This window comes from Callospermophilus lateralis, chromosome 6, assembly GCF_048772815.1.
Source record: "Callospermophilus lateralis isolate mCalLat2 chromosome 6, mCalLat2.hap1, whole genome shotgun sequence".
NCBI lineage: Eukaryota > Metazoa > Chordata > Mammalia > Rodentia > Sciuridae > Callospermophilus > Callospermophilus lateralis.
The window spans coordinates 105,333,390-105,405,478 of record NC_135310.1 but is presented as its reverse complement, the minus strand read 5'-3'; positions in this window follow the sequence as shown (position 1 = coordinate 105,405,478).

Below are 72,089 nucleotides of genomic sequence, written 5' to 3'. Positions count from 1 at the left end.
CTTTATTGTTTTAGTTTAATGTAACCATACTATACAAATACTTTAAAATCCTTTCTGGAAAAGATTGACTGAAGTTTTTGGGTAACAATTACTGACCAAGTCTCTTTTCCTTTTAAATGATAGAAGAAATAATTCCAGACAATATTAGTCTACAGTAAAAATAAAGGGAGAACATCTTTAAAAATCAGTTAATATGTTTGTATCTCTGTGTAAACAGGAAAATGGGGATACAGGAAAAAAAAGAAACATTTCTGTAAAGGGAAAAATGCTTAATTCTAAAAAGATATTTGAAAATGTCAGGTGAAGAGGTGAGGAAAAAAAATGGAGATAGGATGTGATTCTTTTTTTTTTTTTTTAATTAATTTTTATTGTAGGTTGTTCAAAACATTACATAGTTCTTGATATATCATATTTCACACTTTGATTCAAGTGGGATATGAGCTCCCATTTTTACCCCATATACAGATTGCAGAATCACTTCAGTTGCACAACCATTGATTTACATATTGCCATTCTGGAGTCTGTTGTATTCTGTGCCTTTCCTATCCTCTACTATCCCCACTCCCCCCTCCCCTCCCCTCTTCTCTCTCTACAGGTCACTGCAGCAGGTCTACCAAATATCAGATTGAAGATGAGCTTTGCCCTGCTTAATCTGAGCTTAAGTCAGATATATGTATGTAGAAATGAAAGGGAAAGTTTGCTGAACTCTGAAAAACTGGGAAGCTCATCTGCCGATAAGTGGTATTAGGTTTTAGCTTTGTGCCCAAAGCTGCAGGTTAGTCCAGTGGGTAAGAACACAGGTTCTAAGTTTGAGTGCCTATATTTGAAATCTGGCACACGAGGATATTAATTGAACTTCTAAATTTTGATTTTGTAATCTAAAAATTGGAGTAATTATATTACCTTGAATTGATTTGTGAATCAAGTTTAAAAATCTATGTAAGGCCTATGATGTTGGGCTTTAGTTGAAGGTATGGTGGAACAGATGCTTGTGGAAAATTGTTATTGCTGGCACCGTCCTGGAACTGCACAACTGGTGCCACATCCCTGTTGACATGTTGCTTGAAGCCATCAGCAATCTGATCCAAAAGGGGATAGGTGCATACTTTGGATCAGGATTGTACTCCAAAGCTTGGTCCTCAACATGGTGCTATTAGAAGGTTGTGGAAATTTAAGAGGTGGGGCCTAATGGGAGATTTTAGATTATTGGGTGTGTGTCCTCAATGAAGACTGCTGGAAGCCAGTCTTTCTCTCTTCTGTTTGCTTCCAAAGCTGCCATGAGGTGAGCAGCTGGCTTTGCCACATGTTGCCTCATCACAGGTCTAAAAGCAATGGGGTGACATGATCATGGACTGAAACCTCTCAAATTGTGAGCTAAAATACACATTTCCACTTTATAAGTTGATTATCTCAGGTATTTGTGAAAGTCGTAGAAAGCTGGCCAGCATACTGTGTTATTCCTGGAGTGGACCTGTGGTTCAGGGGCCTCAGGGAATTTGGTTCTCTCCAAATTTGGTTTGTACTATAGAGCATCCTCAAACCACTGCAGAGCCTTGGAAAATGTACATAAATTCTCTGAATCTCAGTTTTCTAGTGTACAAACTAGAAATAAAAAGAGTTAACCTCACCTTAAAGGAGGTAATGTGAGGACATCAATTTATTGCTACAATCAATGCAATAGGAAGACCTCAGTGTATATTAGGTGTAATGGTTTCAATATTTGATGTCCCCAAAAAGCTCATGGGTAAAACAATGCAGGAGAGTTTAGAGGTGAAAGGGTCAGGTTATGAAAGTTTTAACTTATTAGTCCCTAGTGGGGATTAAGTAAGTGGTAATAGGTAGGCATGTAGGGTATAGCTGGAATAGGTGGGTCATCAGAGTGTACCTTAGAGGTGTATATATTGTCCATGGTGAGGGAAGTCTCTCTCTGCTTCCTGGTGTCATGTCCCCAGCTGCTTTTCTATGCCTCATACTTCCACCATGATGTTCTTCCTCACCTAAGGCTCTAAGTAATGGAGTTGGCAATATATGGACTGAGACCTACGAAACTGTGAGCCTCCAAATAAACATTTCCTCCTTAAAATTGTTCTTGTCAGGTCTTTTGGTAGTAGAAAAAAAACTGACTAAAATATTAGATATTAGTACCACTACTTCTATTACTAACAGACGATATATCCTAAGTCCTGAGTGTGTGAAGGTTTATTCCCTTCAACTTATTAAATTACTTAATGACTTAAATAATATATTTCTATGCTGAACTCATCACTAACTCTAGAAGAAAATGATTTATTAATATCAAAGGAATTTAGAAAAATGGCAACATCCCTAGTCTACACCCAAAACACATGGATTTAATGTGTAGGAATAATGAGATATGGAAATCAAAATATACCACTGTAATTTGCCAACCCAATGATACAAACATCAAGTACTTTAATTTTACCAAATTAAAATTCTCATCTTGCTGGGGATGTGGCTCAAGCGGTAGCACACTCACCTGGCATGCGTGTGGCCTGGGTTCGATCCTCAGCACCACGTACAAACAAAGATGTTGTGTCCGTCGAAAACGAAAAAATAAATATTAAAAATTCTCTCTCTCTCTCTCTCTCTCTCTCTCTCTCTCTCTTTTAAAAAAAATTCTCATCTTCATAAAACATATATATATCTAATTGGAAGAGAATCTAAATTGTGATTTTAAAATGTATACAAGCATACTGTTTTATTAAACATGCCCAACTTTAAGTGATCGTAACTACAGTAAATGATGAAATACCTGGTCTAAATTGCACCAATGCTTCTCCTAATTCTTTTGGGAGAACTTGGTAACTTTTAGCAAATCCTGGAGTGTCAAAAGGATAAGAAGGTTCCCATTAGATTGTAAACTACATGATTATAAATACTGGTTTCATATTCCCAGCACTGATTTCAGTAATAGCATGTGGCAAATATTAAGTAATCTTTCTTAAGAAAGAACAAATGAATAAACAAAGTTCAAATATTCTGACAGTTGAATCATAATAAAAAGCTGCTTAAAGCTTCTTTCTGGCATTGGCAATCAAAATCACTTCTCATATCTTGGGTGGCAGCTCTGTAACCTGTGGGTCTTTGTTGACATTTGAATACTGAACAAATGGGCAAAGGATACTTCAGCCTGATTCATACCTGACTGTGCTGCTTTACCTTTCCCTGAAAGAGGCCAAGCTCCTTTTTTGACACTTTAGAATTTGCTAAAAATTACCAACTTGTCTCAAAAGAATTGGGAAAAGCATTAGAGTAGTTTATACCAAGTATTTCATTATTTACTACTAACTTCTACTGTTCTCATTAGTATATTCAAACTAATGCTTCATCCTGTTTTTTAGTCTAGCAGAAACTTGTTTTCATACAATACATTTTTAACTTAAATAAATAATAATTTTTATAAATCACTTACTCCTTGCCCTTAAGAAAGCAGGTCAAGATACTGTGCAACCATATAAAATTTAAGAACAATAATAGATAACTTTGAGTGAGATATCCTATACTGCAGGCACTATGCCGACCTCCTCATATTTATGCAATGTTTAAGATATCCTGAAAGCCAGACAGTTCTACAAATAACACTGAGTGTCACGGAGTAACTTCTTCATGATCGCACAGTTAATTAATCCAGGAGCTAGAATGTAAATCCAAATATTTCTGGCTTCATGTCTGTAGTTTCTAAACATTTCTACTGTCACTAAAAGAGTTTGCTGAAAGCCATGATTTCTCTATAAGAGAATAATTATTTAAGGTAACTAAGTTTATTTGTGTTATTTGCATGCCAGTTTTGGATGGCACAGCTAATTGACTAAACACAAAGCAATTTCTGGGAAAAAGTACTGTTCTGTGGGACAAGAAGTTAAGTTTACAAAAGGGTTATAAAGAAAGGTTCACACAAATAAGTGGCACCAATTTTTTTTTTTTACATAAATTCATTAGATATCTACTGTGTGCTGGATACCAAGAGATCTCCCCAGAAAATAAATAAGTAGATAGATAAACAAATAAATAAATAAGTGGTGAGGCAGATCTTACAGATGAATGAGAGGCCATGGTCCCATAAACTTAAGAAGAAGAGGCTTCACAGGTGCTCTGTCCACGTTAAGCATGAACATGTGGGTCTTGCTACTTCAAAGCAACAAGAATGGAAAATAACTAGGCCTAGTGAAATAAAGGATTGAACAATGAGATGAGAATAAAATAATGCCACCAGAGGAAAAAATTAATCAAAGTGAATGAGGTAGGTTATATTATTTTGACTCCAACTCCCACAGCATGTGTCTAAGCAGCCCGAATGCTTTCCCCTCATACATTCTCTGTTCTACTTGTCTTTTATCAGCTTCATCGGTCAGGAAAGTAAGTGGCTGTTGTATCAATATATTTCTTATATTAAGACCATCTGCCAGCTCAATTACTCCAGTACATTCTCACAGTATGAGATTTCTCAGAGGAGTAATTCTATTGTAACACTGCAGAAATTATATAAATGTCCTAGGAGACCAAGAGGAAAAAAATATTCAGAATGACAGTCGTTTATATTGTAAAGAGGTCTGAAATGTATTGTTGTATTGCTGTTGTTGTTTTTCTCCTAAACTTCAGAACCTTATTTTGATTTTGACATCTTAAAACTATATATTGTGCTTTGTTTATTTAATCTTCATGAGACAATAAGTTCACATGTTAAAATTGAAAAGTCACAACAATGTATGAAGCATTTAAAGGTAGTACTATTTAATGAAACATAGATAGAAACCAGCTTTCTGTCTCTTTTACCTTCATAGCATTTATTTCTATAAATGTAACTTTCCCCATCTCTAGAAGGACCAAATTAATAGCTAGACTTGAGGCTGGAGTACAAAGGCCAAGGGACACTTTATTCTGAGTTATGGACTTACTTCATACATTCCTCTCATATAAATTGTCAAAATTAAAAGTAGACTTATAGAATATAAATACATTTAGTGTTCATTTTGTGACTTGATACCCAGGACAATAACCTGTAAGAAAATATGGCTTTATGATATAAATGATATCTTAGTGAATATTCTCATTTACAAGAATGGATGATACTGAAAATTATCCTTCCTTATGAAGGATAAAAATGTGTTCAAGATGAAGTGGGGGCAGGTGTGTTAATTTTAGCTCAGAATTATTATTGTGTGCATGGAAGCCTAGTAAACACTACTGTTGGATGCTAGGGAACACTGTAATCTCTTAAATCTTAATAATTTGTTGATAGTCTTGAAACATTAACAACTGATCAGCTCAGGCTGGTTATTAAAGAAAGCATATTCCTATTTTGTTCTTTTTCAAGAAAATAAATTTTCCACATTTATATATATAGTCACAGAGGTCATTTTTTAAAACTTTTGGACATTAGCAAAAATTAATAAGTTTAATTAGAATCTGAGTTCAACTATTCAGATTTCGGCTCAGAATTCAGCTTATTCCCATTTTTTAGGAACAGGTTTCAGTGCATTCCTACAGAGAAGTGTGCATAAAAAGCAGGTGACCTTTGGTGCTCTCTCCCATAGCTGAGAGACTGTTGGTTTACATTCATTAAGCTGTTGATATGTTCAAAGAACTCCACCTGATTATTCCCTTTCTCTCATGGGATGATGTCCTCTCTGGGCAGAAGGAAAAAAAAAATCATCCAAATCGAGATTCTATTATTTTCCTCCTGAATTCTCTCCCTGCTCCAGTTTATATGAGGCAGCAAAGAACATCTTGCACAAAGTCCACTGAGCAGACTCTTTATTCCATGGAAAAGAAAGTTGCTGGGGAGAGAGGTCACAATTCTGCTTTTTTTTTTTTTCCTTTTTATTAAAGTGCCCAAAGTGAATTTATTTAGTTAATATTTATTTTGTGAGGGTCAACTCTGACTGCAAAGGTTGATAAGGGTCATGTTGCTCTGCTCTGGGCAAAGGTCCAAAGCCCTTGGCATAATCAGGCTCCACAGCTGGGGAAAGGAGCATGTTCTTTAGAGCCCCGAGAACTGCTTTCCTCATCTTTGCTGTACTTGCAGGTTTCTATTTTATTAAAGAATTGAGTACATGACAAATTTTCCAAGTGATATCAGAAAAACGCCTTTGAAAGTATGTAAATGAGCAAATGTACATGAAAATTTTTACAAACCATGATAAAATGTACAAACATAGGGATTGTTAATGTTTTATTGATAAGTAAGAATATGCAAATGAAAAAAAGTTTGCCACTTGTGAATATGGCTCTAAATGCAGGCATCCACTCCAGCCATGAGTAACTAGAAGTAGAAACAATATTCAGACATCTAGAGAAGACTGGTTCTGCACAAAGCCATATTTGAATAGGTTTAAGGTTCCAATAGCCCTGCATCTCTTCACCAAGGATCGTGGCTTTGGAACTATCATTATAAGGGTTTCTAATGGGTTACTAAGGAAAGTTTGCTATTTTTTTAAGTGATAGCACATGAAGAAAATATCATTCTTTATAAAGCAACCTATGCTTTCCAAATAAAATAGATAGGGGAGGAAATCCACTAGGGAACTCTGCTCAGTGCTGGTCTTGCTAAGTACCCAAAAGATAGAGGCTGGTCTTGCTAAGTAACCAAAAAGAAGATATTTGTATAACTTATAACCCACTACAACACAAGTGTTAGCCAAGAAAATAAATAGGTGGAAAATATAGAAATCTGATCATTCTTCCTTTTCCTCACCAGGAATGTAATGCCATCCTGAAATTAAAGAATAAATAGATAAGAAATGTTTGAGGATGGGCAAAAATCATTGTAGTTGACACTTGTAGGGGCAGCCGTCATGTTTAGTATATTTGGGTGTATTTATCTTTATAGAGTTAGGGCTGTGTGCATGTGTGTGTGTGTGTGTGTGTGTGTGTGTGTGTGTGTGTGTTTACGCACTTACATATGTGTATGCGGTTCATTGGAGCTTTAAAATGGGACAATAAAAGGGATGTGGGTTTAGCTAAGTGGTGTCACAGTTACCTACAATATATGGGTCCCTGGATTCAATCCTCAGCACTGCAAAAATAAGAAAGAAAATCAAGTGGATAAGGGGAGAATCCCACTAAATGAAACTTACTTTTCCTTTTAAATTGGACCAGCCTTGTTTCCTCTTCCCATCTCTGGTATGATTACTCTCCATCACCATGGATGGACATGGTAGTTATGCAGGAAGCTGAATAGGAGCAGAGTTTTAAGGCAGAGACTAAGCACACATCATTTTAAGAAAAAAAAAAAATGAAAGAAGAATTATGTAGCAGAAATAACCCAAGGTAGAACACTTACTTGTGAAGACAGGAACTGAGAAAGCAAGAACAGAGGCAGTAACTGAAAATAGGGTGCTTTTTCCTTGGCCCTCCTTACCTTAACCATAGTTCCATTTAAGTAAGAATGACACTTAGCAATGACAGAAACCAGTCGCCATATTCATTCAAAATGGCAGGAAGAGTTATTGAAGACACCTGTATAAACCCACATTATTCTCAGAGATCTCCTAAAAGAATAAATACTTATTTGAAAATGCTAAAGTAACAAAAGATAAATGCAGAATTCTAAAGAAAATATACAGCATCTTCACATTTCAAGAAGACTTTTACAACAGAAGTTTCCAAGATTTTGGTGGAAGACAGATTTTTTTTTCTCCCTTAGGCCGGCTGTGCTGCAAATTTTCTCAGTCTATTGGAATTTACTGCTCTTTTCACCCAAAATCACTGTAAATGTTGTGACATGTCTAAAAATGTGTCTGCTCTCCTCTGGTTCATGTAGCCTCAAACTATTTTTCTTTATAATTTGACCATGCACTTTCAAAGAGTGTGTTACTATCTTCCTTGTTAGGGGCTGTTTTTTATTCATCACATGGGAAGTCACTTTTCAGTTAGTTTGAATAAAATGCCATAGATGGAGATTTGCTGTCTTGTAAATCAAAAATCTTTTGTACATGTGCTGAGTATAGAAAAAATTAGCTAAATATGCTTGCTTTAATTAAACAAATTTAGGTTTACAAAAAGATGGGCAAAGTAGAATTTTAATTAAAATTTTAATGTTAAAGTGATCATATGACATTCTTGAAACTAGCTGAATTTTGAGAATAGAAAGGGATTGTTATCTATTACGCAGGTTTTGACCTGAAATGCCCAAGCCAAAGTGTGAGGTTTGGTTACCTTTGGTTACCTTGTCAATACTCCCCATCTTTCCCTGCACTTGGCTGTGTGACCCAGGTAAGTGACAATCCTTTTGGGAATGCACCAGTGTTGACAGTGTGAGTGAGCTTTGGTGCTGGACTTACTTTTACTTCAGGATAACTAGTACTACTAGTTAGAAAAAACTAGTTCTATGTGTTCCTCATCACCTTTCCACAATGAATAAAAAGCTGTGAAAAGATGTTTCTCCAGTTGTATTCCAGGACTCCTTTACTCTGCCATTTATTTATTTATTTAATTGTGTATGTATGTATATATGTATGTATGTATGTATGTATGTATGTATGTATTTTTCATTGATTTTTCCTTCTTGGGGGAGGGGGGGCTTCCTCAAACACAAAAATTAGAAAGGGCTAAAGATATATACTGATGAACTGGCAAAGTTCATATTATTCTCTCATACCATATGTCCTCTCCCACCCACATCACCTCTTATCCTGTCTTCAGTTTCCAGAAAAAGCTAACTATGGCAGTAAAAAATATGTCTATTTACATAATTCCCTTTTGATATTACAATAAGAATACAATGTTCATAAATTTTAAATAATTCATTATTATGTTAAAGTTAGGCAAAGTGTCCTTCCATCAGCCTATCCTAAGATAACTCTCACTTGTAAAAAGCAACAGTGATTTTTAACAAGTTTCTTATGGAAATACATAATCATTCTAAATTGTGCATTGGAAAAGAAGAAAATAAGTTTTAAAATTATTTTTAAAAACTAGAGTTATACAACATAGACATTAGGGGTAAAAAAGAAAACATAAATCAATTTTATTCTAGTTAGGCTCAAGTTTTATAGTAATATTTGCCATCTATCCCCTGAGTGGAGTGTTCTCCACTTACATTAATGCGTCTAGAAGCTTTAGCCTTATTTGAACATATTGGACAAATTAATTCTTCTTACATTATAAGATAATTCAATTTAAAATAAGCTTCAACCAAAACTAAATGTTGGCCTGAAGTTTTGTGTTTGTAATGTTCTATAAGAAGCCAGAATACATTTTAATAGGTGAAAAGGAAGCACTGGAGAAATTATATGTGTGAGTGTGTGTGTGTGTGTGCACATATGAGTGTATATATGTTGTGTTCCATAATCTTCTAGGTCATCAGCAGGGAACAAGGAGTTGATGCAAGCTACTTAACAAAACTTTTAGTGCATGAAAAAAATATTGAGATTAATGAAGCCAGTTTATATTTTACAGAAGGGATGCAATTTTTCCAACAGCTCATGTGAGGAAGTTGTTCAGTAAAAATACCAAAGGTGATTAGATAAGAAAAAAATAACTTGCAAAACTTCTTTTCTTTCCAAACATTCATTTGTGTGTCTAATTCAAAGCCTGATTACTTTCAGGTATTTGAAGTTCATAGTTCTGCTATTAAATTCAGTGACAAATGTATCATGCATTAAACTTTAGATGGAAAACCCAACTGAGATTTGCAGAAAGTTGCACAAATGAGTCATCCTCCAATATTAGTGTGTTCCTGCCTTAAAAATTTATCTCGAGAATTATTCAACAATCATCAAGGTCAAAAACAGCAACAGAAACAGAGAAATGCATATTTCATATATTTAATAATAAGACATTGAAGCAATAGCTTCTTGATTACATATACCCATAAAGAGCAATACAAAATATAAGAACCAATAACTCAAAATAGTTTCTATCAATTTGAAATACATCATACGTATTTGCTTAAATGTTCTGGGTATTCAGATATTAAAATAAATACACAGCGTGTGCAATTTTCTCAGCATCTTAAGTCAAGGTCCACCAAGTGTGGCTTTATTGTATAGGACATATTTTTGTAGAGTTGATAGTAATTTCATTCAAATATGAGAAGAAAAACATAAACCTAAGTCATAAATAAGTTAAATGGGCTGCTCATGGGGTCAAACACTTTTTGTTTTAATTTGTAGCCCATTTCTGATTTTTTTTTCCTGACTGTATAACCTTGGGGAAGTTGTTTAACTTCTAGGAGCCTTATCTTTCCACTGCATAAGTTGACAGCTTCTTCCAAAGATTAAATGGTAGTTATTAATAGAATTATTGGGGGGCTGGGGATGTGGCTCAAGCGGTAGCGCACTCGCCTGGCATGCGTGCAGCCCGGGTTTGATTCTCAGCACCACATACAAACAAAGATGTTGTGTCCGCCGAGAACTGAAAAATAAAAATATTAAAAAATTCTCTCTCTCTCTCTCTTAAAAAAAAAAAAAAGAATTATTGGCCTAGAAAATCATTTCAAGATTATTTAACCCAACTCTTCATTTTGTAAGGCTTAGACGTGGTCCACAGACTTGACTGAGTTCCCCAAGCTTACATGTGGAATTATCTCCAGCTCACCCATGCAGTTAGGAGCACAGCTACTAAACAGCCTGCTCCCACATGCTCTAGCATTCTGCCTGCAGATACTTCAACTACTAGAATTCTTGGCCAATATTGTTTATGTTAAACCTTATTAATACATGATTTTTCTGTTTTCCAGCATTTCATTTCCACAATTTGAGCTATTAGTCATACTAAATGAAGTCCTAGAATGTAAATAAAACAGTAGCTAAATTTAGCTGTGTTCATTAGATACTGCTAGCCAATAATATCTCACAGAAATAATATCAGTTTTTTTTTTTTTTTTTTACTAATCTTCACTAATTCTCTGGAGACTTTATTCAGTAAAATTACATAGTGCATTCACTATAGAAATAGAAATAAATTTAAATAAATTTAAATTTATTATAATATAATATTCCATGAGTTATGTTTCTATTTTTAAAAGATATTGGGCTTAAATCATCAATGATTTATAAGAGATTTCATTAAAATAAAAGATGCATGACTGTTTTGTATTATCCTTTCTTTCAAGTGATTTTTTTCAAATTATTTTCAAGGCTTTTATAATGAAAGATAAATAAAATTATACAAAACTCTAAATTACTGGTAATATTTTAATTTCTTAGCTACTTTTAGAAGGAGTACAAATCTAATAGAAAATAGAAGTGTTATGCCATCTTTACCTTTTTCTTTTTTTTTAAAGCATACAAAACTGAGCAAACAGAAATACCAATGGGACATGATGTTATGATTTAAACCTTTCCACTCACACTTGAATTTTATTAGGTAGAAGCAAACTTGTAGCCTAAGAAAGAAAACCATCAAGATGGAGTTCTAGGCCTCCTCAATCCAGGTCTAGACCAGTGGTTCTTCAACCTGAGCATGTGTCAGGATCACCTGTAGGGCTCTTTGCATCACAGAACTCTGGGTCCCAGGTGAGTTTCTTCTGATTCAAAATTCTCAGGTAATGATAATGATGCTGGTCAGTCCAGTGTTAAACTTTGAGAATCTTTGGCCTGGACTTGCCACTGAGTCAAATGATAATGTGGCTATTTAGATGATGTTAGCTTTACAAATACAATACATTAGCATAAGTTATCATTACAATTATAATGATATTCATATTACTCTTTTAGGCAGCTGTGGATCATTATACATTTTATATATGACTGGGTTGTTGCAGGATCAGATTTGTAACACTGTCATAGTAGGGATCTGGCTGCTGGTCACAATATCTACAAACTATTCCCAATCAAATCAAACATGGGAACCAAACATCAAGTACTAGAACAGCAAGAGAACATAATCAAAGATACATCAGAGTAGTGGGAAACAGAATAGTTGTACCAGCACTGGGTAGAACACAAAAACTGCATAAATAGAAATACTTGACTTGACTCTGTGACTTAAGTTATTAAAACAGGATGTAAGGAGGTAAAATGCCCACATGGTGGGAATATTCAAAACCACTGCAACATAATACACTTGCTCTAGAGCCCCATACCTTGAGTAGCTTTCTGGATCTGAGATTCCTCAGTCCATTGAGTTCTAGATTTTAGTGTCCAGCAGAGATAATTTACTCCATGAGAATCAACGAATGCATATTATGCCAGGAGTTGCACTGTAGTGAGAGTTTCTAAAGCATAATTTGAAACACAAACATTCTAAATGGTTCAGTGTCTTCTAACAAAGTATTGATATGAAGACCCTTTTCATCCACTATTATAAGGCTCATCATAATTTTTCACGTGCTTGCCAGTCTGTATCCTTTCTGAAGAAACCTGCCCACACACAGGCCCTACAGTTGCCTAACTGATTGGATGAGGGTTGTATATCTGACTCAAGGGCCTCAAATTCATGTTTGCAGTGCTAAATTAGATTCTGACCAGCTGGACCAATCATTCTTCTTTTTATTAAATTTGAACTGAGGAATTGAGTGAGAAAATTCAAAGTAGCAATGGATTCAGAGAAAGTATATTTTATGAAGTTCTAGCATGGTATGTAGCTAAGGTCAATGTCCAAGAGACTAACTAGGTTAAAACCATTACCAGGTAATTGCATGATTGAACATTGTATGAAATATTGCGCATTTTAAATATTTATTTCATGTTTATTAGAATGTGAGTGTCCAAGTTTGCATGGAAGCTTCTCACTATTGCTTTGCTAGGGTATGATTTATTTTATGTGGATTCAAAGTCAACATCCCTTACACCAATTTACTCCCCATATGGTACAGAAAAAAAAAAAAAACCTAGATCTCTGAAGTCTTTGCTAATTTCAAAAATGATGATGCTGATACTTACTAGGTATATAACTGCAGATGAGAACATATACTTTGGGCATATATTACCCCTATGTAAGTGACAAGCTATGCTAATATGTACTCAATCTCATTATCATTGTCAGAATTTAAAAAATTAACGTACCACAAAGCCCTCTGCAATGTCTGGCATGCCTAGTACTTTTAATGTCATTTTAGTAGCCTCATATTTTATCATATAAAATATTGTTTCAATATACATCACCTGGGGTTAAACATCATTATTATATAGGGATCTGGCTTTAACAGTTTATGAAAAAGCAGATTTTACTTATGCTTAACATGTCAACTGTCATACATCTTCTTGCCATAGTATATAATTTAAAATACAGTGTATTTGTAAATACTGTTTAATCAACTTAGTGTTTACCTAGAGTGACGTAGTAAGGGGTTTCAGAAATCAGTTTTTGAAATTTCACATACTTCCAGAAATCTCGTCAAAAGCTAAGAAGTTCAGATGTTCTATACTTAGTTCTCATGAAATCTATAGTTTACTTTTTTTCTTCCCTAAGACTGCTGATCTGACTTCTAGACCAATACACTCTCATAATGTTCTCATGAGCTCCTCACTCTTTGAAAAAGAATGGGAGGTAAATAATATTTACACTGCACTTGAAAACTTCAAGCACGTGAGTCCAGTTTCATCTTCCAGGGAAGCTATTTTCACAACAGCTAATGCTTCATTACCAAGCCAGATCTGGGTGACAGCAGCATTGTTGTTGACAGTTCAAATGGCATATTTTTGAAAGAGAGTTTAATTCAGAACTACAAGTGGACACAGCAATCCAGACCTCTTCAACACCCTTATTATGGGTTTCATATTTTTGCCGGTATTTTCTTCCTTTTTAATAGGTGAGGCAGCTGACAACTGAATTAGTACACTCTCTTTAGTATGCCAGTGGCTCATGACAATAGCCTAAGGGGAAAGATATAGATAACTGAGAAGTTTTCTCACTGTTGTGATATATTTTTTCATATGGTTAATAAGGCAATTGAAATGACATTCTGTCACAGTAGTGTAATGCAGTGAGCTTGTGATTTCCCTTGTGCTACCACTAGGAGGAGATGCATTTTGTTTAATACAAAAAAAAAAAAAAGAGAGAAAAAAGAAAAATAAAAAGGAGATGACGAAAAGTGTGGTTAAAGACATGACAGTCTGCAAACTTGAATGTTTTTTACTATTATTAGATATCAAGAAGCATCTAATGCTAATGAGAGAGCCACTCTGAGTCTGTTCTGGTGATGAAAAGGTTAAATAGAATTAATAAAGAAAACTTAGAAACTTTAAAAAAAATTTATGAAATGGAGTTGGAAGGAAAACAGATAAAAATATTTGACCTACCCTCCCTAAAGAATATTTTAAGAAATACACACACACACACACACACACACACACACAGAGAGAGAGAGAGAGAGAGAGAGAGAGAGAGAGAGAGATAGGTGCTTCCTTTGCTCTAAACTGTTACTTAGAGGCCTTTATCAGATATTAAAATGTACTCAAATTCCATGTTAAGTAATTATATGCACTTAATGTTATGAGTTCATGTGCAGTTGATTATCTTGCTTAAATCATCTTTTTAAAGAAACATAACTAAACTTAAATTGATTATAATTTTTCCCAATTTTGAAATATCCACTTCCATATCCTTTCTACTTTTATTTGCACCTGGAAAACTTGCATGTCCTTTATATATTCTAGATATAACAGTGTCTTCAAGAAGCACACTTTTCATTACAGTTCTTTTCAAATGCCAGAAGATGAGAATTCTCAACTTGATCACTGAAACACTACCACTTGGCCTCATGACAGAGTCACATGGTGTGTGTATTAAGAACATGAAGACTATATTATCAAACATTAGGTTCAGATGTTTATTTAGTAAAATATCACTATGGATTAATTTGATATATACAAATACATAAATATATCTTAATATTTTATTAAGTTTGCTACTTCAGTTAAGTCCTTTATTGAGAAAGGTTTTATAAGGATAAACTGTTCTTGGATAGGTTAGCAGCTACCTAAACAAAGAAGGGTTATGACGGGTTTATTATCCACATGTGTTTAACACAGGTTGCTTGGTCTATTCACCTCTCCCATGTATTTTGTCTGATGAGTCTCTTCTAGACCTACAAAAAAAAAAAAAAGAACTTCTTGTTTTAATCATTTTTGTCATTGCTGTGACCAAAAGACCTGAACAAGACAATGTAGAGGAGGAAATGCTTATTTGGTACTCAATTGTTTCAGAGGTCTCAGACTCTATTACTCTGGGCCCTCGATGAGGCAGAACATCATGCAAGAGTTTGTGGAGGAAGGAATCAGCTCAGGACATGAGAGTGGGGTAGCAGAGAGAGCTTTCCCATCACTTGGGACACAATATGTACCACAAAGATAGGCCCCCAGTGACCCACTTCCTCTAGCCATACCCCACCTGCTTATAGTTCTATTCAAGTGGATCAATGCACTGATTAGGTTACAACTCTTGTCTCATCTAATGATTTTACCTCTAAATCTTCTTTCATTTTCTTACACATGAGCTTTTGCAGGACACTCATATCCAAATCATGATACTTGTCATCTGTTGATAATATGTCACATGTATGTCACTTTTGAAATTTAATTTTCTATAAGACAGACATTATTCTTTTAGAAAAGGATGGTTGTAATCCCCCCCCCCCATTTTGGTGAAAATGTCAAAATTCAGGAAACAAAGATGTAGCTCAAACGTGTATGCAACTTTTAAAACAATTTCACCATTTTAGGTTGTCTCTAAAATGTAAAATTTATTATTCTTACTGCTAAAAATAAAACTGGATACCACAAAATAGCTTAGCTTAAGATAACAGAGCTAATGACAAAGTTACACCAAAATATATTGACATCCCAACTGTATTTCACTTTCCACTGCTTTACATTTTTTATATAAGTAGGTAGAGAAGAAAAGGATGCTCCCTATACCTAATAGATATGACTTCTTTCCCACTTCCTGTTTTTAACTTTACTTAATTTTCTCCAAGATATAATAGGAAATAAACTCCCTTGCTCATTAAGGTAAGCAAGTTAGATATCTTTTCTGATTTCTATGAGTTGTATAACAATGTGATCATGAGAAATCTGAGTCAGAGTCATATCATTAATAGACTATTGCATAGAAAGAGGCAAAACCATTCCCATTTAGATTTTTGGAACTTGTAAAGAATGATGAAATGCAAATAGTTCTTTAAAGGATATAAGCATTGTGAAGGGGCCTCAAGTGATTGCTATAGGTAATAGGTAAATGAATAATGAAAGTTTAATGTAGCAAGTAGTTCTCTGGCTCTATGAACTAAAATACATATCAACGTTAACAGAAAAAAAAAATTGGCATGTTCCCTGGTTCCATGGAAATCCTATGAGTAACATAAATATTTGTCAGAGTAAGAAGACTAGAACTCTTACTTGGATGAAATCTAAGGAGTGTCTAGGCAAGGCAGTAACACTTTATAAAAGTCATAGATGTCAAATTCAAGGAGCAGAGCAAGGGCAAGTGCTCTTGTGTAAGTGACACACAAGAAGGGTCACTCTTCTGCCTTAATCATCAGATTGGGAGAAGTGGCTTGGTTTGATGTCCCATGGTTTCCATTTATCTTTCTTTCCTATAGGTATAGTACTGAGCCATATCCATGGCTCTCTTTTAAAATTTATTTTGTTTTAATTTTTATTTTGAGACAGATTCCTCACTAAGTTTCTGAGGCTGGACAAGAACTTGCGAATCTCCTGCTTCAGCTTTCCAAGTAGCTGGAATTACAGACATGTGCCACTGCACCCAGTTTAAAGCCCCAAATTTGACCATTAAAGATATTTTTTTTTCTGTTAATTTACCCAAAAGGGAAATAGCTCCAAATGGCATTTAGGTGATACCAACTCAAGTATTCTCAGAACAATGAAGAGAAGAGGAGATGTGACAGGAGGCACAGGGTGAGTACTGAGTCTCTCTCATCCTTCTCTAGTGGCTTCCACTCCACTGGCTCAGAAGATTACTGGAAGAGAAGATTATACATACAGGAAATGCACCACTCCTTCATTTCTTGGGGGAACAGAAAGAATCTACATAAGTTTGGAACCATGTCCCTCAGGTGAGTCATGTAGAGAATGGTCCCTTTTAAAATGATACCTATCATCATCAAAGTAGGCTTGGAGAAATTATGCCAGAGTTGATAATTTTCAAACAGGGGAAAACAGAGCATGTTCTTCAAATCACACTGAACTTTACAGTCCAGGCATAAATTAATACTCACTCTGTCAAATTGTACTCACTTAGGGTTAACATAGGAGGAAACTGGCTACAATCTTCACCTCTGGTTAACTTAAAAATAATGAAGGTATTTACCATCTTGCCACCACTGTTAGGAGCAGATTCCTCTACCCACATTTCAGAAGAACTGAAATGTGAGTGGAAAAGAATAACCAATAGCTTTTCAAGGCACAGGGTTTATAACACTAGAGGTCAAACCAAGAACCAGAATTGTTTGCACATATTTGACGGTTTGGAGTTAAATGAAAGAAACAATTTGAGGTATCAGATTTGGGAATACAACCAGATAAAACTAGAATGTAGTATCTGAATTTTGAAAGAGAAAAGTGGGAATCAGGTGCTACTGCTTGTACAAAACAAAACAAAAAACAATTTGCATCAATTCCATGTTGAGTGATTGGGTAACATCAAAGTGACCCTTCCCTATGACCAGTCTGGGGGTATACTAACAGTAAATTATGAGTTGCTTAGTTAAGTTGAACATGAACAGACAGACAATTACCATTACACAAAATCCTTAAACATAGTTTTTCATACCTTTTCTCCCTCCCAGGATGGCAACAGACATTGACTAAAGAACAACATATAATATATCTTACTATACTCAAATGTATTTACTTGTAGATTCTTCTGCCTAAGCAAAGATTGAGGAGTTTCTTGATTACTTATCTTGAGTAATTTACTTTTTGTGATTGTAATGTGGATCTTGTACACATGCCTAGCGACGTGGCACGTGTCTGGAAAGCATGTGGTGGAGCTTGGGAGAGAAGGTAGAACTGGGTTTCCTAACATCTTTTATGCAAATGTGATGACCCCTTCAGGAGGTAGCAGACTAGATTCTATAAGTGTGGTCCAAGTATTTTGTGTAACTACTAAATAAGTTCAACACATTCTGAGGCAAAGCAGCACTAAGGAATAGTAGCTTCCCTGGCAGTTAATACAATGATCTCCAAATTATATAAAATGACTTAGAACTGCAGGATTTTAGTATCATTACATATTACACAATGATGAAATAAATATCATCTTAAATCTGTTCAAAAGACTATTGTGTTTCCATCCATCTTAAATAACATTAATGGATTGATTATATATATAATGAAATGTTTAATACATGTTTTATGGCATATTTTAAAATTAATACATATTTTTAAATTAATTATGTTTTAAATTATAATTTTTAAATTAAAATTTTAAATTTAATACATATATTGATTTAACTGCAAAATAGAATCTGAACAGCAGGATACCGAAGCAATTTCATAAAAGGAAGTTATAAAAATTAATGAAGTTTAAATACATGTTTAACTTTTACATAATAAATATTTCTAACTTATTTTTATGTTCTTAGAGCCTGAAAGAGTAAGTATCCCATTTAGTTCTTTCTCTCATCTTTTTATACATTTAATGGACATGAGTTAAGCCTTAGTGACTGCTTCTTTGATACACTGATAATGTTCATCTGTTCTCAAATTTTCCTAACTCACATGCACCTGCTCTATCATGTCCCTTTCCCACATAATGCCAATACCTATACATTAATAGAACAGCTATTATGACAGACTTGTTACGGCCACTGTCCTTATTCCAAATACTATACTAGTTATCTCTTTTTACCAGCCTGTGGAGTAATATGTAAGCATGGAACAAGCCTCACTGCCAAGATCCTGGCATCTAAACCTAAAGGAAGGTGATACAGAAGCTCTCAGGAGTTTAGGAGCTGAGAAACAAATTGCTCTGCACGAGGTTAATTAGCAAGAGCCTTACCTACCCTCCTTTCCAGAGTACATGTGCAAAGAAGTAGTCTTTGAGACTTGACAATTTTCTGTTTTCTTAGAAAACTCTGTACTGAATGTCACAGAAGTTTGTAATGGTCTTAAGATCCGGAGGACCTGATTTCTGGAAATTGCCAATCCATTTTCTCCTTCTGAGAAGGATGCCTCAGGAAGTTATTTTCACTCTTAAATTTTTCTTGAAACAAAGCAAATTAGCTTGCTGTTAAAAACAAAATCATTAAGTGCTCCACTTTCCTCTATGCAGTACATAACCTAAGGATAGAACAAATTCTTGCCCTCAAGGATCTTACAATCTTTCTCAAAACACTGGGTGTGCATTAGCATTTTAATAGTGCAATAATTCTGTGATGCCTTTAGAAATGCCTTATTTAATTGGGCACAACAGTCACATTTTATTCTAATGAAGACTCCTCCTTGGAAGTTTGGATTAGAATTTGCCAGTGGGAAACAGCTATTAACCTTGATATATGTGAATATACCCATGTAGAGTGGTCATGTCTTTGCATAGAACACATTTCTAAGGTACAAAGGGGGAGAAGGGTAGTGACTGAGGAAAAACCATATCCATGCTCTATTTACTGATACAGTTGAAAGTGAAGGAGAGTGGAGAGTTGGTTCCAGACCTCAAGCATGGGTAGAAGATCAAAGTTATCAGTAACAACTTATCAAAGTTCTGCTATAATATCAGAAAAAAACAAATGGCCTTGTTTAAATTTCAACTTTCCATAATTGAATACTAAGTAAGGAGATACTGAGTCAATATCTAGTAAACTTTTCTTGAAACATCCAAGCATATAGCATAAAAGCACTAACTCCATGCTGTTTTTTGATATTAGCACTACTAGGTAGAGTTGCAAAAACACACATGATATTTTCTATGGTAGATTTCACTTAATTCTTTCAACTCTAAGGTATTAATATTGTCTAAGATTTCACAACTTGTACCAAGGATCCAGGACTCTTTCTTAGCTTTGACAAATTTAGCATTTCTGCTCTTTTTATTTTACTCTAAAGTTAACAACAGTTGTAAGATCATTAGAATAGTCTACCTCTCATCAATATAACCATATATATGTGTATGTACATAAAACACAACAAACAAAAATCTAATAAATCATAAATGTGCACACTGCTACAACCTCCATACAAAACACTCTCTTTACAAATATTTGAAAATCAAGATTACCAATGCTGCACAGAGAAGTCAAGCCAGAAAGTAATAGAAAATTCTATTTTCAGAGATGCTGACTCTGATACTTCATACGTCTATAATTTATCCAAGATTTAGAAACAATGACAGCACTGGAACAAAGCTCATCCATTTTGGAATACTGTATCTCCAGCGGAACCTTCCAATCCCCTTGACACTACCTTCAGTTTCAGAGATGGACTTCTTTTTGTTTGTTGTTTCTCTGCTTGTCTTTCTTATTTCCACTTGCTTTGATGTCTCTAATCCTACTGATCCACGCAGGTGACCAAACTTTCATCCGTAATCTGTAGCATTCAAATTAAAGGAAGGATTTATAGATTCTAGGATTTTCCGAGCACCTCAAATAAATCCTTCCTAGGCCCCTTATGAATGGGATAAAACCATGAGCAGAGGATGAAGTTAAATTGATCCCAATCAATGTACCACAAAGCATCAAATTGCACTCACAACCACTCAACAAACAAATAAAGACTGTTCTCCCCATTTTTAAAATAAATCCTTTTTACTGTATTTTCTTTTTATCCTAGTGCTCCTTGGTCACAAGCTGTTTTTTTTTCCTAGAAAATATAAGATTCACAGGACTAATTTGTCCTTCATTAGGTGGAAAACAGTTTTCTGATTTTGACAGAATTCGGTTTCTTGTTTCCTTCAATTAAACACTTCTGAAATGCTATGTCTGGTCTGTGCTATGTTAAGAACAAATATCTCTTTTTTGTAGAAAAATTCTATACTTCTTTAAAGAAAACACATAGGATGGAAATAACTGCATTTCCCCCCATCACATTAAACAGAAAGGTTAAGCTCCTACTGACAGGAAAGATGTATTTGCAAGTGATTAGTTATATTTCTATCATAGTGCTTGCCTGTGTTCTTCCTTTGATGTTTAGACAAAGCTCTTGAGCACGCTGGGTTGTATGCTCTGATGTTGATTTATAGGTAGAACTGAATTCCAAACACTAAGCCAGTAGGTAGGCTTTAATAAAAGGCACAGACTTTCCCCCTGCTGGTTAGTGTGTGACTAAGCGATATTGTTCTAGGGCCTCAATCTGTCAAGACAGGTGTACAATGGGGGAGTCCTTCAGGCACAAAGAACCAAGCTATACACAGAGGGCCACATTCTGCCATACAGGATTGCTGGGTTTTAAACCCTTAGGAGAAAAATTAACTATGTTAAAACTAAAGCCAAACTGTTTTCTGTTTAACAATGATGTTGACACACCTTCACTTAGAAGTAAGATGTGGTACCTTGGCAGGGAGAAGTTAAAGGTATTCACACAGTCAGACAACAGGTGAGATTCAGGCCAACCAGTGCCAGTCCTAAAGCGAACACATCAGAAGGAATGGCAGAGCATCTTCCAAAGGCTTATCCAGGCCTTCCTGACTGACATTTCTCAGTGAGCTGGAGGGTAGGGATCCAGGCAGCATTGTGGGCAGCCCAATGAAGCCATCTTATTGGGCCTCAAAAGGAGGAACTATTAATATAATAGAGATATTGATTAAATTAAGAGAGGCATCCCCATCTGGACAAGCTCAGGGGGATGTGGATTACTATAGTCATAATACGAGGGTGTGTGTAACACCTCAGTCTGCTGACTTCATAATCTCAGCACATAGAAATGCACAGGAACATGCCATCACCTGAAGAGACAGAGAAGCTGCTCATAACTCATTATTGCCAGTATTGCATCATTATCAACTGTATATTTTACAATAAGTTTTCCAAATAATGGATTGAAATTTCTTTGTTACATCCAGTCTATTTGGGGATACTGCAAGCCTGGAAATGTACTAAATGTAAGATTTTGAAGTCAGAGAAGTGATAATTTATATCTTAAAAGCAGTCAGAAAATAGATCTTAAAAGCAAACAATCTAATATTACTAACATACTGCTTTTGTTAAAAATTTTGTGTAAAATATGGAAAAAAATAGAAAATCCACAAATGATACCACCAATCAAATTTAATCACTTTTGTAATCCTCTCTAAATCCTTTTCTAGTACGTGAACAGGAATATATTAATATATAGATAAATGTGTACATATTAATACACATGTGTACACATACTCATATGCATAAATATATATTCTGAAACCAGATATGAATATATATCTTATAGTCTTATTTTTTCATTTTTCTTTTTATTAGGAGTATATTTCATGAAAAACACTCATTTACAACTCAATTTTAGTGATGAAGGATTCGCAATAATGGAAAGTTTAGATTTTCTCTAGTTCTTTGCTATTTTTAAATATGTGATATATTGAATATAGTAGATTTAAATTCATATTTTCTTTCTGAATTAGTGATTTCATTATAATAAGCATTCTTAATACATTCTAATTTTTTTCACTGCTCAATTATTCCTTAAAATGTAATTTTTCTATTTTACTAGGTCTTGTTCACTTATTGTTAGAAATTAAGAATCTGATCTTAAAATTCAGATTTCTGCATGCATCTAGATTTCGCTAAGGAGTTTGAATCAAGTTGAGTACTAATATATATCTTTCTTATAGTTTAACCTTAAGAATAAGAAAAATGTGTATATACCCTTATCTTCACACAAAGGGGTCAGAAAATATCACAAACATCTTAGTATCATAAGACACCCTAATAAAACATTCCTAAAGCTGAAATACTGAGATATTGATACTGAAATATCTTTACTCAACACATCTTTTCATAATTCATTTATGTGCATACATAATTCTAATCCTAATTTCATAAATTAAATAGTTATTGTATATGAGTAATATTTTATGTGTTAATATTTATGATTATGTGGCCAAAATCCCATTTGTTCATTTACCACATGTATTTTGACTCTTTACTAATAATAACTTTATCTTCTTCTTTTTATGGCATGATAGTTATACACAATAGTGGGGTTTATTTTAATATACACATTCTTTTAAATCCACAGTACTATTCTCTTTCCTCCCCCCCCTTAATTCTCCTGATCCCCTTCTTCTATACTATTGGTCTTCCTTCCATTTATTTTTTAACTGATCTATTAGACTTATATATAAAATTGGAATGCATTACAGTATATTCATATATGCACCTAGTATAATTTGAGCAAATGATGTTGACACACCTTCACTTAGAAGTAAGATGTGGTACCTAGGAGGGAGAAGTTAAAGGTATTCACACAGTCAGACAACAGGTGAGATTCAGGCCAACCAGTTTTTCCCCTTTCCCTCCCCTGCTGCCTCCCCTTGGTCAATGGCTTCTTCTATCTTCACAAGATCCCATTTTTATTTCTTCTTTCTCTTGAGCTTTTAATTATGAGATGCATTGTTTGACCCTTGACTTTCTGAGCTTTGCTTATTTCACTTAGCATGTTGTACTTCAGTTCCATCCATTTACCAGCAAATCACATAATTTCATTTTTCTTTATGGCGGAGTAGAACTCCATTGGGATTATATACCACATTTTCTTAAATAATAACATTGTGTCTTGGGAGTTTCATAAGATACCTAGATAAGTGAACCATGGATCTGTGTTTTGTTTGTTTGTTTTGTTTTCGTTTTTAAAAGTATTCACTATCTAAAACTATCTAAAAGGCTAATAATATTTTGTATAATAATAATTTGAATTCTTAATCTCATTACCTAGGATGGCTCCAACTATAAGAGGCTATAATGATGTTCCCAGTGAAGAATTTCTTCCAGACTATGATCAACTCAGTCAGATTCAACATCCTTACTTCACTGCTTATCAACCGTGTGATCTCTCTAAAGTCCTTATCTCAAAAATCTCAGTTTTCACATCTGTAAAGTGTGGAAAACCACATTGCTTACCCCCTAGATTATTTATAAATGTTAATTGTGAAAGTCCATGTAAAGGATTTAAGATAGCTATGCCTGACATATCCTTTTCCATTCATTATATCTTTTTTTTTTTTTTTTTTTTCTGGTGTGGTTAACCAGTTTCCCCTAAAAACCTGCTCTTTCTCCTAGGGTCCCTATTCTGGTAAATACCAGCATAATGTAGTTCAATCACTCAAGGCAGAAACTTAGAATTGGATTTTGTTTCTCCTTCATCTTCAAAATTTAAGCTGTTAATTGTTTTCTTTGTTGTAAAGATTTCTTTTTAGTTTGATACTATCTCATTTATTGATTCATGCTAGTATTTTCTGAGCTATAGGAATCCTATTGAGGAAATCACTGCCTATGCTTATATGTTGGAGAGTTCCTTCTTTGTTCTTTCCTAGAAGATGGAAATTTACATTTTTTCCCTGGGTTTTTGATCCATGTTTAGTTGGCTTTTGTGCAGGGTGAGAAACAGAGATCTATTTTCCTTTTATTTTTTTAACATGTGGGGATCCAGTTTACTCAGTGCCATTTGTTAAAGAGGCTATCTTTTCTTCAACATATGTTCTGGTTAGCTTTGTCAAAAATCAGATGACTATGGTTTGTGGGTTTGTCTCTGTGTACTAGGAATGAAACTACCATTCCTGGATTCAGTTATACCAGTCAGTTATACCATGCCTTAGTATTTATCTGAAAGAATTAAAGTCAGCATACAATAAAGAGCCAAGAATACCCATATTTATAGTAGTGCAATCCATAACACTGAAATTATGGAACTACTCTGTGTTTCTGTCAACTTAAGAATCAATCAATAAAATGTGATATATATATATATATATCACATTTTATATATATATATATGTGTGTGTGTGTGTGTGTGTGTGTGTGTGTGTACATATATATATGTATACACACAATGGAATTTTATTCATGCATAAAGAACAAAATTATGTTATTTGCAGGAAAATAAATGGAACTTGAGAACATTATTCTATGTGAGATTAGCCAGACTCAGAAAGTCAAGGGTCATATATTTTCTCTCTTATGTGAAAGGTATAGAGAAGAAAAAAAGAAAGAAAGAAAGCCAGCAGAGAAGAGTAAGGGAGTCAGAAGGAGGGAGGGAGAGGAAGGGGAGGTACTGGCGATTGAATCAAATTATGTTATGTGCACGTACAAATATCACACAATGAAATCTACTATTCTGTGTGATAATTATGCACCAATAAAATATGTCTACTGGAGGAAAAACAGCTTCACAGATTTACAAAATTGGTATAATGTAAAGTCTCAAAATATTCATCACTATTTACTCTGAATATTATTTGAATTTTTCACATAGAGTTGAAAAAAAAATTCAACCTGTCATTCAAGCCTGGTTCATCCTACAACCTATATGCAAATAGATGACTTTCTCACCACTCCATTTCTTTCACTGCTGAAGACTCTGAGCATTTTCAGCCAGATTTTACAATGGTATCTGGATATAAATTCAAAATTCTGTCTCCGCTCCCTCCAGGACAACCTCCACTCTGTTATTTCAATGATCTGTCTAAAACTCTTAAATGACTGTCAGTTCCATAGTTTCACAACTCCTCATTGACAACAAAATAAAATAAAAACTTCAACCCACCAAACAAGGATTTTCATGATCTGACCATTGCCACAGTATTCTTTACCTCCATGATCTAGCCATGCCAATTCCTCATATTTTCTAAAGCATACTATAGTGCTTATTAATTAAGCCTTATGCTTATTTCTTCTTTTAAAAAGTACTATCTGCCTCCTGTGGGTATTGTTTACAGCTCATGCCTCAGCTTAATTTTCTCCCTCTTTATCAAGACATTGATAATACTCTCAATTTCGTCTTCCTCTAACCTAGAGAAAATGCATTAATCTCCCCTTTGTGGAAACACTAAAAACAAATTTATACACACACACACACACACACACAAAATATTGTAATCAAATAATTTTAAGGTAATATATTTTAGGTCTGTTTTTTCTTGATGACCTTGATTTTAAAAAAATGTTCAATACTTTAGTTCCATACCTGATACACAGAAGGGAAACGTTCCATGTAAACTGAATATGAAAAGAAAATGTGTTTGATTAAAAATGTTTTATCTTAATAGATCCATCTAGGTGATTTTATTTCCCTAATTTCTTACAATAAAAATCTATCCTAGAATTATTCCTTTAAAAGTCATTTTTGCATGTATTTATTTGTTATTTTACCAATTTTATTGAGATTTGGGGTAACACTACACCTACTATAACCCCAATAAGATTTATTTTTTCCTATGCTGTTTTATGAAATCAATCAAAATAAGAGAATAATTTGGAGTAGAGAAGACCTACTAGTCCAACAAAAATAGATAAACAGAGAAATGTGGTTGTGTGTGTATGTGTTTGTGTGCATTTTGGGAGGGCAGTGCAGATTGGCCTATATTCCTACATTGTCTTTGAAGGAACAAGGCAGGCAAGTCCAACATTCTTAGGCCAAGCCTTTAGGAAGAGGAACCTGGAAACTCAGGGACAAGCTATTTCTGCTGTCCACAGGCAAAATTCCTAAATACTTAGGGAATCTTCCCTTCTGTTCTAAGGGTTTTCAACTGATTGTATCAGGCCCATTTGGATTTTGAAGAAATTTTTTTTTTGATGTAAAGTTGACTGATTATACATGTTAATTACATCAACAGGCTGCTTTCAGTGTAAAACCTAGTATTTGATGAAGTAAATACTCTAGCCTACTACTAAAGTTCACACTTATAACTGACCTTCATAATAATATATTTTTTTCAGTATTACACAAATCAGAATTTCATTATAATATGTCTAAACAAAAATAAAATAATGTGAGCCTAATAACTCATTACACATTGATAGTATTTCTAATTTAAAGCCACATCTACACACATATATGTACATGTATACATAGTAACACAAGTAACACAAGTCGTATATGTGTACTTTTCTATTCCAAGTTGATAACTGAATTAGAATTTTCATTGCATCGTTTGTAAAAGTTAATGTATGAGTCTCTCCATTTTCTGGTCTGATATTGTGTGAGACAAACTTCTTTCTACATTAACAACATAAACGTAACATTGGTAGAAAGGAAGAAGGAGTACATACAGCAAATTTTGTGTTTTTTAATTAAAGACACTACCTAATCAAATGATAACTGCTCATATGTTCAAAGCAAATAGGGAGAAAATGAGAATAGACTTGACTACACAAAGTAATAAAATATTCTGTGGGACAAAGAAGAAGCCACTTTCTTCTCCCTTATTTTTATTTACTTATTTGTGCAAAATAATTTATTCTCTATTATTAACATATCAGACACATATTTTTTTAATATATATAGGAAATTTTTCCATAGACATCTAGAATGACGCAACTTATTTTTCTGATTTCTTAAATATAGCCAGGGAGATGCCTCTGCCCCAGGGAGTATTATTACCTAAAATTCTTTATCATTTTGAAATTACATTGACTTTTAAATTTTTATAAATTAAATGTGCTCTTTTCACATTGTTCACTTAAATTTATAATAAAGCAAACCCACCAGTATGTTATTGCATAAAAACTTCTCATTTATTCCTAAATCTAAAAATCAATCTTACTTCAAAGTTAATTTTAAAATTCCAAATTCTGAGCTATAATTTTCTCACTACACTCTGACATTACCCTGGCAGTGTTTTTCTCTGTCAATTCTGAAATATAAAATGAGAAATCTGCTTTTTATTAATCCAGTTAGAGGAATGAACTTCAGACTTCTAAAACGCAGTAAAGAAATTGAGTCAGGCAGGAAAAAAAATAATGAGAAAGTTAGGATGCCTTAGTGAGCAGGCAGAGTCATTTTATGTAGAGGTTTCCCTCAAGCAACTAAATCGAGCCCAAACAAGCCTATTTCTCTGAAACTTGCTTTACCCGCCATTCCGTCGCAAAATACATTGTAATAATATCATAAAACAGCTTGAGACGAAGAAGGATTCTGATTGACTGTTCAACATTCCAAAAGGGTAGATTAATATCTGTGAATCTCACAGCTGAAGCATTTTAATGCAAACTTGCAGTTTGTGGGAATTGAATCTGTCCGCCAAAATCATTTATTTATATATAGAAAATGGGGGGGAAATAGACATTTCATAATAGCAATGAGTCCAGGGGATGCTGTTATCATGAGCTAATCACATCCCATGGGCATGATAGCACTCAGCTGTGTCCCCTGTCTTGTATTGCTCCAGAGGAATGATTATCTCATGATAATAACCCTTATCGTGGCTTAGTGGGTAATAAAAAATATATACTTTCTTCCCAAGTTCTTGGGTATTTATTCATCAGCTAACTTTTTCTCTCTTGAGTTCTGGTCATATGTTACTTCCTGCTTAGAAAACAAAAAGAAATTTTGTGTTCTGATAACATTTTCTATTAGTAAAGTAAGAAGAAATATGTGTGACTGTATTGATCTGACTATGAAAGAGCAGCACTGCAGACAAGCCCTGATCTCCTGAGACCTGTGTATGGAAGATCCATACTTGCATTGACATGTGATAGGATGTCTAGACTGGCTAATCCACTTTGGAGAAACAAATGTAATTTGTTGCATAGAAACAAGAAAGAGAAATAGATGCTTATACAATACAGTACTTGGTTTTGTGCTAGAATATACAACTATTCAACATGTACATATAATTGGGGCTTGCACACCATGAAACTGAAAATGTGGTTGTCCTACTTAGACAAAACATTCTAGCAATGACCCTCACACTGCCAAACTTCCAGGTATGTCAGCAGAGATTCAAGGTAATGTCAGTCACAACAGCAGGAACTCCAATGCATTCTGTGAGTGTTTGCTACTTAGGATGCAAAGGCAACAGGAATTCTGAGGCAGAGTCATGGGGAAACAGAAAATCAAAAGGAATTGGAGCAAAAGACAATTGGGAAAAAGTGAAGTGGAACACATTTGTGAATTACAACACAGTTTTTTTGTTTTGTTTTGTTTTTTTACTGTTGTTCCCTATCTCGTAATGTCAAAATTCTCTAATCAGTTTTATTAGTTAATATTGAATTATCTACGCATTTTTAAATTAAAAAATGCAAACTTAACACAATGCTTTTTTAATAGAAATTGCACTCTATATAAGATGCATTTTTATACCCTAAAACCAATATATAATATTTAATATTTAAAAATTAAGGCTAGATCTAATGAAAAGAAAATGCCCTGTTAAAACCCATATATATATAACCCAAATGAGTCAATTGAAAAATGAATTATATGTACTTAGTAACATAAAATTAAATATGTGGGGAAATATTAATAAGTCTTGATGATGGAAGTTTCATTTTGCAAGAAGATATATATCTCTACAAGCCCAAAACACACATATATATAGGGACAAGATAGACAAGGACTGGAATGTAGCTCAATGGTAGAGCTCTTACCTAGGATGTGTTAAGTCCTGGTACAATCCCCAACACTAATAAAAACAAGAGTGAGAGAGATTATACTATATTACGGGTTAGAAGAAACAGCAAGAGTGATAACTAGGACTATCAGAAGGGCAAGTGAACTTGTGTATATCATATTCTCTCTCATTCATTTAGGTATATTTTTTTATATTAACAGTTTGAATTAGGTAAGTTCTTATATTCTACCTTTTGACTTTCTACCAAAACTATATAATTACATAATTACATGTCGGTCTTACTTTCATCTCACAGTTCACTATAAACAATAATGGAAACTATAATCACAACATAAGCCCAAGACCAAGATCAGAGAGAAGAAAGGAAGTAGACATAAGGAACATTTTTGTCTGTCAGTATGTTGTCCATCTGCCAAGTTGGTCGGATCTTTTAGGTGACTAATCCTTTTATGTAGAAATATAAACTGCTATTTTAAAGTTTGTTTGCTCCACTTCACAAGGACATTCTAAATTGTTAGTTCAATTAAATGTAATATATTATAGACAATATTTAACATATATGACTAAAAATACTTTAACATGATCTTAAGAAAATTTGGCTGATTTTAACTCAAGATAGCAGGACAGTGAGTAATGTACTGAAATTTATTCTCTATTAAAACTCTCCATAAAATTGATTAGAATGAAAAGAATTTTTAAATGAATGAAACCAAGAAGTTTTTATTTTGTTGGTTCAAAATGTATTTAGATCAGTAAATTTGGAAGAGACATTAAGCACAATCTACTTAGTACAATTTGATTATTGCACCAACTCTAATCTTGTAGAATGATTCACATTATATGTCATATGATCTAACTAGCTCCATGGCTAAGTTACACCAGAAGAATATTTTTAGGAGAGGTTGGAAGTGAGTCAGAGATAAAAAGGGAACAGAATTTATTTAAACTGAAAGGGGTTCTGGAGAAATAATAATATAGCAGCATAGTCTTTAAATCACTCTAAATCTCCCAATAAAACTGAGGATGCAATTAAATATCAAAAGCTAAATAAGAAAATATTTAAAACAAATTTAGTTGAGGGAGGAAAAAAAATCACCTCAGATACATAATATGAAAACTCTGTGTAGAGAAGAAGGAAGTAATAGGGACAGTAACTGATGGGCTTGCTAAGAAGATCACCAATAAAGATCCAACAGGGATTTAATGGAAAGTAGTTTGACCAATTGAAAAAAGCATACAGGATTAGGCAGGGATTGGTCCTCTCCAATAAGAGTTGAGGGCAAAGCCTCCATCACAAGAAGAACAAAGGGGATTGGAGCAGTCTAGTCCCTATAAACTTTCAACTCATCAATCAAGAGTTCTTTCCTACAACTGATGCCCACAATAAAGAAAATCTTCTATGGGTAGAATCAAAACTGTAAATTAAAAAGAGACTATCAATATCAAAATGGTGGCAGGAAACATAGGAAATAAACAACAGATGTTGGAGTAATTTGAATTTGGAAGTTTCCTGAAACCCTGCCTTATTTTAGGAACCCACAAAACCTAATTCCATAATAAATGAGCAACAAAAAATGATCAAGTCCAAATTTCTTTAAGAAAGAAAGAAGAGGAAGTGGTAGACCAATTCTCCAACATAAAACACAAGTACACTAGAAAGACATAATTACAAAATAGAAGAAATACCATTAAAAAAAAGAGGATAAGAAAATAAGAAGCCTAAGAGATCAATATAAATCAGAAGTAGAAAAATTAAAAGATAAGAGTATAGAAATAAGAATAGAGTACAAAATAAAAGAAATTCTTTTCAGAAAGAAAGATAAAAATATAATAATACAAATAAGAGCTAACAAATATGACATAATAATTTGAGGAAAATAGAAAATGAAAGTTTTAAAAAATGGGCAAAAGGATAAATGGTCAGAATTTAAGAGAAAGTGACATGAAAACAAGTAACAATACCAAAATAATACTAAAAACTATAATTTATCTGTTCTGAAATAATAAAAATATTTGGAACTACATGTTGATAGACCACATTATATATGTGATAATACTAACCTAGAACAGACAATACCTAGACATACTGTATTCTAGGAAAACTTTTATTATCTAAAATTAAAAAGATCACAAATGTGTAAAGAATGTAAAGAAAAGGGAATCCTTGTACATTGCTGCTGGAAAATACATAAACATAGCAATTACAGAAAACATTATGGAAGTTCCCCATAAAAAGCTGAAAAACTACTATTATGGCTCAATAATTCAACTTCTGGGTGTTTTTTCAAAAGAAATGAAATCAAGAACTTGAAGTAATAAAACCAAGATCTTCAAGTGATCTTGTAGTAATTCATTGCAGTACTGTTCACTGTATTAGTCAGCTCTTCATCACTAGGCCATAACGCCTAAGAAAAACAACTTAGAAAAAGAAAGATTTATTTTGACTCACAGTTTCAGAGGTTTTAGTTCATGGTCAGCTGACTCCATTGCTTTGTACATGAGATGAGGCAGAACATTATGTGGAAGGACTGATCACCCCATGGTAGCCAAGTGACAGAGAGAGGAAGGGGCTTAGGACAAGATATAGTCCCCAAAAGCAAGCCCAAAGTGCCCACTAACTACCACTAAGTTCCACCTCCTAGAGTTTTCACTACTTCCCAATAATCCCATTCAGCTATGAATCCCTCAATGGATTAATCCATTGATGAAGTCAGAGCCATCATGATCTGACCACTTTCCCAAATCCCCTACTATGAACATTACTACATTGGGGAAAAAGCCTTCAACATACGAGAGTTGGAGAGATATTCTATATTCAAACCATAACATTCACAATAGCCAAGATGTGGAAATAGCCTCAACATTCATGGATGGATGAATGAATAAGGTGAGGAATATATATACAATAGAATATTATCCAGCCTTATCAACAAAGGAAATACTGCCATTTGTGACAATGTGAAAGAGTACAAGGGTGTTACCCGGTGATGGAAGAAGGGCAAATTGGGAGATGTTTCTCAAAAGATACAATTTTTTCAGTTATGTAAAATTAATAAGTTCTAGAGATCTAGAGTATATGTGTTTATCATAAGTACAAAGATGAGATGACATTTGCAAAACTGGGAAATACATGTAGTGTTCTCTCCACACATATAAGAACACCGTAGATGTACACAAAAAACACAGAAAGTAAGTAAATAAATGCAGAATTGCATTAATCATGAAATTACATGAAATGAAAACTTAAAAACATGAATAACTTAAAACAACAAAAATGTCAAAATAATATAATAGCCATTAAAGGAAGGAATATATAGAATATATCCAATCACATTCAATACTAGTAAATCTAACACAATAATATATAAAAAGGACAATATATCATGGTCAAGTGTTCTTTATCAAAGGAGTAAATAATCATGTGAAAATTTATAGTTAAAAAGTAATTAATCACATTAATAGATTAAAATAAGTAAGATCATATAATATCTCAAAAGGTACATAATAAGAAATTGGCAAAATTGAACATTAATTAATGAACATTCTCAGTACACTAATATTATCAGGGAGCTTACTTCAATCTGTTAAATAGATCTTTAAAAATACCTATAGCATTGTGATAATGGTGAAAGTCAATATGATACCCCAAAATCAGAAAAAAAGCAAGGATATTCCTTCCTATCACTAAATACGCTACTAGAGGTTGTAAAGAGTCTACTAAGAAAATAAAAATTTAAAAAATACATATTGGAAATAAAGACATAAAAATATTTTTATTTTTGCAGATTAAATGTATATAAAATTCTAAGGACTCTTTAAAAGTCTATTATCTCTAAAAAAATGAATTAAACAATTGATACAGTAAACATATAAATATATAATATTCTATAATATTCCTAGATAATATAAATAAACAATCACAGAATAATTATAAAGTTGATAAATATTTTTCTAATAGTGTCAAAAAGCCATAACTGAAAGAAATTGCATAAGATTTAAATATATAGAAAAATATGATATAAATTCATGGATTAGAAAGATTCATATTATTAAAATGGTGATTGTTATACTGAGTTTCAACACAATCCCAATCAAAATATGACAGATTAGTTTTTATAAAAATTGCCAACCAGATTTTAAAATGATTTAGAAATTACAAAGAACTATTCATTTTGCAAAGGAACAAAAATGGATAATTCTCACTAATTGATGTGAGGCCTTATAGTCATTAAATCATGGACTAAATGCCATGACTATGTACTTTAATAGCACAAAAATGATCAGAAAGTTCAAAAATATATCAATACATATAAGGTTAATTGATTTTAACATGGTAATATCCTTAATGTAAAGAAAGGTAATTTTTCTAATAAATGGAGCTGAAAACTTAGGACAAACTTTTACAGAATAATGAATCTTGACCTTCACCTCACATCCTATATAAAAATTAACTCATGATCAGTCCTAGACATTCAGTTAAGAGCTAAAAATAGGCTGGGTGTGATGGCTTACATCTATAATCCCAGCAACTCAGGTAGCTGAGGCAGGAGGATCATACGTTTGAAGCAAGCCTCAGCAACATTAAAAGACCCTGTCTCAAAAAACAAATTAATTAAATTAAAGGGTCTGGTGATGTAATTCAGTGGTAAAGCATCACTGGGTTGAATACTCAGTAAGTAACCCCCCAAACAACAACAACAACAACTAAAAGCATGCATCTTCCAGAAGAAATGTGAATGAAATCTTCATAAAATTGTTAATTGAAGATATATTACATAGAATACAAAATGCACAAACCATTAGACAAAAAAATAATAGAAGATACTTCATCATAATTCCAAACTTCAGGGGCAACGGTTGTAGATCAGTGGAAGACCGCTTGCCTAGTATGTGTGAGACACTGTGTTGGATTCTCAGCACCACATATAAATAAATAAAATAAAGGTCCATTGGCAACTAAAAAATATTTTTAAAAATTCAAAACTTCTTCCCTTCTACAGACATCATTAAGCAACTGAAAACTCAGACCACATTTTTTAGAAGAAATATTGGCAATGTGTACACTCATCAAAGCCAGATTTAAAGATAGGTAATTAGTGTAGTTAAGTAAATCTGGTCTAATATAAGTAAGATAAAGAAAATGGAGACCGTTATCAAGGATGGAGTCCAGGAAACCAGAACAACACCTGGGGAAATTGAAATGTTGAAGTCCCCAAGACCTCAGAACCCGTCCTAAAGAACTGTTAATGAAGTGGCTCCCAGCAAACCCCGAGGTGCTAATCAAACCACCCAGCCCTTTCCAGCCCAGAGTACTCTTCCCTGCCTCATCAGTCCACCTATCTCCCACCTTTTGGACTTCCCACCTGCATTCTATCACAGCAGGATAGAGGGAAACAAAGGACAGGAATATAGAAGGATTAAAAGAAGACATAGATATAAAAAAGGGGAAACCTTCCCTTTCCACAGATTCCGCCTGCCTTTCAGGTCCAGTTCTTCCTCTAGAAGGAAATCTTTTCTGCTATCCTTTAATAAAGCCTTCCACTTTCCACTCTACACTTGCCTTGGCTTGCTTCTCTGGTGTTATACTTCAACACTGGGGAAGCAAGGACCAGTAAGCAGTGGTAACAGTACCATGATATATAAGGATTTCCTAGAAAACAGTAATATGAACATGAATAAACTAATGTTTTCTTTTTTAAAAATGGAAGATTTTAATATATCTTTCAAAAAAGATGAATCAGAAATGACAAAGAAGCTCATGAAATCATGCTCAATGTAACTAAGAAGCACCATAAGTAAATAAAATCATAATGAAATACTGTTACTTACACATGAAAATAAATTAAAAATAAAAACACAAGATCAAGTGTTTGTGAGAATGTGGAGTAACAGGAACTCTCATACAAACAAAATGGCACATCCACTTTTGAAAATAGTTTGGAACTTTCTTAAAAAATTGAATTCACACTTACCATACAATCCAACAAGACTACTTATAGGTATTTAACCAGAAAAAAAAGAAAAAACATATCTCTGAACAATAAATTGGACACAAATGCTCAATAATACCTTTTGACATAAGAGCCTCAAACTGGACAATTCCAAATGTCCATCAATAAGTCAATGGATAAATTTTGGAACTACTTAGAATAGAGTAATGAACTACTAATTACACAATGACTTGAACAAATCTCAAAAACATGCTGAGGAAAAAAAGATAAACACTGCATGATTCTTTCTATATCAAATTCTAGAAAAGGAAATACTAATTATGAGAGAAAGAAGATTCCTGAGTTCCTAGAGTCAGAGCTTGGGGGACTAGTTGCAAAGATCTCTGGATAAACGTTTGATGGTAATAGAAATATACTATTGATTGTATAATTAGCCCAATATTGATAGCTGTAGTGATTAAATCGATGCATACATTGGCCAGACCCACCAAAGTTTATGTCCTAAATGGTTATATTTCACTTTGTATAAGTTTACTTCAATATATTTTAATTTTAAAATTTAGAGGCAAGTGAATTAACAAAAACAGCAAAGGAACCTTCTCCAGTGACTGACCCATGATGGGCATGCCGTATCAATGAGACTACCTCTGTGTTGATGAAAGTCATTGATATTTCTGGAGTAACTTTTTATAGCAGAATAAACTAATTGATTCTGATTAATACAGCTATTATTCAAGGAAGAGGGATGAAAAGAGATCTTTTTAGACTCACATTTTATCTTCTATGGATCTGTTCTTAGGACATCACTGGAAAATATACTCCGGAAAATGAAGAGAGTAAAAAGCTAAAAAAAAAAATAAAATAAAAATGATAATATGAATCGGGGAAAAATGTGACTCTATCCCAGCATTTACATTGTTTAAGTCTCTAGATAGATCGGAGAACAAAGGCAAAGTAAAAGAGGTCTCTGTGGAAAAGAGATATGATAGGAAAGATAAATCTTTGAGATAGTGGAAGAACTTGGAAATAGGACAAAATATCATTAATAAGATGGATAAGTTATTCTTAATACTGCCCACTCTTGTCCCCAGCAAAAATCTATACAAATCAGAATTCAGAGATGACTCACGGACTCCAAACCCTGAAAGGAAGTCAGGCAATTTCATAGAGAGAGAATTTGTGAAACCTATCATCAGGTACAATGAGCAGGGGATAGGAAGTTTGAAGTTACTAGTTATAAAACGAAATATAAATTTTACTAAAATTATTATGTATCTATAAAAAACGTCCATTCACTGTTTTAAATTATTTACCTACTTTTCTTATCATAACAATTCTATTAAATATGTTTTATGATCAACCCAATTTTAAAGACAAGGAAGTAGATGCTTTGTCATTAAAAGTCTCAGAACTGCTGTGTGACAGTCATCACTTGAATCCTAAGACTTTTAGTTAAATTTAAATACTCTTCACCTTGGAGTTAGAAAGACAACCACATACTCAAGTAGAGGTATGATTCTTACACAAAACACACATACACACACACACAAAACCCACAAAAATGTGCCATTACTTTAAACAGCATAAAATTGTCTGCAGAAAGGAAAAATCCAAAGTGGAGGTGGAAAATTGAAAATAAAGAGAATTTGTACTCATGAACTCAACACAATTTGTTCTGAAGTGTCTGAAGTTAACTCTCTACTTCTTGTGGTTAAATTCTGATTATTACTCAATGAACCCATAAATTAAGCACGCAAATCTAAATTTTAATTACAGGATACAGTTTAATTGCTAGCGGGCTATAGTTTTGCAGAGGTGACAATACTTCTTACATGGTGAAAAAGGTCCTGCAAATTGATGAGCACAGGTGCTACTCAATATGTGCTTCCAGGAAAAGATGTTGTCTACATGAAATAGTAACAAACCTAAATAAAAGTATATTTCTTAGATTTGCAGATCAAGTGGATTCAGTACTTAAATGAAAACCCACAAAACTTCATAATATTTAGAAGAAAATGGAGAATATTAAAACCCTCAGGGTTAGGAAATTATTAAGACACCAAAATACATACTATAAGTGCTGAATTTGACCACATTAGTATCAGAAACATCTTCACACTAAAAGAAACTCTAATCAAAGGGAGGAAGTGAGGGAAGGAGTTACTGGCACTGCAAATAATTGTAAAGCATTGATAAACAGCTTCTATAAATTATTCTAAGAAACTGAAAAATCCATAAGCTATTAGGCACTGAATCTAGGTAGCACTTCACAAAAAAGTATAAATAGCAATAAGCAAATTAAAATAGTTTGCTTTCAGCACATGTATATGTTGAACACACACACACACACACACACACACACACACATCACACTCCATAATACTCTTTTAGTAGGCTAAATAAAATTGTGTTATATCTTTCATAAATAACTCACCTTAACTCACCTTCAAACTTGATTACATTAAAATTCAGGAGAGTGTGCCTTACATTTTTATCTAGATTTCCAATAGTTCAACACAGCATACACTTCACAAGAGAAGTCTTCTCCTACAAATTCCTCAGACCTGAAATATAAGTTTACTACTTCTATTTTACCTCCTCTCACATTATTATCACTTCAAAAACTCTCTCTTTTGAGGTTGATTTTTTTTCAATGTTCTGAATTTACATATTCAAGTAGGGCAAATTATGGATTGAAAGGGCAGGGAGCAATTCCCCATTCCTCTAACATTTCTAGCTCATTTTGAAGTCTCTCAATTTTCTGATATATGCTATTATGAAAAATAACTATGATGGTGAAAGGTTGTACTAAAGACAAATCCAAGAAAGACTTAAAACCATTAAAGCAACATCTATAATAGTTTCTTTATTCTTCAAATCTATCAAGGAAAGGAAAATTCTTCCAAACTACCCCTAATTAGAATCTATATAAGCCCGAGTAGATTTTACTCAGTCAATTTTTTTCAATAAACTACAATCATTGCAATAACTAGACATATTTAATGATGTCTTTGAAGAAATTTAAATGACAAGATATGAAAATTAAGTACTTATTTTTGCTAACATTTGGCAAGACCTTGTTGTTGATCCCATTTTTATTGTTTTCTAATATTTTAGTTCTTATTTCATTAATAGTACATATTTGATATCATCAATTTCCCCTATTTATTTTGTTTTGCATTTATTTTTTAACAATGACTCTTCCTAAAAGAAATAATTTGTTGGCCATAACTTTATGATATTATACATACATTTTAAAATTTCAGGAATACAGGGTCATTTTATGAAATGCATTAGTTTTGTGTCACAGTGACAAAAATATCTAACAGGACAACTTAGAGGAAGAAAAGTTTATTTTGACTCATGTTTTCAGAGATGTGTTCCATGTGGACCAACTCATTGTTCTGGGCCTTAGAAGAGGCACAAAATCATGGTGGAAGAGTGTGGTGGAGAAGCACTTCTATGTTTACGCAGCCAGGGAGCAAAGAGAGAGAGAGATAAAAATGGAAAGGATGGGACCATTGGGCTAATGAACCCTTTCAAAGCATTCCCCCAGTGACCCACATACTCCAGTCACACCCCACCTTCCTGTAGTTATCACTCAGTTAGTCCATTCAAACTAGGATGGACTGATTACATTACAGCTCCAACAATCCAATCATTTCATATCTGATTATGTCTTCATTAATACAGTAGCTTCTGGAGGATACATCATAGCCAAACCACAACATGAAGCATCTCCGAAATCTAAATTAAATGGCAATAAGCAATACCTTTTCAAATTTTCACAGTTCTCACTTTTTAAAACACTAACACAAATGCAAAGAAGTAGATGGAAAAGGAGATAGAAAGAAAAAGTTGCTATTATACTAAAACTTGCCGAAGCACAATGCCAATAACACAGAGGTATCTATTTATAATTCTCACAAATATCCAGTAGGATTATTATAATCATGCTTTAGTTTACTTTTCAGGAATCTGAGACAGAATATAGGGAGTCTGCCCAAGATTACACAAATAAACTTTAGGAGGTGAGACTCAAGACCTAGAGACAGATCTGCCTCAAAGTTCGGGGTACTTTCCTTGATGCTATATAGTCATGTGACAAATGATATACATTTGAATGATATTCATTTAATAGGAGTACAAAGTTGCCACATGGGACAAAAATAGGCTTTGATACACAATTCCCAGATTAATGATTATTTATTCACCACCTTCTATGAACAAAAAGTATTTAAGTGGAAGACAGTGAAAGCAATATCATTGCAAAAATTATATCAAATCATCTTCTATTTTTGTGACAGGATCACTCTTAAACATTTATATTTTATGATTATATTTAGTAAAAAAATTCTACATACTTATGTAGGAAAAAATTAATGTTATAGTTTTATATTCTTCATGACTACTTATCAACATGAAAAGCACAGAATGTTACAAATATCATCCCTAATCATTAGTAATCTATTTTGCTGTCTTTAGTTACACCTTAAAGCCATCAAATCCTAAACCAACAATATGAATTCTGTTGATTAACCAGGACCTAATTGTGTAAGTGTCTCCTGGTGGTAGGACATAGGTTTGTAGACACATGGTCTAGAACCACATTATCCACTTGGCACCTATGAAATTAATGATTTGGGGCCAAGAGCTTACCTTCTCTTGTACTTTTATTTCCTTATCTCTAAGTAAGGTAATAATAATGTAATAATATTACATTATTAATGTCTAAAAGTAATAATAATGGCACCTGCATATAGAAACTTGCTCCCCTGGGAAATAGACATTGAAAAGTGTTTTACCATACAAGAGATTTATTGAAGAGTGGTGTTGGAATCAAACAGTTCCAAAAAGAGGAGGAGGAAGCAGGGAAGAGCAGTAGAAGAATGAGGTAATGCACATCCAAGGTCATATATGGCCAACTCCATGGGGAGATCTGGATCTAGAATGGTCTTTCATCACTGTCCAGATTAGGCCAAGAAAACCAGGATTTTTTCACCAAAGCATTAATTAGACACTAGTTGTGAGCTTCCTTGGAGAGTGACACAGCCTTGGGTTAAGAAGATTTTGGCAACAGAGGCAATTTCTGTAGGAGGCGACAGCTAAAATCTACCTACTACATTCCTTTTAGCCTGGGAAACAAGTTTCTGATGGAAAAGAGATCAAAATGGCACATTAAAGCATCTTCCACACTACCTCATTCAATTTTTGTGAGTTAGATGAGACAGAAAGACATAGAGACAGAAATTATACAAAGTCCTGGTCTGTAGTCAGCACTGTGCAAGTGTTGGCTATTACTATTATTGAACAAATAGGCAACATCACATGAAATGTAATGTCTCCATAGAAGGAAATAATAAGTCTAAAGAAAAATTGGGGGAGTGGGTAAAATAGTTATAGTGAACATTTATCTTTATGACATCTTTGGAAAATATTTCCTTTCTTTTTGGTGACTTATACTTTCCCATTCCAACCTTGTAGTTCTGGAGGAGCTGTGACCCCTTACACTCCATTATCTCCTTACTCCTGCATAGTGTGGTCATGAGACTTACCTGGGAGTAAGGAAGGAACGGCTTCTTCTAACTACTGAGCCTCTTAGGATCTGGAGTAGACATGTGATATAAGGCAATCCTTGACTGGAATTTTTTGTTGTGTAGAGTGGGGGTGGGGAGATTCTGTCTCTCTAACAGTTAAAAGGCAGATTGATTTTGAACTCCATAATATCACTGTGTTAACCTCATACTCTGGGTACAAATCTTAGCTATAATCATTAATATGGAAAACAAATTGACTACAAAGAGGTTAGAACACAGTGTGCTGATGACCATGACATCTACTAAGTTCTAGGTACTAATATTGAAGAGACTGAGAAGCTCTGGACGTTTTTGAGTAAAACTTCTCTGGTCTCTTTTGTTTGTGAAGACCAAGATATGAGTCTTCCATAAAGGATATTACTCGTAGATCCAGAAAGCATACTGGCAAGTCGTTTGGAATATAAACTCTTCAAGATATGAAATATAAATAAATTCATTATATCCTTAATTTATCCTACTGCCCTTCTTGAGAGATCCTGCTTAGCAGGACTGCAGCTGCCCTTGCAATTTGAGGTATTAACACTAGAGGTCTCTCCCTACTCATGAGCCTTTCTCCAGGCTTTGCCTCCCACACCCCAACCTGCTGTGCTTATGTTTACTAATATGCTATATCTATACCAAATGTTAACCATGCAAGATTGGAAAATGCTCAAGACATAGAAACTTGGAACTTCAAATCCAATCCTTGATCTCATTCCTAAAGTTATGTCATGCTCTATGATAGTCATGCAAAAAGGACATTTTACTATAACCACAAAGGAACAAAAAACCCCAGCAACTGTATACATATAGTGCCCCTCGACCATACCCATGACCAAAACAGTAAGGCTGGTTGTAACAGTAAGGATGACAAGGAGTTTCACATGGAGATCATGCATCTAGAGTAACAGCTGACTGAGTGATCAATTTTACTCCTTATCCCCTAAACTATGATATTAATAGCTCCCTCTTGAGGTACGTGATATGAACAAACCAGACAGCTATACATTCTGGCGTGGTCCCAACCACATAATGGCCTGTTTTATATTCTTAGGGTGCAGAAGATAAACCCAAGGAAAATGAAAGAGAGAAAAGAATCTTACTTAAGGCCTAGACTAGAACAAGCAATCCTGTTTTACAGTGGTCTTCATTTGACACAATGAAGAGTGACTTCAATCAAACAAAAAGAAATGTTAGGGTTCCTTTAAAAATGGGAGGAAAGAATTGCTGAACTATAGAAACCAAAGAAGTCCTGTGCAAAATTAAAAAAATAATTCATTTCCCATGAAATTTCCTTATATTTTATTCCTCCCCGGAGTCATTCTTCCTTTTTAGAGAGGAGGACAAACTTCAGGGTGTGATGAGAGAGTAACATTGAGTAGGGACGGGCTTAAGAGTGCCTTGAATTTCACCTGGAAGCCAACAATCTCATAGGTTCATGCAACAAAATATTTGCATTTTTGTCTTATGCTTATTAACAGTTTGCCCCAAAATTGAACACATAGTTTAATTAATTTGAAAAATGTTTAAATTAAGCTTAAGTTTAGCTTTCTCTTTTAAAATTTCTACCACTATTACCACTTCCAGGCAAGTGCATTGAGATTTGTGGAGGATGGCTCCTAATGTAAAAGGCTAGACTTGTGAAACATGTTTAACCTAGCAAAGAATCTTCAGAAAACCTGGCAAGCCAAACTTGCACTTAAATAACATCAGAGAAAACTCCAGCACTATAGATTATTTACTAAGGATTCATCTCATACTATATATTATTTAAATGTCAACATTTCTATATTCGAATTCAATTTTATTTATAGTAAATTTTGAGGACCACAAATATTTATTTAGTGAAATAATATTACTAAAAGGAACTAAAAGGAAGAACTGAAAATGTTGTGAATTGATTTTATCTAATTGTGCACATTTGACAAATGGTCATCATTTAAGGGAAACATTAATTTTTATCTACTACAGCATGTCCACCATCCATCATGATATTAAAGTTTCCTGTTCAGTTTGATTTTCAGTGCTTATCAAGAAAATATGTTCATTCTTTCTGGAAATGATCTCTAGCTGGAATGTGAAGAATGTTTTCTAGATATGACAATTAACTTCCTGAAAGAGAACCTTTATTCACCAGGACAGCTACCAAGTCAGCTTCAGTCTCTTTCCTGGAAGCTTTAAAAAGTTGAATCCTAGCTCATCAACAAATATGCTGCAGCTGTAGCTCTTACAGATATTCAACGTGAACACCCAAAATATTTCCGGATCCTTATCCATTACCTGTGCTTCCTACAATGAATGTGTGAGTAGAAGGGAGATATGTGCATATATACATGTCCCTCTGCTTTACTGTAGAGTCAGTGCCATGCCTCTCCACACTTTCTCAGGTGCAATCATGATGGTATTTACCAAGCTCAGCCTCTCCTCCTCCCATAAGACCGTATTACTTAAAAGGGAGGTACCATCATCATTTGGCCTAGGAGCCAGCCAGACAATGCACCTTTCGGATGCCCCATTCTCATTGTCATTCTGCCCAGGCTCAGCCTGTTCCCTTGCCTCTCCAAAGGTCAGCCTGAGGTCTTCACTCCACTGCTAATGGGTGCACCCGTGGCCTGCTCACTGCGCCTGCTGTGGCAGAGGAGCTCCAACCCTTTATACCTCTTTCTCCCCAGCTCTTTTCCTTCCTCCCTCCTTTCCTCTCTCCTATGCTAGCTCTCTCTTTCTCTGCCTTGCAAATGACTCTGAGGAGCTATGCTGGTGGATGATTTATATTAAGAAAAAAAGCACTCATTTTTTTTTTTTTTTTTGAACTGGGCTCCCTGAGAGCACTCAGGGCTGCCTCGTACTGCTCAACGCCTACCTGCTCAACTGCAGGGAAACAAGCTTCTGAAGGCTTTAATGGGATTTCGCCTGAGGCTGTTTTATTAAGATGTCGGCTTTTTCTGCTGCCTCTGCAGCTGACACCATTCACTGTCAGCTGTCCCCTCCCCTTCCCACCCCCACTGCCACCCCCCCAACAATGCACCAAATTATTCGCTTCATTTAGTGCTCATGGCTCAGTGTGGGCAAATTGGGAGAAGGAGCCCTACTGGGCCAGATGAACCAGGCAGAGAGGTGAAAAGCCACTGTGCTACTTAACTGGGGGTTTGAAGGGAGGGGAGAGGCCAAAAAAGGAGGGCTAAATCAATGCCACTGGGGCATGCTTTCATTCTATTAGAATCACATTCAATATCAACATACCCATTTTGGAAGCACATTTACATTACTCATTTACGTGAAACCCTCATTTGAGAAAGCCTGTTTATAATTTTATAAACAAGGCTTTTTATAATTACCAACAACATATAATGTGCATTGTATATTCATTGCAGGGCAGGTTAAAAGTTATGTTATTCAATTTAAAAAACCTATGCATATTTCTTAAGAGAAAATTGACATGAAATTATATATTTTAATGAAAGCTCTGAAATATGTGTGTCTCTGTGCGTGTGTGCCTGTATACACACACATTTGGTACTTGGATAGTGATGAGAGTGATTAAGATAATGGGTTTTTGCCTTTGTGTGTTGTGCATGTGGAAGGAGTCTGAAGTGTGTTTGTAAGAGAGGAAGACTGTTTACAACAAAACAATCCATTCTTAATTATCTGATATTTTTACAGCAAGAATCAATTAAACACAGCTCAGCAGTCATAATGGTCAGGCTATGTAATCAATGGGGACACCAAATTAGTGGTGAAAAATTTATATTTACATAGAATGGATCTACTAAATGTTCAGGATACTTTAAGAGTTATTTATCTTGAGTGATAATTCAAGAAAAATTTACCATGCTCCCACTTTATGACAGAGTACCTAAAAGCAAAATAGAAGGAGAAAATTGACTCAAAATAATATAGCACTTCAGTATCAGATACCAAGAAAAACCAATACATCATGTTTTGTTTGATTGGCTTGCCCTATGAACTTGTTTAACAGAAATACTTTCACTCAAAAGTCACTCACTCACTAAACAAACATTTACTGAATACTCTATTTTGCACCTACTATGTACTGTGCCTGCACTGAAAAATGAAAAGCAAAACTTGACATTATGCCTGTCGTGGAACCTCCAATTTAGTGTAAGGGACAGACATTGATGGAAGGAAGTGGCCCAGTTTTAAAAAAGTCTTCATTCAGAGCATTTGAGGCAGCTTGAAGTATCAGATTCAGCTTCACTGAAGACGTGGTAATAGATCCGAGATCTATTAATATGAGCTAATTGGTGATTATAAGTGTGTATTTGGGGAGGTTAGAATGTACATATGAAGAGGCACTTATGTAGGAGGAATATGTTGTTTTTAAGGAAATAGTATGTGATTAATGCATAAATGGCAAATAGGCAAGTATTGCAAAGTGCTCCTGGAGAGGTAGACCTGGGAGCTTACAACACTTAGAAGGCTTGGTTACCAAGGGTTTTCTCCTTTATTCTCAAAGCACTGAAGAGTCTTATAGCATGGAGATGTTTTGCTTTTAAACTCTGTTTAGAAGTATGGATGTTCTGTAACCTAGTTCTAACTAGTAAGAAGTCCTTTTCACTTACTGTGTAGAGAATAAATTGAAAGAGTAAAAGAAAGAAAGCACAAAGTAGCTAGAAGATTTTTGCCAAGATCTAAGGAGGACTAATGGAAGTTGGAGAGATAATAAGGAATTTGAAAAGAAATAAAAAAGTCTAAGAAATAGGTGGTAGGTAAACTGTCAGGTTCTAGTAATGGCAAGTGAGGGAGATTGATATATCAAGGGTAATTCCTAGATTTTTGTTTGCCAAATGAATGAATGATGCCTCACTTATAAAGACAGAGGGACACTGGGAAGTCAGTCCTGGGAGAAGCAATCCTAGAGTTTGGTTTATTTGAGATGCCTTTGAAATTCTAACTTTTAAAGTATGAAATATGAAGGCATTAAATGACTGTGGATTGGTCTAGTGCTTGTGAAGAGGAAAGTGTTAACCATGAGCAGATTATCTGTGCATTGATGGTAGTTGGTGCTAAGAGCTATTGGAGACATTGATTAAATGGGATAGTGAAAGCACTAAAAATGCCAGTGTTTATGGAGTGACTAGAAGAAATTTAAAGAAATCTCCAAGGAAACTGAGAATTAGCCAAAAAGGGGAGGAAATCCCCAGGAATGAGTGATTTCATGAAATAGAAATTTCAAAATAGAAAAAGTGCTCAGCAGCTCCAGGGAGAGGTCAGATGCGGAGAGGTCAGGTGCAAAGGAGTCTCAACAAATATCCAATGAACTATGCAACATGGAACCCACTGTTGACCGAGAACTGCTAGATCAGTGGGAGGTACAGAAGACAAAGCAGAGGGGACTCAGGAGTGTAGTCTAGGAGCTAAGAGTGATCACTCTCTCAGGATGTTCACAATGTATGCATATTTTCCCATTACAGCTTTAATACCATCTTTTTCATGTTCAATTGTCCTGGTTTAGACAATAAATTTTATGAGCCCACAAATTTTGAGTGTGAGTCCCTTTTGTGCATTTTTAATACTTTTGTCCCCTTCTGTTGCTCTCCTCTCTGATTTAGATATTATCATCAATATCCAGATTTCTCTGTTATATATTTTCTACCTCTGGGAATATCTGTCAGTTCTGCCTCACACATCTACAGTATGGCTACTGTCTTCCATTCCTATGCTCTTGCCAATGCTCTGATCCAAATCACCATCTTCTTTTGCCTCGACTTCAGTAGCATTTCCTGGTTTTATTCCATCTATTCATGCAACAACCACAGTAGATATTTTTAAATGTAAGTCAAATCTTGTCACATGCCTACTAAAAAAGAATGAAAGAACAAATGACAACCTTCAATAGCTTTATCCTGCTCTTAAAGTAAAGCCAGACTTATTATTGCCTACAAATGCTTGCTATGATACTGACTCCGTATAACAACCAGGCTTCGTATGATATCATCTAGTACCTAGTTTCTCTCACTAAACTGTAGCAAATTAGAATTATATAAGATATTTAAAGTGATGCAACACTTCCTAATTCAGATGTTGCATGTATTATTTCCTTGACTTAAAATATTCAAGTGCACTTTAACTAGTGAACTCTTATTCAGCCTTTGGGTATATGTTTGAAAGTCAAACTCTCAGACTTGCCTTGCAATACTTTCATAATCTAAATTAATCTCCCCATTACTCCATTATATAATATCCTTTTTATGTTTCACATTAATTTTCAGTTTGAATTATGGATGTCAGGCCTATACTAATTTGAGGAATAGATAAATATTCAGATAGATCTTCCTCTCCATGAGTTATGGACACATCTGGGATGTTTTTATGAATGTTTATTCATGTGCATGCACTCAGGTTTCTAAGACACAGAAGTTATTTGGCGTGAATTTGAACATGAGTGTGTTTTATTTATGTTTTTGGTTTTCTTAGGGGTAGAGATTACCTCTCTGTAAATAAAAAAATAAATAAATGCCTGTAAGTCAGTTAAAAAAAATAAGAGTAGGTAACTCAATAACTCAGCCTATTCAGCACAAATCAAATATGTGCACCAATTAGCCAATGTACTTATAGAAAATATCTGCAACAGAGAAGTGTTTCATTGTTTCTTCTACATATGTGCTTTATTACCACTTTCTTAATTCCCTAACTAATGGAGAGAGAGGGAGAGAGAGAGAGAGAGAAAAGAGAGAGAGAGAGAAGAGAAAGAGAAACAGGGCAGCAGCAGAAGAAATCGATGTTTAAATCAGGACAAACACATATGGAATAACTGAACTGTAAAGAATAATCTTTTATATTAAAAATCATTTCTGGGGCTATGACTTGAGAACAGACAAAATTTTTTAACGTTTTTAAATAGGCAGATTCCCTCCTTTACAAATAGGAGGCAATGTGGTCTCTTCAGATTCCTATACAATACTCAAATTCTAAAAGCATTTTTTATTGTAGCCTCATTAACCAAGAAGTTTATGTTTTGCCATATATTGTGGATATTATTATAGATGTGAAATTGGGTTTCAATTAGATGAAAGAGACTAATGCATTGTGGAGTTTTTCCCGAGACAGGGTGAAAGTGAAATAGACCCATGTGATAAGAAACAAGATTTAAAAGCAAAAAAAAAAAAAAAAAAAAAAAAAAAGTGTGAATAAATTTAGGCACATAAGCCCCAGTATATTTCTTTTGTGTGTGCGTGAAAAAAGACTACACATTAACAAGGTAGAATCCCCTGAGTGCCTGTCACTCCTTGGTTAAAAGTTGATAGTTCATGGAGACACAGCCATCTGTTGGCCACTTAGGTACCCTGGCATGCCCTGGAACGGTTCTGCCTCAGGCTTGAAGAGAAAGACTCCTTATAATAGTAACTCATTAAAATGTTCTCCTGTTTCCTGAAAGGGTAAATATCCTTCATTGGCCCCTGACACTCAGAGAGAGTGTGGGCCTAGGACTAATTGGGCCCTCTGAAAATTATCAGTTCAATTCTATTGTGTACTTATTTTAAGAAAAGAAAAACAAATTAGTCCATGTAGAGGTTCATATGAAATTCAAAATATCAGTATCTGGATCTTGTTCCTACTAAATAACTTTATGACTTTGGATAAGTCAATAAAGTTAAGCAATATTAACATTAACTTTAACAACTTAGTCCTGTGTCAGGGAGAGCACTGCTGGAATAGTCCTGAGGCAGGATTGTTTTAAAAATCATGTCCCTGTTCCTGACCATGTTGCTATTCCAGGAGCAAAACAATTGGAGACGTCCTTCCTGATGTCTGTCTACCATGACAAGTGTGGTGAAAAGGGAGCACCATGGGAGAGAGAGGAGGAGGAAAAAGAAATAGTAACTCTTGGAGAAACTGATATCTGAGTTAATTGTTCAAGTTAAAACATAAGCCTTCATAAAGAGTCACACTTATAAATCATCAGGTGTGCTGGGCAGAGTGGTGCACGCCTATAATCCCAGCAGCTTGGGAATGTGAGACAGGAGGATCGAAAGTTCAAGGCCAGCTACAGCAATGTAGTGAGGCCCTAAGTAACTTAGTGAGAACCTGCCTCAGAATAAAAAATGAATAAATAATTAAATAAATAATAAATTAAAAGGACTAGCTAGGCAAGAGGCGCAGTGACAAACTACCCACTGTGTTAAATCTACAGTATTGACCCCCCCACAAAACAAACAAACAAAACAACAACAAAAAACCATCATATGAAAGCTTTGTAACTTATTACTAAATACAAAGGTGTATGGAGTATAGGCCCAGCATTTTGTCTACCTGTTATTCCACACAGCATCATCAAATCATCACATATTCTGTAAGCTCCTATGTGGACAGCACTGTTCTGTACTGCTAACTTAAGTCACACAGACTTTGATAATGGCAGAGACATTGCTGACTGTCATGACAAGGGGTTGGGGATACAAGTGACCTCTTTTGAGCAGAGATTAGAGATGTTACTAAATAAGTGTTCTATAGTAAGCATGGCAGCCTCCAAAGCCAAGAATTATCTTGTCCAAATTGTCAATAGTCACCTTACTTAGGAAATCCTATATTATATTTAGGTAATGTTGATATGGTAGTTTAAATCATGTATTTTGTGTGTGTATGTGTGGTGCTGGGGATTGAACTCAGGGCCTTGTTCTTGTAAGGCAAGCACTCTACCAACTGAGCTATATCCCCAGCCACTCCTGTATTATTGTTGTTCTAAGAGCTGTACCATTCTAGGTGGAAACAGAAAAGCAAGGTAGGCACACATGATCACGTAGGATACATGCATAGGGTATCAATTTGGTGATATCAATAACACATGGCAATGTTGCAGAGGAGGATTGTGAGTGAGGCTTGGGGAGCCTGGAGAGACTCATCCAATTACACTTAGAAAAATGAAAGGCAGGGTTTAGGTTAAAAGAACAAAGAGCAGAGTATTTTCAGTTAGAATGGAATTACAAATCCATAGAATACACTCAGCAGGTGAGATGAGAAGTTAAATCTTCACCAAAGCATGAAGACCATTATATGTCATGCTAAGAAATACATGTTCTAGTCTATAAAATGATCAAAAATCATTCAAAGTTTTTAATCCATCTTTATGCTTCACAATTTCTTTATTTCTCTATCCCTGTACATTGAACTAGTTCCCTGAATTTGCTGCTACTTTACCTCTCTTCCAATGAAGCCATTTTGATAGATTTTAGTATTTAAAATAATCTACAGTGGTAAAAATGCCAAGCATGATAAGCCTCCTCATTGTGCTCCATAGAACTTTGTTCCTACTTACTTTCTTTACTTTTGTCACATTCCACCTTCATTATAGATATTTCCTTCACTTGCATTTGCATTTCTACTCAATTCCTGAATGCAGGGTGTAGAACTTAGCCTTCCTGACCATTTCAATATTTTAAGAGCTTATTGAAGGTGTATTGACTGAATGTCTGCAGGGATCCTGGAGAAGGTTTGCTCTGGCATTTTGAGTCATAAGCAGCAGGAAATTCCTAATTATCATTTGAGCACATACAAATTTCCTTATCTTAAATTAACTAAAGTTTGTTAAAGTCTAGGATTTATTTGATGCTTACTCATCAAAAGTGAACTAATATCAATTTCGCTTTAGTGTTAATAGTAAGGTAAGAAAAAAAGAAAGAGAGGTAAAACTGGAAGGAAAAAAACATGGGCAGAGACACCAACAATGGGCTCAAAGAGATTTGTGTTAATTTGCAAAAATTATTTTCCAACAAGTTTTATTTTAATGTCTTACATGGAAGACTAATGAACAGAGTGGTTAGAAATAGAGTTGATCTAGCAAGAACAATTTTTTTTCCTAAGAATATTCTTTGCCTTTCTACAGTTCTGCTGTGCATTGTTGGAAACCAGCTGATGGAGTCTCCAATGGAAGAACACTGTCACTTTGCTCCTATACCTATCCCTCTTCTAATAACAAAATGGATAATTTGATATATTGGAAAAAAATGTTTAATTTTTAGTTCTCAATTATTTCATGTTCAAATTAAAACACTTGAGTAAAATAAATTCTAAAATGTATTCCAAATTGATTGCAAAGTAATTACTTTTAATAGTAAGATCTCAATAAATATATGCATATATAAATAATAAATATATACATATATATTATGATGGAGACTATGGTTATTCCACATATTTTAATCTGCTAGTTATTTCAGTGAGAAATGCTATTGATTAGATAAGGCAGATCCTTAAAGAAATGTATATTATTTTGCATTTAAGGATGAAGGAAGACAGGATATTGTGTTAATATAAGGTCATCAACTACTCCAATAAAGATAAAATAAAATAAGGTTTGCCTCATTGCTTTGTTGATGCATATTTAAAACAATGTATAGTGCTAATCAAAAAATAGACTCTGGATTATTAATTGAATGAAATTTGGTGAAGCAACTACCTACTCAAATATGGATTTTCAAGTAACTACTTTTCTATGTATCTATTTCCTTATAATATAATAAGAATTGGGGACACAAAATAACAATAATTTTATTAAGCTTGTGAGTTACATAAACAAAGAATCTGGACAAATCATGGAGAGGATGGCTTTTCTAAGCCTGATGATATCTTGGTCCTCAGCATTAGAGATCCTATCAGCTAGGGGTTATTTGAATGGCAAGGACCAGTGTGTTGATGAAGTGCTAGGAGGTTGTGTTCAGCTGACTTGATCACACACATGATGCTACAGTAGAGTGAAATTTTTATATCAACCTTTCCACATAGCAGTTCAGAACAAGAGTGAATGTTCTATTACAAAGTTGGAAGCCACCTGGTCTTTTATAATGTGGACACAGCATCATGTCCATAACCCTGTGTTTTTTGTGCAGACACAAGACCATCCTACTTTAAGGGTAAGGACAGAGACTGCACCTTTTTATGGCAAGACTGTTGAAAGATTTGCAGCCATATTGTAAATCTGGAAGCATAAAAGGAGAGCTTGGTTAATGACATTTACAATCATGCTTTCCTGCTTTGATCGCAAACCTAATCTGAGGTAAATTTTACATGATCCAGTTTATTCTTTCCCTTTGGTAAGGAGACAGTGATATCCATTCTTAACTAGAAAAGTGAAAAGATACATTTGTTCTGTTCATCACTAAGGTCAAATAAGTCATATTGAAATGACCAATTTATTTTGCCTAAGGAAACAACTGGCTTTGATGTGTATTACACAAATTAGAATAAAGTGGGATTGCAGAGTTGTGACTCCACTCCTCTGCAGGAAAGTGGTGTTGATCCACTTTAGGAGAATCTGAATCCAACCTTGATGAGCAAATCTTTAGTTCATTTGCATGTGAACCCATCTCTCTGAGATCACCTAACCTCCTCCTACTGATAAGACAGGTCCTCTGAGTGATTTGTCTTCTAGCTCCATAGGAAAACACAGGTAATAAACCTGAAAGTAAATAAATTACTTTGATAGGGAAGTGTAGAATGCTTGTTTTGTGCTTTAAATTTTCAATTTCATGGAAAAATAGAAAGTTTCATTTAGGGTTGACTAAATGGAATCCTTTTTAGTGTTTTTTTTTAAATTTATTCTTTTTAGATAAATGACAGTGAAGTGTATTTTGATATTATACTTACACGGAATATAACTTATTCTAATAAGAATCCTATTCTTGTGATTGTACATGGATGTGAAGTTTCACTAATTGTGTATTCATATATGAACATAAGAAAGTTATGTTCTATTCATTCTACTGTCTTTCCCATTCCCACCCCTCTCCATTCCCTTAATTCCTCTTTATCTAATCCATTGAACTTCTATTCTTCCCTCCCTCACCTTTATTATATGTTAGTATTCACACATCAAAGAGAACATTCAGCCTTTGTTTTGGGGGGGATTGGTTTATTTCACTTAGCATGATAGTCTCCCATTCATGGGCAAATGCCATAATCTCATTCTTTTTTATGAATGAGCAATATTCCATTGTGTAAACATTCCATAATTTCTTTATCCATTCATCTGTTGAAGGGCAGGTATGTTGGTTCCATAGTTTTGCTATTGTGAAATGAGCTGCTATAAACATTGATGTGGCTGTGTCATTATAGTATGCTAATTTTAAGCCCTTTGAGTATACACTAAGTGGGTCAAAAGGTGTTTCCATTCCAAGTTTTAAAGAAATCTCCATACTACTTTCCATAGTGGTTGCACCGTTTGAGCAAATGGAACTTAAACTGTTTTTAAATGTGTGCAGCTTGCTGTGCATATTTGATAGCTCTACAGTAATTACTGATTTTCCCTGTGAGAAATTTAGGTTGAGTGCAGGGGACACAGTTGGCATGTACACACCAAACTGCTTGAATTCTTTGGGCTCTCCTTTAATGTAGCAAATAGTATACATGTGAGGGTCAACTAACAGTGGAGGCACTGGGTGGGGATGAGCCCTAGATGTCTCTAGTCTTCTTTCCCACCACTTAATAGAGCTCCTGGTTCTAATATTATAAGTAAGGATGTGTTATTTTGCACATCTAACACAATGAGTCAATACAATGAAAATTAAGACATGGAGAGCTCAGGGAATATATTGGCAATTTAATTTAATGGATTTTAGGTATCAGTTTTAATATCTTGTCATTCATGACAACATGCACGAACCTGGAGGACATTATGTTAGTGAAAGTAGCCAGACACAGAAAGACAAGCACTGCAGGAACTCACTTGTGTGGCATCTAAAACAGTTAAACTCAGAAGCAGTGGATAAAACAGTGGATATCAGGGTGAAGAAAGGGAAGGAAGGAAGGAAGGAAGGAAGGAAGGAAGGAAGGAAGGAAGGAAGGAAGGAAGGAAGGAAGGAGAGATGGAGAGGGGGGAGAAAGGAACTGAAAAGGAGAACAAAAAGCCAATGGGCTTAATGATGATGTTACATGTTTTAGTCTATTTTCTGTTGCTAGATCTGAGTATCAAATTGAGTAATTTAAAAAGCACAAAGGTTTATTTGGTTGATGATTATAGAATGGTGGGGCCAGCATATGGCAAGGGCTTTGTATTGAAATATCCTATTGCAGAAGGACAGACAGGAGATGAGCATGTGCAGAAGAGAGGACTCAGGAGGGCCAGGCTCACTGCATAACTACCCACTGTCCCCACCCCCGTGGTGACAACATTGATCCTTTCCTTGGCTGAGCCTTCATGACTTAATCACTTTTTAAAGGGCCATCTCTTAATAATATCACAGTGGCAAGTTTCAATTGGAGTTTTAGAGGGGACATTAAAACTGTAGCAGATGTAAAGCAAGTAGGTTAAAATAAGGGAATTTCACAGAAGAGCACCTGACAACATGTTCAATAAATCTTAAAACTGTTATTACCACTTCTATGACACTACTGTAATTGCTGCTGCTCATCCAAGTTCTCTTATTTCTATGGGTTCAATTTTTTTTATTGTGCCTTCCCCCAAACTGGAGTTCAATGATAGCCTCTTTAGTTTAAAAACAAATTTATCATCTTGTGTGTGATTCACACCCTGGAATTTTCAGTTATTAAGGTAGTATAATGAGATCTTTTCCTTTCAAGAAGCACCAAAAATATGCCTCACCTTTGATTTCTTTAATAGGTACATACAAAGTTTCATCTGGTTCTATTTTTCTGTCTTGTCCTTTGGATGCTTCTAGTAATTTTATTTGTAATTTTGTACAGAAGCCTAGAGGAGAAGAAAATAATATTGATAAAACTTCAGCACTCTTTAAAGTCCCAGTTTGCTACAGTTTTATACCAGTATATATATGTATTAAAATTTACTTTGTCTCTAATCCCTTTCAATTAAAAAGATAGGGTTGCCTTCAGCTTTATGAAATTTATGTTATGAAACACCTTAGATGTGCTATAACTGTTAAACTGAATTTTATTTAGTATTTTGATTATAAATTAGAGGAATGGTACATTAACTCCTTTCTGAGGCTAAGATAAAAAAGGCTCCATTTATTTGCTGTTGTAGTGTTTTGCAACATATGTTATATTTATAATTGCCTTATTAAATCTTATACATTGTAAGTGATAATCATATTGCCTAGAGCTATAAAATCATCAAAAATATATAATGGCATTTTAAGTTGTTGTATCTACAAATGGAAATTTTTATTTTTAGCTTTTTAATAACGTTTTCAACTGAGTGTTGGAAAGAGTCATGAGCTATTCAGAAGAGAGATATTATTTCCACTAAGTATTTGGTAAGTGATAATAACAAGAAATCTTAGTCAAATCTCTTCCAGAGCAGGATGGACATTACCAAATAATTTCACAGAATGCAAGAACCATGGCACATAGAGAAGACACATAGACACAAACAGGTTTAGAGGTCTAGCTCAGTGATGCTCCCACTGCTGGCAGCCTCTCCTTCCTAACCCTACCTAGTTATGCCCATGAATGTAAACTGTGCTATTCCAGCTGACTCTGAGCACCAATAGACCTCACCTCCTTTTTCTTCTGTTTCTTTTCCATTGTTTAATGCCTTAGATAACAAATTTAATTCCAATTACTGGTTCATTTCATTTCTGTTTTGATGTAGCTTTATGCATTCCATATTGAGTTTTGTAATTACCATTATTTCTAAACTAATAGCTCAGGAGAGAGGGTACGATTTCTTCCCTCAATCCCTTTGTAGTGAAAAATAGCTATAAAGTCTCATACCTGTAAAATCCACGAAAGGGAGGCCAGCAGCTAATAAGTGTCTCTGCTCCAACAGTGTTGCAAATTATAAAAGTGGAAAGCTAAATATAATTTGGAATCAGTAAGAAATTTGATAATATAAATGCAATAATAATATTTTACAAATATTTTTAGACATTTTAAAACATCATTTAATTTAGTTCTGTAATTTTCCAGAATAACAGATTTTTTAAGGCAAATGATGGTCCTCATTAAATTGACAAAATGTTTGTTTGTTTTAGCAGCCTTTAGACAGTTGTAATGGAGGCAGAGAATAAAATAAGAATGAATCTTCCACTTACAGATTAGGCATTTACAGAGTAGCAGTTTTAGGAGGTAGGTGAAATTTTAATCTCTACCTATAAGCACTAAATGGTACAGATTTTAGACAAATATTCCTGATAGAGATGCAAGTGGTGTTAAGAGTCCTAGATTGGTTAAATAAACTGTGGCCCATCCACATGGTAATGCAGAAAAATATGAGGGAAATCCCTATGCTATAGCACAGACTCCAAGATATAATACTAAATCAATATAACAAAGTGCAGGAGAATATGCAGTGTGTTATTATTATTGAAAGAGAGTAAAACAGTGTGTGTGTGTGTATATATATATATATATATATATATACACATATATATGTGTGTGTGTGTGTGTGTGTGTGTGTGTGTGTATTTAGTAATATTTTCAAAGTGAAATGATAGGAAGGTAAACTAAAAACTAATAAAATAGAATTTAGAGTTCTTTGGATTGAATATTTATACTTTCAGTTTGGAACTATATAAATATTTTGCATGTTTATAAAATACATATTTTTTAGACAGAAATATAAATTATCTCCAAAAATTAAAAACAAACTGGAACAAACAATTATAGTTTAAGTTTGAACATTGGTATATACATAAAAGTTTCACTTAAGCTATTTTAAAAGATAAAAATTTGCCTATCTCCAGGTCTACACATGTGCATATTCATACATAGTAATCCTAAAATGCAGTTGTTCAATTACTATAACTGTAATTATATTTTATGTTAGTACAGTATAGTTGATTTTACTCTTAATTTTCTTTCAAACCCTAAGCAAATGTTTATTAGTCATTAGCTAGTGAGCAACATCTGAGGAATGTTTGAAAATTTAATAGAAATAAATACTATAACCATCATTTTTTACATACATACTTTGTATCAGATACTATTCTCTTTTCTAAGCATTCTTCTGTTAAATACTTCTAGCAGTTTTAGGAAGTAAGTGAAATTTTAATCTCCACCTCTAAGCACTAAACTGCATAGATTTTAGGCAAATTTTGATGTTGCAAAGCAGAAGAATGAAAGTTAATACAAAAGTAACAGTATGATTTAAAAAAAAAACTGTGGAATCTGACTTGCCAGGGTTTGAAACTAATTTTATTTGCAAACATTAATTTAGTTATGCTACTTAGTACTCCATAACTTTGGTTACAAGAATAATGTACAACCAGAAGAAAGAGAAATTATAGTTGATGGATGATGTGTCAAAGTACATTCTACTGCCATGTGTAACTAGTTAGAACAAATAAAAAAATCACTTACTAATTATCTTACATTTTAAAAAAAGACAAGAATGGGTATGTTAATATCTACAAGAGTTAACCCAGGAATCTGGGATGACTGGTTTCCCTTCTTTTAGGTTGATAGTACAGTATATTAATAAAAAGACATCACAAGAATAACAAAGAAAAACATTTACCTATTTAATGGTTTTCCTCCCATGTAGACCCTGAAGCAAAGTTCCTGTAGTGGCTTTAAAGATCTTCCTACTTAGAAATTACTAATGCACTGGAGAAATCCGGATCTCAATATCATATATAAATGCACTGATATGATCAAATGAAGGGGAAAATAGCTGATATATGTGGGGAAAAATCAGCCCCTTTCTTCAAAAAGATATTTGACTAACACTGCACAAACAACCCTGAGATTTCTTCCTTCCTTCTTCACAAATCTGTGGATGCTTTCTCATTTTAATCTTCATAAAGAGTGGGCTTGTGTGGTTCCTTCTTTTTGCTACTTCATTCTTGTCCTTTCTTTATTAAATTATTTCTATCAGTGTAAAAACCATGAGCTATTATCTACTGCCTTAAAGTCACCTTTTTATGTCACACTTTCTAGTAGCCACTGTCCTATTTCTCTGTCCTCTTTCACAGCAGAACTAATTAAATCATCTACCTGTTTTCTGCTTTTCCTTAGCTGCAAAATTCATCCTTTTCTCATCTTTTCCAATGAGACTTCTGAGCAGACCTATGAAATTCCTCTTAAGAAGGTCACCAACAATATGAAAATCAATAAATTAAATACTCATGCTTCGTCCCTCTCTGTATTCCATCTTTTATCATCATTACACACATTTATTAAATTTTTGCCAAACCCTGGCTCCTTTTGTAGGGAAAGCCCATTTGGGAAGAAATTGCTTTTATTTCATTAGCTCTGAGTTATCCTATAAGATAATGGCTGCCCTATGCTCCCCATTTTCCATCTTCCCAACCACCCATTCCCATGGCCCAGACATATACTCTCCATTATCTAAAGCCCTATTTTTCTTTTAAGGACTGTTTTGACCCCACAACCATTATGACAACATTTGAGTGGTGATATTTTTGACACTACTATTTAGTTAGCATTTTGTATATGCTATGATGCAATGAAGTGTTTGAAAGCACTCTTTATTCATCTATCTCTATCATTTATCCATCATCACCATCATCAAACATTTTCTCTCTCTCTCCACCCAACTATTCTGATACACATATGCTTTTTTGTACAGAATTTTTATTCTTAACCTTTCAGTTTTTGTTCCATGTGGCTATGCATTTGACATCAAATCGTCTACTGGAAAAATAACCATTCCAGATAATATTTGTAATAAACTGGGTGATTGAATTTGAATTGGTGCATTTTTGGATTGCTCAATTTGTTCTGCTGTTAATTAGTCTGTCTTGCATGAGATTATTTTGACTCATTGAGTAATAAAGAATAAACATGCTACATTGATAGAGAAATAGGAAGAAGATTCTACTTGCCTCAGATTTAATTCGTAGGAAGAGATAACAAGCTCAATCCTTGCAATTATGATCATGGAAGGAAGGGGACACACTGCCTTTTTTCATTCCAGATGCACATCTCTCCTTCATGCCCTAAAAGTGACTATATTGTGACTGAGCTGTGGAAAATGGGTTTCCATCTTACACCAAAACTCCACAGTCCTATACTATGAATTGAAACTTCAGAATAAACACAGAGCACACAGTGATTGTAATCTGCAAGATGTCCTTTGTCAGAAAAGTAACTTTTGGTCTTACTTTGTTGTTCTACGAACTCCAAAAATACTAGAGGAATTTTCCTATATATTTTAATAACATAATTAAAGAGATGAAAAGGGAAGGGTTGGATTGTGCAACTCCTTAGTCATTTTACTAAATATTTTGCACAGTTTGGATTTCATGATAATGTTGACTAATAGATAATAGTGTCCATGTTACACATGAGAAAACTGAGGCACAAAGAAAATGGAGCTTTCTGGTACTAGGGCAAGATGGCATAGATACACTTTCCTCTGCTACCTTCCATTTTAAGACAACTATACCTTAGAAATAGTTCAAGAGGCATCATAAAATGTTGCAAAAATGAAAAGGAAAAGAAGACAGACTAGAGAGCTTGAGACTTTGACACTACACTGAGTCCCTAGGTTTTCTTGTTTATTTCCATAAGTCTCCCAGAGAAGCCTGTAATTCAGAACATATGAGATATAAATATAACAAAGAAAAGAGTATCAAGAAAAGCCAGTTTCTCTAGTTAGAGGATTGGGAAAGCAGAAACCAAAAAGAGACCTTGCATAGCCTTCTAACTGGAGACCAAAACCTGATAGCATCTGCAAAGCAGGTAGTGCCAACACCTATAAGTGCTGGGATCTCCTAGTGCTCCTCACAACGGCAAAAGGATATCTAGGCCCAGTCTTTCCTAAACTTCCAATCTAAGGGCACCAAGCAGTCTAGATGGCTCACAAAGAATTGTGCAGCAGTCTCAGAGGTCACAGAGAAAGTAAGGCCAGAGTAGCATTGTAAGGGATCTGGAAACTAAAATGTGATTAAAATTACAGCTGAAAACATAGGCTAGTACTATACACTAACCCAAGATGACTATCTGTTGAAACATAATGTGTAAATAGGATGAAGAGTTTTCTAACATAAAAGGTACAGAAAAAAATTAAAAACACTCATAATATTCAAAATCAAGAAAACTATAACTCAAATGATAAAAGCAAATCAACTGAAGAAGATCAAAATGGAGCAGATGTTAAAATTATCTAACAAGAACTTTAAAGCAGCCATAATACGTAAAATTATATGATTTACCTTAATAATTGAAATAATAGAAAAATCTTAATGAATAAGTAGAATTTATTTTAAAAATATCAAATGGAAATTATAGAAAGTAAAAATACAATAACATCAAAAAATCTTTAGACAAGACTCAGTGGTATATAGTTCATAAAGAGTTGATTCAGTGAATTTGGGGCAGAGCAGAATTTAATCAATTTGAATAAAAGAGAGAAGAATTAATGAAAATAAATGAACCTGTACAGACTCAAAAGCTTATGGGCCAAAACCAACAAATTTAACACTGATATCACTAGACTCATAGAAGTAGAAAAGAAAAAGGGTAAGAATTGAAAATGTATAGATGATCTTCAACTAAAGCAGTATGCATTCAGTAGAAACCTCAATTTAACTTTTGAATTTTGATCTTTACCTAGGCTAGAGATATACTGTACAATAATATCTTATGGTGCTACAGTAGCAGCAAGCTAAAGTCCCTGGTCAGCCACAAAATCACAAGGGCTAATAACCACTATGTTATGGCGTACTGTATTGCTTATCCATGAAGCTCATAGATTATCACATTAAATACTAAATTTTCACCATTATGATGATTGTCATGATAGAAGTTTGTTATAATTCAATGAACAACTGTGTAAGAAATACTGGCTGAAAATTTCCAAAATTTGGTTAAAAAAATACTAGCATGCACATTCATGAGATGAGTAAACATGAATAGGATAAACCCAAGAAATTCATACCAAGTCACGTCATAGTTAAATTTCTGTGAAAACTAGTGAAAGAGTTAGATAGAATCAGAAAGGAATGAGGCACTACCTGTAGAATACCAATTTGAAGGACAATGAATTTTCCATCCAAAATCACAGAGGCCAGAGAAGGAACCAAATTTGTCAAGTGTTGAAAAATAAGAATGTCAACCATCAAACTTATATCTAGCAAAAATATCCTTCATAAAGGAAGAAGAAATAAAGACATTCTTAGAAGAAACAGAATGAAGAGAACTTGTCTCCTCCAGAACTAGCCTTAAAGAATGCTTTAAAGTTTTCAGAACAGAAAGAAAAGAATAACAGGAAAAGACTTGAAACTTTACACGCAAAAGAAGAATAAAATAAATAAAAGTATCAGTAAAAATATTAGACTAATTTTTACCTAACAAGTTTCTAAAATTACATTTGATGATTGAAATTAAAATTTAACACTGTTTGATGTGGTGTTCAATATATAAAAAACAGGTTTAAGATCATATATTAAAGTAGGGAAGATAAAATATCTTAAGTGTAGGTAAGGTTTCAGTGTTCACTTGAAGTAGTAAAATGTTAACACCAATAAGTCGTGAGAAATGAAATATTACATATTGCAATACTCAGAGCAACCGCTAAAAAAGAAACTACAGAAAACAACATATTCTAAAACATGATGAGTTAATCTAAATGTAAATCTAAAACATGCTCAAGTAACTTGCAAGAAGGTAAGAGAAACTTAGAAATGAGAAACAGAAAAATCAACCAGAAAACAAACCAAAAAAGGTCTGAGAACTAACTTGTCAATATTTACTTTAATGAGAGATGAAATTATATAAATTAAATATACATTAAAATTCAGAGATGGCATAATAGATTAATAATACACAAATTCTATAACGCAACTATATGCTGTCTACAAGGTACTTCAAATATGATGATACAAGTAGATTAAATGAAAAAAGGGTAAGAAAAGTTGTATCATGCAAACATTAACTTTTTAAGAAATGAGAGTAATTTTACCAAGTAAACCACAGAGCAAAGAAACTTTTGAAGTATAAAGAGTGATATTCCATCATAAAAGAAAGATCAAGTCATCAAGTAAATACAGTCATCTCGAATATGTATGCAGTTAATACTCAGAATTTCAAAATTATGCAGCCTAATCTGGAAGTCTGAAAGATATAAACAAATCTTTCATTGGAATTATATATTTTAATTCCTCACTCTGCACAGTTGATGGGACTAATGGAGCAAAAAACAAGCAACAATATAGAACTGAACAACACTATGGACAGACTTCCAGAGTATGAGAGAGCCTTGTGGTAGTAATCTAACTCTGCATGTTGATTATAGTTAGTCATGCAAAGTATGTATAACTGCACAGAACCACACACACACACACACACACACACATGCACACACATTAGTACACAAATAGTGGGCTATTGAAATTTGAATAAGTTCTATGAACTGTACCATTGTCAATATCCAGGCATTAATATTAGTTTATAAGCAAGACATTCATTTGGGGGAAGGATAGGTGAAGGATTTGGTTTATACCATGTCCCTAGATCTTTGAAACTTCTGTAAATCTAGATTTATTTTTTTTAAAAAAGTTATTTTTAATATACAGGTGAAAAGTGAAGAAGTGTGTGCAGAACAATGCCAGAATTAAAATCCAACTCATTGCCTCCCCAGGTGATACTCAGTAGCCTTAACTTGACTGAAAACAAATTGAAGCACATTGAAGCCAATTCTACTGGTGGAAGATTGGGTTATTATTCAAATATCTACATGACATAGAAAGGGAGAAGCTCTAAAGTAATTTTTCATTATTTATACAAATACATTTTACAAAGACATATCAATTTTCTACCCCCTCTGCCACTGAAGATATTCATTTACAATTAACAACTTCTAGAGCCAGTCATAATAATTCAAAATACTATAAATGAAGTAAAATCACCTTATCGATACTGTGAACATTGATAAAGTCCCCTGAGATTTGTCTCTAGAATTTTGCAGCAATTTTCAACTTTTGGATCCCACAACAGAAATAGATTATTGTAACACTTGCAGAATAATGTGTAGCTTTAGCCACGAGCTGAACAGAAAATATGTTCATATCCTTTAATTTAAAAATTAATAAGATAACCATGACTTTCCATACTTCATATTTCTCTAGTCATCTTTTATAGAGGAAATTTAATTCACTTATTTAACTTATTGTTAATTATTTGCATTGCATATGATTTTTTTCTAACACAAAGATGTGGTGACTACACATATTCAGTCTTTCTTATATTTTTAATTTTAGAAAATGAGTCATTTAGTGAGCCATTCAGCTCAAAAGATTTTTTAAAAGGACTTGATCTTAAAACACTGCAAGAGTAAATGCTAAACTATAATTTCTGGAAATTTATTCACCCAATAATCCAGAAATCTACACAGAAGTACCATACAGTTTCATGAGCTATGTAAAAACTGTTGATTTGATGTTACAAAGTTTTTCTTTCTCAACAGTATTTATTTTCTATAGTCAAGCTAAGCAGAATTCCATAATTTCATAAATTATCAAGCTATTAAAGATGCATAATTAATTGGATTGTACTGTGCCATATTTATGAGGGTTATTCTGCACAGTAGGAGATAATCATAAATTATTTTGTTAATAAAATCTCTTGAGAGACATTTTAAAGAGTCTTCCCTTGAGTAACTTCCCTTGGTGTGACTGCTGTAGGATATTTTTCTGTTGTTTAAATCAAGAATGAGTTATTTATTACTTGATAATTATATGTCTCATATGTAAAATTCCAAAGCAATCTGCAGAGGAGGTAGGTGGAACAATATTGGGATTCAGAATTAATTTAATGTTTAAAACAGTTTGGGGGGAAAAAAGGAGAAAAACGGCATTTGGAAATTTGATTTCTACATTGACATTGAAGTTTATCTGTGAGTTATAGGTCTACATTTCCTGATATAAAATGTATAAAAACTCTTAGGTTTTTATAATTTTCTGGAGCATTTTTTTTTCAAACAGGTCTAAGCAGAGTTCATGACCATTGACATAGGAAGAAAAAGACAAGTATTCCCTAAAAAAAGATAAGTCTAAAACACATCAAATAATATTTAATTGGGACTGGAAATATTCCAAGTTTGACTTAAAAAAAAAAAAAGCTTTGATTACAATAGTTCATGTTGGGCTCCTGTTGAGTCTGCCAAAAATCCAAGCTAGATCAGAGCCTTTTTTGAAATAAACACAGGCTTAATCTGATGTAGATATTTCAAAACCCCCACTGCTTTAGTTATAACATCATCTGTTACTGAATGATTTATAAATCTCCCTCTAAAGACAAATTTCTACAAGATGGAGGGTGAGATATTTTAACCCGAGGACATAAGGACATGTCTAACTCATGTATGAAAGCCATAGAATAGTACTTCTTACTGAACAAAGATATGTCCTGCCCACACTTTCTTGAGACCATGGTTGTGCCTAAAATGTTCAATACATGGGGATTACTATTATTACTGCCATAAGAGGGCATTTTGCTAGGAGTATGCTGCATGCCAGGTACTCAATTGTGTGCTTTCAATTGAGATTGGGAGCTCTCAAGTCAAATAGGAGGGCTTGCACCCCAGGTTCCCCATTCACTTGCTGTGGATCTCAGGCATGTTATGTAACCTCTATGTGTTAAAATGAAAATAATACTAGTGCCTGCTTCTGAGGGTTGCTATAAAGAAGAAATGAATTTAATGCACATAATTTCCTAAGCAATGTCTGTCATGGAAGTGTTTATTGTTAGTGATTATTGTCATTTTTGCTATCATTTTAGAGAGGATGACCTGAAATTAAGTAACTTTCCCAATGTTACATGATATTTGAATACTGGCTTATCTGACATCATGAACCTCTTGTTTAGTCATAACCCTGCATCGCCACTGCAACATTGGTCCTTACTTCACATGAGGACAAATTATAATTTTAAAAATTAAGAGATTTTTACTGCAATATTCTCTGGTATTATCTCTTCATTAAGTTTTTAATTCAGCAGATCCAGAAAAACAGTTGTATCTATTAACACTATTGGGAGAATCTCCTCAATAATCTGCATTATTGTTCAGGGAATCATTGAAAATAAACATTAGTTTATAAATTTATCTGCTTTTATAGAAGCAGATGATTCTCCTGGTCTTTTGGAAGTATCTGTGCAATGTTAGTGCATCTAAATGAAAAATGCACTTAAAGCCTGAGTACTTAAAGCTTTGTCAACTCAAAGTGAAGATTTCTTATGGATACCAATCTGAGCTCTTTATGTTCACAAAGGAAAGCCTACTGATTTTCATTTGAAGACAAACCATTCTTATAGAAGTTTTAAGTTCAAACTTCATTCTACTTGTATGACCTTAGATAAGTATTCAACAAAGTCTTACATCTTACCTACTCAAATACATAATGCTTATAAAGTACTTAACACAGAGTTAGGGATATTTGTAAAAGCTCAATAACTATCAGATATTACTGTCAGTTATAGTTAGTTTGCACTTTATTTTTGCTATTTATTACAGTATCCAAAATAGTTTTAAGTCAGATTGCTCCTCTAAGACCACTGCAAACAGATCCATAAGAAATAGAAAATGCATTGCATATTATTAAAAAAAAAGATAAAAGGATTTTGAATATTCTCAACATGAAGAAACAATAAATGTTTGAGGAGATAAATATACTTACCTTGATATGAATATTACACAATGTGTGCATGTGCTAAAACATCACATGATACCTTGTGCATGAGTATGATTATTATATATTAATCAAAAAATTTAGAAGATAAAAAATTGAAAGATAAGAACTGTCACAGTTATTGAGAGGGATAATTAATACATTCTTTATTCAGGTATGTGGTTAGAATTCCAGAGATTTTTCTACTCTCTTGTTGAAGCAACAAGAAATGACTATTTCTTGTCATAAAGCAGAGCTATTTTCATCAATGTACAATTCAGCCCAGAGAACCTGGGCAGCTAATTCCATTGTGGTTTCTGAGCCAGCCTGTAGTATCTAACCAACTACTTCAGGGAGGAGGATCTCAGCAGTTTTGCAGCCCTCTAGGAGTTCTATGATATCAGTGCAGTTAGAGAAAGCCCTGTAGAAACAGGCAGGGTAAATGTCCCAAGACAAAATATGAAAAGTCTTTAAGAAAGGAATGCAAAACAATTAAATTATTTTGCTATCTTGGTGGCAATTGTTCTGTGTGATAATGGACTCAAACCTAATTATTATTATCATTAAGCAATTATATAGCACTTTATTTTTGAAAGCATTTTACAACAATTTTTATTAGATAATCATCACAATAACCCTGTGAAGGAGGTCAAAATATCTCCAAGGAAGAAAAGATGAAGCTATTTTGTTTTCTGAAACATTTTACAATAAAATGCTCCAATTTCCCTAATGCTAAATATAAAAAGTTTTATGTTGTGAATTGTTTGGTCTTCTAGCATATGACCTGGCTTAATAATGTGCTATTTGGAATCACCCTATTTGCTGCCTAATGTAACAGCTGAGAAAGTCCTAAATCCTTGCAGACAATACAGATGATCAAGAAAGTTTTAAATGTGAGGAGAAGATAATTAGCAGAACAGAAATTCAGGAATGGAAGTAATTAACGAAACATTGTGAATTGTTCACTCAGAAGAAATAATAACAAGTATATATGCACTGGTTTACAGTTCTCTGAACATTGCTAATCGATGTATTTAGTAAACAATTTCTTGTTTAATTATCAGTTTCCCTAAGAAGTAAGAATTTAAAACAAAGCCAAAAATAAAATCACCCATTTTTAAAGAAACAAAATGAAGTTCAAAGAAGTGAATAACCAGTTCAAGGTAACACAACTAATGATTGATAATTTGCATGGTTTGTCATAGATCTTCCTAGTCTAGACCACACCAGCCCTATTTATCTTCTTAGATTATTGTAAGTGGTAAAATCAATTTACCTATTAATGATGACAGATTGCAGAGAAGAATGGAATTACCTATTTGCAAAATTGCCGATGTAAACTATCTTACTGCATCATCTTATCTGCTCTCAAAGTTTGGGTCACTTGAGTTTCTGAGGCTATGCATTCATGCTATCCTGAATGAAAAGTGATAACCTTTTTGGAGTCCTAATTTTGCCACCTCTAAAGATTATACTGTCTTTGCACTTTCAGCACCTCTATATATTTGCTGGACAGTGCTTAGAAGAACATAGAAATCCACCACCAAGAAGAGAATTGTCTTCTGGTACTAAGTAACACTATTAAAAGGGAGCAAAAATTACAGTAACAATTTAGACAAGCACTTTTTACTTTTTTTAAAAAGTCAGAGTCTACCGCCCCAAGATGACTGGAGAAAATGGAGTTGTAGGAAGATAAAGTGCCTCACTAGAGAAGCGTTTAGTTCTAGTAACTTAGAGGCAACATGGAGGCTTCTCCCTGAGAAAATACACTGCTGGCAGCATCAGGTAGAGATTCTTGGACTTCTTTTATTGCTGTGATATGTTTATAAAGTGCTGCAGAACCCTAGTATATACACATGGGAGACTTAGCCAGACAGTGCTGTAGACAGATGGATTCCAGACAACAGGGAGCAGGTGTGGAACAAACAGAAGAAGTGGGAAATCCTGTCAGCACCCAGAGGGAGAAAGATATTCTGTAACCTAGCCGCTAGGATCCAAACCACATCCAAAGGGCAAGTCAATGGAAAAAGGTAAAGACCTGGGGCCAGGACCCAGCTCCGAGTCAAATACTGGGCTACTGCTTTTCCTGTTTCCATTATCCACAGGGCGGCCTTTTAATTTTCTTTTCATTTCCTTCTGGTGCTGCCGTTCAATGCAAGTGTACTTCCTGTTGTCAAGTTCCAAGGGCAGGATCTGATTAAAATATCCATTTGAGAAAAGATTTCTAAAGAAATCATTTGGAAATTTACACATTAAGATGATAAAATCCTATTGGATATAGAAGTCAGCAAATGTGAACTTCTTCCACTTCATGAACATGACTCAGACTTTCCCATAATAGACACTAGGAGGAAAATGATTAATGAAGACTTGTTTGTGACTTGAACACAGACTTCAAGAAGCAGCAGTGCTAACAAATGTTGCCAAATGTATTATCTTTGTAAGCTTTTCAGAATTACTTTTTAAAACAGATGCTAAAAGCAACAAAATGTAGAAATTATTGAATATTGAAAGCCTGAATTCCTTTGTGATATACAGAAGTACTTATTTTATGCACAGATGTTTACTTACTGAAAGCTTAATTTTATAAGCAACTCAGCAAAGAGAGTTGTGTGGAAATAAGTTTAGAAAATACATTAGTAGAAATATTTTCTTCTATCTCCCTTGAACAGCATCTGATCATTCATATTATACATATTATCTGAATTCACATAATGCTGCAGAGCCAAATCATAAATGGGGAAATGAAGTTTTGTTTGTTTCTGTTACTTGAAGGAAAGTATAGCAAACTACACATACCAAAAGTTAATTTAGGGAACTGCAGTTAGAAATGACATTTACTATTGATTTCTGAATGGTTATTAAAAGTATTTTACAGTGATCTTTCTGAAAAAAAAAAACCTGAAACAGTGTTTTTCTATATTAAAATGTGCTAATACTAATGATGATTAAAGAGAAATAATCATATAAAATAATTACCATGACTATGTAAAGTAGATTTGCCCCAGGGCAGATTCACGTTCCAAGAGGCCCTCTTTTCCCTAAAGACTGTCAGGTTTTCCAATTTCTCTATTAAGAGCTTTGTCCATCTTTGTGGAGGAGATTCAGTCTTGTTGGGGGAGTGAAAGGATGGGGGTGGTCGCCAGGCTCTTTATTTTCTTGGTGAGGTTGTAGCACCTTCCCCCTTGTGCATTTTCTTTGTGGGGACTGGCGATTACACCCTCTGTTCCCTGGAGTCTAGGGGCAGCTGTCTTGAGCACAGCCCACCGCATGCCTCAGAGCCTCATTTTGATTTTGCAGATGAAGGGAAAGGACTCAGAGACTTTCAGGAGTGGGGGACTCTGGGGTGGGGACTGGCTGATTTGCAGATTTTTCCTATAGGCTTTATAATTTATCAAATCAAACCACAACTTTGCTTCCTGTCTACCATCCAAAATAAGAGAAATTCAATTCAACAAGAAAAAATTGTCTATCAGAACCTAGAACATGTAGTTACATAATCAATTTAATTAAATGTTATTTGATATTATATAGAGGATGCTTTCAGATATATCAACTGTGTACATATGTATATGAAAATGAAGATAGATAAGTAGATATATAATCATTTCTGTCTATATGAGTATATATAACACATATACAGTTTTTAGACTATTATTTTTCAAGATTCATTATATACATATGTAAAACATAAAAAATGCCAGAAAAATTAAGTGTAAATACTTTTCAGAAAATATTATTTTATCCTATCATAATAATGAGAATAATTTTGGGCATTTTCAAACAACATAAAAAGTTGCCATTAAATTTAGCCTTTCAGCATTAATATTGATTATTCTAAGCTAACATTTTAGTGTCCTGAAAATTTATATTCTGTTTTTATTTCTTTGCATTCTTTTTTTTTAAGAGAGAGAGAGAGAGAGAGAGAGAGAGAATTTTTTAATATTTATTTTTTAGTTTTCGGCAGACACAACATCTTTGTTTTGTATGTGGTGCTGAGAATGGAACCCGGGCCGCATGCATGCCAGGCGAGCGCGCTACAGCTTGAGCCACATCCCCAGCCCTCTTTGCATTCTTAAATAAATTACATTCACAAATGTGCAGTTAAAGTGCTTAATTTGGATTTACAAAGAAATATTCCTATATGTATCTTAGCAAATATTGCTAGTCTGAATGAACAAAGGTGCTCATTGCTAATCTTATAAATGGACAATTCTTCTAAAAACAGTGCAATTCTCCCAGTGACTCACAATGCTGAGGCAGAAAGACTGTGAGTTCAATCCCAGTCTCAGCAATTTAGAGAGGCCCTGGCAACTCAGCAAGACCCTGTCTCTAATAAAATATAAGAAACAGCTATGGATGTGGCTTGGTGGTTAAGCACCCCTGGGTTCAGTTCCTGGTGCAAAAATTAATTAATTATTAATAATAATTTTAAAAAGAACAAAAACAGTGCAACTCTCTGGATCCACAAAAAGACATATAGTGCTTTCACAAGATTTGATGTACCCATATCTTCTGCTCCTTCTCACTTCTCTTGGTGATGTCTTTCACTACAAGAGGTTGGCGAAATAATTAGATTGGATTTTGATAAATTGAGATTTAAAAAAACACATATTTAGTAAGAACTCTTAGAATACCCCATGTGCTGAAGTTTTCCTTAGTGAACACACATTTCAGATGGGGTTAACCAAAGCACGTGATTTTAGAATTGTAGCTTCTGTCTGCTGAAAAAAATAATAAGAAGTTGTGTCAAAGGTCTTATTTCCGTCAGATTACTCTTCTGGGATACCATTATAATGAGTATGCTTGTTTGGAGAAATAAACATTTAATTGAATCAAATTTCAAAAAGCAAAGCCATGTGTTTAAATGCAATTGTTAAACTATTTTGGTGATTTTTACACTGGGTAATTAAAAATCAGGAAAATATAGGTAGTGAGTTCTAAACTACATTCTCTCTCAAGTACCTGCATCAGGATACCTTTAACTACTCCCATGCTTCTGAAACACAGAGAACAAAAAAGCAACCTGAGAAATTGGAAAGGAAATGGCTGCCCAAGTGGTTCTGCAGCTGCCTTATCTATGCGCCTTCACTTCCAAGTATTGTCAGAATGAGAGGTGCCAAAGACACTCCTGATTTTCCTTACAGCAATTTTCTTCACCTTACTCTACTACCAAAATGCCTCAAAAACTGATCAGCAAATTAAATACACTTTTAAAAAAATATATTTTAGTTGTAGTTGGACACAATACCTTTATTTTATTTATTTATGTGGTACTGAGGATCGAACCCAGGGCCTTGCATGTGCTAGGTGACCGCTCTACTGCTGAGCCACAACTCCAGCCCCATAAATAGACTTTTTTCTTTAAAACTCTTTTATTAATTAAAGGGCTATACTGTTGACTTACTTTTCACTGTCCATTGTTTTAATTAGTAGAATGTGCTCTGTAAGTGATGCAGCGATACTTTTTATGATATACTCGGTTTGCCCCAAAATATAGGCAGCTAAAGAAATTGAAACTAACATTATATATTTACCTTTGCATGTTGGATCTACTAAGAAATGTGCAGTTTTATCTGAGCTCCCACTTTGAGTACTTACCAAATGAGGCAATGGGAATCTCACAGTGTTTCCCTGACAGCTACCCAGCTGATAAGGGTTAAGAAAGTCATAAAGCCAACGATTCCTAGTGATGCTGGAAAGTCAAGGACCTTACAAAGGAAAACTGAAGATCCTAATGGTTGTCAGCATCAGACACTCTGTTTTGGCAATGGCAAGCCAATCTTCTGCCAGGTGGATGTTCACAAGGCCACACAGGGAAACTGTTAGTTGGACTATCTTAAACATATGAAAGACATGTAATATAATTTGTAATTTTCTGGGTTTTTCCTTCCTTTTTCTAGACCTCAGGGTTAAAGAGTAAAAACACATGTCTGCCTTAGATGCCTAGAGACCCAACAGGGAGGTTGTGAGACAGAGGCAAAGGACAGGTAGCTGGTTATCAACAGATTGCTAACACCCTCCAGGGAAGGGTAAGGATTACACTTTCCAACACAAGCAATCACCTTTTGGTTGGCTCTCTTCCTGCCTTTTGGTTGCTTTTGGTCATGTAGGCATGAGAAGAAAGGAAACCTAAAATCAATAAGGGGCAACATACTCACTCCCTCAAGCAACAGTTTTGTGGGTCCCCTCCTCTCTGGAGGAGTCTTTCTCACAGTCTCTCTCACCCCCTCTCTTTTTCTCTCTCTCCGCATCTGTATTTAAATAAAATTTACTTTTTGCTTTTACCTGGGAGTTTCTTGAGAGTTTAATCTTTAGCACAGGGGAAACAAGGACCTGATCCTGATTTTCAAGACCAGTATCAGTTGGAATAGTTGGATAGTGGAAAGAGGCTGAACTTTGGCATTGAAGAAATTTGGATTGGTATTCAAACTCATTACTTGCAAGCTATATGCTTCTTATACATTTATATAACTTCTGCCTCCCTCATCTGAAAAATGAGGAAAATGATCATTGAGGGGAATCTGCTTGGTATCAGTGGTCTCCTTTGTAATCCTTGGTTTGAACTTTAATCTTCAAATTAACATTTATTATACTTTGGGATTAAATTGTCCCATAGTCCTCATTTTGACATTAGGCAT